A 72,089-nucleotide genomic window follows, 5' to 3' on the forward strand; every position below is an offset into this window, starting at 1 on the left:
TCTTGATAACATTTACTCTGTTTACACTTAGAACTACATTTATTATTACATGTATCACCATACCATGTATCTTTACAACCAGAGTTACATTTACCACTAGTTTTATAACAAGTAATAGAGGAATGATATTTACAGTTAACTGAACATAGCTCTTCACATTTATCTCCCCAGTTATAATTCTTACATTCACTACAATAACCATTGTTCTTATCACATTTAGACAGTCTACAGTTTGTAGGACATTGTGACTGACATTTTATACCCCAATAACCATCATTACAAGCTTCACAATTACCATTATTCTGGATACAACCACCATTACAATTAGTATTACATGGTGTATCACATTTATTACCATTATAACCAGACTTACAATTGTTACAATTACCACTAGAATCACAGCCATCTTTACAATTACTCCCACATTCTAGAGAGTAATAATATACATAATTGAATCACATATTGAGGAGTTAAGAATCCTCTCCGTTTCGTTTAAGAGGCTTTTAAATTTTGATAGTTTTGCCTTTCTTGTTTGTCTCTTTTTTCTGATGCCTTAGAGGTATATAAGTATAAACAGTTAAATTATGGCAAAGACTAATGTTTACTGTATTTACTGTGGAACATATGCACATATCCATGCAGATTAAATACGTATAACAAAAACACTCACTTTCAAATATTTCTACTTCACAGGGTGAGAGATATGTGTTTCCTAGGTCGGGATTTTCTACACTGATATATACATATCTACCATTAAACTGTATATTTTGTTGTTGATTACAACTGTTTATATTGTAGATATCTCGTTTTGTTGTACTAGTATCTTTATAACAAACTGTAGATTGTTGATATTCATTATAATTACATCTACCATTAGAACTTAATCTTAGCTCAAAACCTTGTAATCTTTCTTGACCTGTAAAGATAACATAAGATTATTTCTATAAAATAAGAGGGAATTACTAGAACTGTGAACAGAATAGATCTAGTCATTTTCAATACAAGTATTTTAGCTACCGGTAAAAATCTAAAACTATTATCAATCGAAGATCGAAGTGAAAACATTCCATATGGTATTCAAATCTTCACTTTTGCACCAGTACCATTAATAATAGTTTTAGATTTTTACCTCAAAAAACCAACAAACCCAAATAGCAAATCAAATTTGCAATATGATTGGACAAACACATGTGCCAGTAAGTAGTCGTTATCTATTATCCCCATCAGAAAATACGACTTCAATATCATACTAGAACTGTGAACAGAATAGATCTAGTCATTTTCAATACAAGTATCTTAGCTACCGCATTTATTTATTTAATACAATTTTATCTTAGACATTGAAAAGTTTATTACTCTCAATTGATATTGGATTTTCATAATTTTTCATCTTAATGGTGTAAATATTCCTTTTATATTTAAAAATGTTTTTAATACTCTCCATCATAATTCATCAGTATGGAGTAGTCTCTATAGCCTTAGTCTAAAACAGCATTCCCCTTAAATTCTGTGTCAACACTAGAAAATGTCCTCGCTTTCTTTCACTTTTCCTCGCCTTTTTCCTCGCTTTTTTTACTCTCGCTTTCTCGCCTTTTCCTCGCTTTGTCGTCTCTCAGGGGGTAATATGGCCACAGCCGGCTTCCATACATCGGCCTAAACTTTATTCAATATTTTTCCACTGCAGTCCCCTCTTTTATCTTTTAATGTCATTTTTGAATCAATCAATAGTTTTGGTATGCTATAAAATTTTGTTAGATTCATTTCTATGACATTGAGTATAATTTGAAAAGTTCGCATGGGTATGAAGAAGTCGGGTGAAAGTTTTGTTTTTAAATGAAATTGTCTACTATCAAAAGACTCCAGTCCAGTTCACGCATGGAACAGGTCGTGATACCTTTAAACCTTCAGTATAAATTGACAAAATAATAGATTCTAATTATTTGAAATATTGTTTAGAATAAAGAGTACAATCTGACTATGAAGGCCAAAATTAAAGGGATTTGTTGGAAAGTGAACAAATCGTACACAAGCAACCTGAAAAAAACCATTTTATTTATGAGAGAAGGTGGTAGGCCTTCAGCCGTTCAAAGTTGCAAAAAAGTCAATTTTCGGATGTTAATGAATTTAAAACTGTATCAACATATAGATAAATAGCTAAGGTCAGGGGCATTCTAAAACTAATTTTTTAAGGTCATTGAAGGTCAAGGTCACGAGATAAAGACCTTCACATTAAACATAACATATTTAAGATGTAACAATGTTTTGATTGAAACCAAAATCATACAAATCGAATACAAAATGGCAAAATTTTTCCAAAAGGCGTCAATCTGTGGTTTTTATTTGTTCTACATGGTTTATACAAATTAGTTATATCGATGATATGTTTTTTTTTTGCCGAAATCTCTGATTTACAACAGAGGCGGGGTCGCACGGAGTGATTCTGAGAAGCAGGAAGATCTAAAACCAAAAACGGAAAGTGATTCAAAAAAATCGTATGTCGCAATTTTATCTGTCTATATCCAGTAAATTTCAGATCGATCCTATAAGTAGCGCCTGAGACAAAAAATTCAAATATTTTCATGGACATTTTTTATTTCTTAAAAAAGAATTGAATTTTTCCAATGCATCCGATACTTTTTGTTAAAGAGAACATAAAGAATGAATATTCGGCGTAAATCGATCCCCAAATAAGCTCTACAGCCTCCAAACCAATCTGCACATTGTGCAATATGTCCGAAGTTTAGATATACGATCAAACCAGAAATGCTAAACCAGTTCCAGTATTTGCTACATGCGTGCACGAATAATAAAACTATTAATCATAATGAACTAAAGCAATTATTCCATGGACCGACATCCTGAGTTCAACTAATTCCCATAGAGCTTATTCCAATTTGGACTACTTTTCCTCTGACACATTTCTATCTGAGAGAAAGGAATGTAATTTCCTTGTAAGATATTTTTGTCAGGTAACTGTTCTATCATTGGATGATGGCATTAAAGAGATTGTAAAGAGGTTTTCTTTTCAATAATTGAAAAATATGCTTTATCACATCTTCGTAACTGCTACACTGCAGTTGATTAGCGAAATTGTTTTATCTCAACTACATTATATTTTCATGACGTGTGGGCGGGGACTAAAAGGTATGAAATCATGCACAATAACGAAGATGTAATGTAGATAGTGAAATGTAGAAGATGCAAAGACAATTATGATTGTTCAATGTTCAATGTTGTTTGAAGCAAAAGCAGTATTAGACATAATAATTCTGAATACGACTGACCTCCATATTAAACTACTGAGATATAAATATTAAACATTATATTTTCTCTGTGTCCAAAAAACTTTGAAGATATACCTTAATAAATATCTCTCCAATCTATTTATTTTAATAATATATGTTTACGTTTTATCTTTGTACATTTTATTCTCATGTAAATTTGATGTACTCTCGCGCCATGATGTTTATCAATGCTTTGAATCGGACCCAGGTGAAAAATATTTTCGTTCTACATTTTAATGTTTTTTGTTGCTTGATTTCTATTTTCACATAAATTTCAATGTCTGTCTGCAAATATAAGAATCAGAGGTGTTTCGACGAGTAAGTCGTTCAAAATTATCAACGAGATGACAGAAATTCTTGGGATCTAACTATTTACTAGACTAATCATTGTTACAGTAAAAATACTACACTATCATTAAGTGTTCTGGGATCCCATGAAAGTTATAAAAAGTATAGCTCAAAATGAAATTAGCTGGAATAAGCCAGGTAAACAAAGTTCTATTTTGGAAGAAAATACTACAAGATGACACGTTCTTGGTCCCTCTTCTGAGATCACACGGAATGCATGAGGAATTCAGTATTCACCATGTATCATGTATTTTGTTAACTTTTCAACAGTTTAGAACATAAAAGAACTCACTTGAATTTCTGTTGTATATTTTCATGTTTTGAAAATTAACATCTCTCTGTAAATCAACACACCACCAATTGATACCAGGATTGAAGGTATGAGTACAAGATCTCTGACCATAATCACTGTTAGTATTACCATCTACAGCTAACGATGAGTAACTAGTAGAATAATTAGAACTCTGGGCGGTGTTTCTTCCCAATGCAACATTTTCTTCACCTTAAATAAACATTTTCTATTTAAACATTATTCCGATGCATTATATGTTGATAAAAAAAGTAATTTCGTCTACTTAATTGGGATTTTAAGATAAACCGTAAAAATGCAATAACACATATTCCCCGTATTACAAATCAATTTTTTTGAGTAGACAATAAATCATTAATTTTTGTCCCGTTTAGGTGTGATAAAGGCATATTTTTTTTTAATTAAAGATGGGTTCCCTTATTTTCATTTATGGAAATGAAAATGCTAACACTTCTATGAATAGAAAGTAGAGGTGTTCTAATGACTTGGAAAAATACCAGTTTGTCGCATAATTCCAATGACTGACCCATCAAGAACGGTCAAAAAGTCTTTTTTTGGTTTATCCAGACGTACATACATGGACATGATATGATAGGCTAAAACTCTTAATTCTATGCAATAAGAACATAATATTATGATTAAGAATACATGATAATTCATTAGAAACACAAATCAATCAAATAGTTTGCCTAATTTGACACTGAATAAAGAAGGAAACCCATCTTTAATTGTTCCTTTCACAGACCAACTGTACAGGAACAAGACAGTAAAAGTTACATATCATATCGTTGTAATAAGAAACTACACTTATACCACGATACAAATGTGGGAAAGGTTAAAATAATATGAAAATAATCTTATTGGCTTTTATGAAGTTGTCATGACAGTAATGTTTATAGACTGAAACATCTGTCTCTATTCCAGCCTCAGTGAGTTAGAGGCTTGTTTCAATTCCGGTATGGGTCGAGATGATACCTTTGGATTTTTCAACTCGTTTCCCTCTGTCAGTGATGCAGATCGGAGGGGATGCCATGGAAAATCGTCCAGTCGTTCGGATGGGACAATAAACCGCATCCCTGGACAGTTGGCAAAAGAAAAAGAGTAGGCTAATGCCGCTGTCCTTGCAAAATGTCCATCAAAGCACGCTGCATGGCGTTGTTCGTCTTCATGGGCCTAAATAAGGTGCAAAAGAGCAGGACGTAAAACTGTTATTTCATTTTTATACACCCACGTGAAATGGGGGCGTATATTGCCGTCACCCATGTCCGTCCGTTCGTCGGTAGGTCCGTCCACAATTACTCGTAAACACTCAACAAGACACAATTCTTGACGGATTTTGAAAAAACTTGGTATGAGTGTTCGCAATCACCCAAAGGATGAACCTTATTGAAAATCAGAAGAATCGAAAAATATTTTGTGTAAGTTATTGCCCCTGTTCTTGAAAACGCGTTCAATTTTTAGCTCGTAAACACTCTAGAAGGGGCAATTCTTGACGAAACTTGGTGTGAGTGTTCGTAATTACCCAAGGATGAACCCTATTGAAATTCAGAAAAATCGAAAAATATTTAGTATGAGTTATTGCACTTGTTCTTGAAAACACGTTAAATTTTTAGCTCGTAAACACTCTAGAAGGCACAATTCTTGTCGGATTTTGATGAAACTTATAATGAATGTTCGTAATCACCCAAGGATAAACCCTTTGAAAATCAGAAAAATCGAAAATATTTAGTTTGAGTTATTGCCTTTGTTTTTAAAACGCGTTCAATTTTTAGCTTGTTAACACTCTAGAAGGGACAATTCTTGACGGATTTTGATGAAACTTAGTGTGAGGGCTCGTAATCACCCAAGGATGAAACCTATTGAAAATCAGAAGAATCGAGAAAATATTTAGTTTGAGTTATTGCCCTTGTTCTTGAAAACGCATTCAATTTTCAGCTCGTAAAAACTCTAGAAGGCACAATTCTTGACGAATTTTGACGTAACTTGGTCTGAGCGTTTGTTATTACCCAAGGATGAACCCTATCGAAAATCAGAAAAATTGAAAAAATATTTAGTATCAGTTATTATTCTTGAGAACGTGTTATATTTTTAGCTCGTAAACATTCTAAAAGGCTCAATTCTTGACAGATTTTGACGAAACTTGGTGCAATCATTAATTATCACCCATGGATGAACCCTATTGAAAATCATGAAAATCAAAATATGTTTCATAGGAGTTATTGACCTCGTTCTTGAAAACGCTTTCAAATTTTAGCTCTTGAACACTAAAACGCATTCTTGCCGGATTTCGACGAAACTTGATTTTATTATTCTGTACGCGCTAAAGATTGAATATTTGCCTTCTAGAGTTTTCACGAACTAAAAATTGAACACGTTTTCAAGAACAAGGGCAATAACGATAGCTATTTGGACAGACTGGAGTAGAAAAATAGGCCCTGTTATATGGGTATTTTCTGCACCTCCTCAAGTGTTGGGGTTTTAAACCTATTTATATATGTACCTCGGATATATTTGGAAAGATGAATATTTTTATAGTTCAGTCATAACGTCCTTTTTCTCCCTATACCATTTATGTTACGTCTCCGATTCCATCAAAGTTATTTAAAAATGCATGCACAGCCAAGCGTCACGTGATATTTACAAAAACAAAAGTTACGGCGATGTCCAACACTAATTTACAGTAAAGGTAATTTAATATAATATGAGAAAAAACGCATCTTCGGAGGTGTGAAAAAATCCCATTTCACTTGACCTATTTTTCCTGACTCTACCCCAGCCGAAAACTGTTATTATATGGAATATTGAATAGAGGCAGATGTTTCAGACTATAATGCTTATAGCCATCAGCCTACTATTGCTACACAATCAAAATAATAAAGAACCATTTTCTTACCTTTGGCGATGATGAGAAGTAAACAAATTATAAACAATAGTTTGCTAAAGACGGTCACAAGTCTATCCATGTTTAACATTCTATTAACGAAGTGATATGCAGGTATATTTAATAATGTATTATATGTGATATGTATGACAAGGAAGTTACATTAACTAAAGAGTTTCTATTCATAGCATATAAATAGTTTACAGAATAATAAGGAACGAAATGAATCGGTGAAATTACAATAATATGCATTACCAACTATTATAGCATGGTGTCTCATGTATTCACTTATTTTACAAACATACAAGTCCTTGAAAGTTTGGTATTGAGTGTGTAAGAAATAGTTTTTATTTTTATCATGTTATTTTGTTATTGCTGTTTTATTATATAATGGATTGTCATTCGTACAAGTAATTTAAAGGCATTACAACTTTTAGTTGCAATTGACCTTATATCGAGTTAGTAAGAATGTATTTAGGGGTCCCTTTTCTGGATTTAATGGGGCACTATAGATGTTTGGGATCCCTTGTAAAATTTATCTAATCTAGGAAGGCGCAGAATCCATCCAAAGCAAATTTGGAACTAGAATAAATACACCGTTATCAGGACATTTACGGCATCATTTCGTGATTTACATACACTTTGCATTATTAAATTTTATTAGCAATTAGTGATCATGATGACCGAGCTGTTGGAATTCTTATTCCCTTGACTGTATCATCGCATCTGACTAGTGTTCACATATTATTTGATGCCGAGTCAATCGTGAATACATTTATACAACAGTTGGCAAAGGATCAAGAGCCCAATATTTGGAGTCCGTTATTAATGTCAATATTGGACTCGTGGCCATTTGCCAGAAACATTATGTTGGATATTGGCACACCACAGCTGTATTTTAAAATGCCATAAAATTTGGCCCGCTTGAAGTGGACCGTGCTCGGTCCGGACTCGGACTTTGTGGTTGTCTAAACACGGATATTTAAATCGTTTTAGATTTTAATAGAGGCGAAAAATATCAGAAAAAAATAAATGAAATTGTAATCTAAGTTTGATTATATTAAGGGTGTATAGGTCTGTTTAGACTCGTTAAAGAGTCTAAAGATCATTTTTTCAAAGCATGCAAATTATATTGCTATTTATATATAGTATATATTGAAGGATCAGCTAATTATCAATTTAATTTGGCGATAAACTTACTTTATTTTAATGTTGTGGAAATATGATAAAAAATGATGTATCTTTGGGTATAGATTCAACATGAATTTACATAATTAGAAAAATTATGCAGGTATTCTCCAATTACTTCAAAACAAAACTGAAACTGTTCCTGCAAGAAATATAAAACAATGACAATATCACAATATTCATTTAAAATATTAATAAAAAAATTATATATACTATATCTACTAAAACTATTTAGATTTAACTATATATACTTCTAGGTGCAAATAAAGATAGTATAGATACAAATACAACTACAACTATACTTACAGATACAAATAAAAAGATAGATCTTTACTTACAACATACAAGCACACATGTGACTATACTGTAATACAAATACAGATATTACAAGCAATGGATCACTAAAGGATCGAGGTTATTCTGTATTTGACCATTGATAAATCACATCTAACAATGTAAAAATTGGTATAGAAAAATCAGGATTTGAACTAAATAAATGAAATTTTTTTTTTGGATCTAGAATGCATCATAGACACAGTACATCAGAAAAAAACTCGTTTAAAACAAATTTGAAATTTTTATTTTAGACATCAGGTATAGGATAATTTATCAATATCCTACAAAATACAAGGACATTTTATTAATTGATAGAATGAAGTGTGTTTTATTTTTAGTCATCTGATTATATGTTCTTCAAAAAACTGAAAATGACTTAACTCATTTTAAAATGTTGCTTTCGAGACGCCAAATAACTATACAGATTGGTATTTATTATTTTTCTGGGAGGTGTACATTTGATTCTCCCAACTGTACAGTCTTAGCTGGGAATAAATATTTCATTAAAAATTGGAATAAACGGTCTAGTCCTGCATGCTATTTTCTTTCTGTTCTGATTTGAGAATTTTAAGATGATGTACCTTTGATTTTTCTCGGGGTTCCATATCAATGATAACAGTTGATTCGCGGTTCATAATCATTTACCAAAATTCATTTACAGTTGTAGATAAAGGCGAATGCGTCAAAACATAACACTGTTTTTCTTATAGCTCTGAAATAGAGACAGTCATTGATAAGAGTTATTATAAGTATAAGATTGCCACATATTGAAAAGGAAAAGAATGTGCACTGAGCCGCTATATAAATTGTTTCGATATATCGCAATGATTATCATAGTCTTACCCTATATAGTATACCTTCTGTATTGTGGTATACTAAGGCAATACAAATTAAAATAAAAAATGATCATTTGATTCAATATCAAGTTTTGTTGTGTATATAAATAATTTCACTATTAACTTTTTATTTTTTTATATTTTGATATTTATTGGCTTGGTTGATAGATAAAACAATTTATGTTTTGTAGATATCTATAGATTATATGTGCACTTTAGTTCTATAGATAAAATGAATATCTCGTAGCTGAAGGGTTATTTATTACATGTATAAAATATATTACAGACATATTAACAACATTGATATAATAATAATAATAGTATTATAGTGTTATATAGTAGTATAATAATAGACTCTTTGAATTGGCTAGAAAATAAAAAGAACGTTGAAATATTAAGATATATTTTGGAAAGTGGACATATTAGAATGAGTATTTACTCCATTATTATATCAATACTTTTTACAATTTGAAATTGAATTAGGAATGAAAGAGGTAACAATGAGCGATTTCAATTTACCAGCTTCTCTAACCACAAAACTGGTACAGGTCCTGTTAGATACGGAGCCTCTTAGTTAATCTTAGAAATTAATTATTTCGTTTATCGAATAACTTATTTCGTTTAAACGAAATATTTTATAAAAGTACGGAAAATTGCGCCTAACGGGCTCCGTAGTCAGACCTCAATTTCACCAAAACTTTAAAGGTACATAAACACTATAAAAGGAAGTGCAGAATCTAGGACTTATCTGCCAAGACATGTTGATCTCTTTTTAATTTTTTAGTTGTAGAGCATCTGAATAACCATCTTTATCTATCTTACAACTTATTTTATTCATCAACTATAAATTATAAATATCATTAAAAAGGTCTTAGTAAATCTTTATACTACAAAATAATATCTTGATCATCGAAACACATGTAAATACAATAAATATACAATAATTATGATGTTCTAGTGACGTCATCCCATTGTTCTGGTGGGATTTAATATTTCACAATATCCCTTTTAAATACATGTACGTATAATGTACGTATAATGTACGTGGGATATTTTCATGTACAATTCCTGGGAATTTGTATATAAAATCACGGGGTACTTATCTTTTGACTCCAGAATGCCTTATCAAATATAAATTCTAGCTAACTGGTCGCCGGCTGATTTCGTGGATATCCAAGCTGCTTGATAGCAAAGTTTCAAATACTAACTGAAACTCACTGTTTGATGAACTGACCAAGTCTTGAAACCTTAAAGTCATTCATTATATTTATTGTTTTTTCGAAAGAGAAAAAAACAGCAAACAGTCCTTGTCGGTTTCTAAATTATTTTCTGTTGGGTTTTTAAACCTTTTTTCTCTGAAAGTTCCTCGGGCAAGAACCACTGATTAAATAATGCAGAGCACATTTTATTTACTGAAAGATCGAATGCTGTTGATAAATAAGACCCCCTTTACTTTTTACTTTGCGTAAAATTGGAAATGGTCATTTCACCTGTCTGGCAAATGTGTTTAAAAACTAATATAAAAATGGTTTAACATAATAATAATCCAAATAAGGCTATGCTAATTATTTATAGGCGTGAAAATGGTCTCGTGCCAAATATGATTTGACAATGAGGAAATTCCTAGATTCGCACATCAATGTACTTTAGAACAAGGAAGATAATTATATAACAGTATGATTATTTTTAATCTAAAATTTAGTTACCATTGTATCATATACAGAAGATATAAACCCCTATACAGGACATGTTATACAAGAAATTCAGAAATAATATCTACTGGATGAGATGGGAAGTAGCCAGTTATTAGCATAGACGAGAATCCTAGTCAAATAGGTAAATACCCTTGCAGTAGTAGCTTCGATGTTAAATGCTTCGATCTAGCTAAACAATCACCGAAGAAAGAACATGCTCTAGAGTATCAACCAATTGAGAAACAAATACTCCATAAGCTGACGAATGGGAATGTTTCTGCACATTAAACGAAAATTGACGATTGCAAAGTCAAAATCATCATGCTTATCATATAATTTAACACTAATTCCTACTTTTAAATTCGAAGTTTTTCATGTTAGATGTTCCTGGATCGGGTACCATTTCTTTGTAAAGTTACTAATGAAATACAGTCTCTTGCTCTTTGAGTACATACAATGTACAATAAAGCTTTTTCTACTTCAGATAGCCTTTCCGAACATATTTCTGGCACCCTTGGGGACATTTGTTATGAACCAAATTCAAAATGGTAGCCATTCCCAATACTATTTCTGTCATAACTTGCTTCTGGGACATCAATAGACATAATTTTGGTGTCAAAATTGTTGAATGTATTCAACGTGAATTTACATAATTTGAGAAATTATCCAGATATTCTGCAATTGCTTCAAAACAAAACTGAAACTGTTCCTGCAAGAAATATAAAACAATGACAATATCACAATATTCATTTAAAATATTAATAAAAAAATTAACCTCCCTCAACTATTTACATTTTTATTTTTACTACTTTGATAATTCAATACTTCCCCGAATTTTCGATTTATCATTTTGCAGAGTGAAAAGTGTTTTCATGAGTTAACTGCTTTAAACACTGAACCTGAAGGGCAAGTAAATCGTACTATAACTTCAATTTAAACCTTGTTGTATCACAACTAAGCGCTTCACAATCATTTTTACAGAGAAATGATCAAAGGAAATTCTCGATATCATTTTAGGATTTCCTATACTGGATGGTAGGTATATAGATAAAATAATAACTTACAAAAGAATTGATAATTTCTGGTCTAGAAATACGTAGTTGTAAAATAGTTTGAATAATGTTAACATCTTGTTCTATTGTTAATCTTTCTAAGATAGCAGCTAAAACACACAACAGACCACTTTTATTAGCACCATTCCTGCCAAAATTAAAAAAGTCTTCATGGTTATTTTACCGATACAAATATAAACACCGATAGGCCTCTTATGTACAAATACAAACACAGAAAGAATTATATTTACAGATACAACAATAAAGATGGAACTATCTATACTTTTAGGTACAAATAAAGATAGTATAAATACAAATACAGACATAACTACAACTATACTTACAGATATAAATGCGAACATACGACTATACTTACAAACACAGATACCATACTTACACATACAAATACATGTACCATAATTATACATACAAAGATAAATATATACTTACAAATACAAATACAGATACTTACAAGCAATGGACCACTAAAGGACCAAGATTATCTATATTTGACCATTGATAAATCTCATCTAACAATGTAAAAATTGGTATAGAAGAATCAGGATGCTTGGTATCGGTATCCCAGTAACGACACTGGTAGATTTTAACAATTCTCTTTACATCCTCCTAAAGGTAATTCAAACAATTAGTTTATCAATAGGTAGAGGCAACACCTACACATCTTAACTTAACGTCATTTGCATACTCAGCAAGTAAGTCTCATAGCATCCGTTGTGAGTAACAAAAGAATTTGGTTACAAACTTTGTAAACTTCTCAAATTATCCTGCAGTCGGGAGTCACAAACACAAGATGAAATCTATTGTGAGAAAAGCTCAATAGAAAATGGTGACATGAATCCAGTACTATTTACTTCTATGTCCTGTAGTCTTACCCATTACGAACTAACGATTGTATGTGTTGAAATGCTCGGATTCAATAGAAAGTTTACAGAACTCATTGGGTGAGTCAAAATATTAGTAAAACAGAAACAAAATTGCGTCGAATAACTATAATAAAATTAAAACATTCACAGCATATTCGGTATTCGGTTACTTAATTACATAATTACATACCGAACCACTTGTATCAATGACAGTACATGTTATAACATCAAAATAACCACTTTCGTGTTCCTCTATTTTATCTTTTGTGATTGACATTGATTCTATATTTAAACCGTCTTCACCCGGAACATAATTACCAATATCCTACAAAAATACAAGGAAATTTTATTAATTGAAAGAATGAAGTGTGTTTTATTCTTAGTCATCTGATTATATGTTCTTCAAAAAACTAGTGAGCGTAAATAAACAAACTCAAGGCCACATGATAAAGGCCGTTTTGTTTATCACTTCTGGGAAGGGTGCGTTTGATTCTCCCAAATGTACAGGTGAAGGGTTGAACAAATACTTCATTGAGAAATTGAAATAAACAATCTGGACCTGGATGGTATTTCCTTTTTATTCTGATTTGAGAACTTTTAGATACCTTTGATTTTGCTCGGGGTTCCATATCAATGATAACAGTTGATTCGCAACTCATGATCATTTTCCAAAGATCATTTACAGTTGTGGACATAGGAGACTGCGTCAAAACATAACCTTTTTTTTTCTTATAGCTCTGAAATAGAGACAGTCATTGATAAGAGTTATTATAAGTATAAGATTGCCACATATTGACAAGGAAAAGAATGGACACTGAGCCGCTATATAAATTGTCGATGTATCAATGATTATCATAATCTTACCCTATATAGTATACCTTCTGTATTGTGGTATAATCAGGCGAAAAAATGAACATTTGAGTGAATATCAAGATTTGTACATAAATACATCTGTAGTCAATATCACTGTTATCCGTTTACGATTTTAGATTTTGACATATTATTTGGTTTGCAGATAGATAAACCAATTTATGTTTTGTAGATTATTATGTACACTTTAGTTCCAAAGATAAATATAACTTGCAAGGAAAAATTAATATACAACCACTGGCAGCATTGTTTTAAATAAGAAAATATTTGGCAGAAGAGTAAAAATAATTCATAAAACACGATTCAGGAAATTACGATTTTATTAATTTTCAACAGAGATCTTCATCCTCGGATGAAAATGAACAATTTCGCCAAGTTTTGTTAATTGACGAGCTAAATATTGAACGCCTTTTGAAGAAAAATAATTCACATCAAATACTTTTCGATATCTTTGATTTCAATAGGGTTTATCTATCAAGGAGTTTCATCAGAATCCGTCAAGAAGTATTCCTTATAAATATTAACGAGCTAAAACTTGGACGCGTTTTCAAGAACATGGGCAATTTTTGATTTTCAAAAGGCTCATCAATAGGTAATAATATGGGTGATAATAACCAATTTCGGTATATTCCGTAAAAATCCAAAGAGAATTGTACCATCTATAATAGTGTTACAATCAATTATGGGATGACGTTCGGACCTGGGTAACGCCAATATACGCTCCACATTTCATGTTGGCGTATCAAAAAGATGTCTCGTCATTGAAGGTTGACTTAATGTAAAATTTATTACCGGCATATAAACAGCATTGATATAATCTGTAGAGTCACCACTGCTAGATAAATATAGTCTCTTGGAATTGGCTAGTTGAAATATTAAGAAAAAAAATAGAATTAGCATTTACTCCATTATATATCAACGGTACTTTGATACAAAAAGTTTAATACATATTAAATAGTCCAGTCAATAGACCGTATTCGGTAAGATCACATCACATTACGAGGCATCGCAAAATTCCAGACCTACTTTGCAGCAAAACAAGAGGTACATTAACACTGATAAAGTGAAGAATCTAGGACTTACCTGCCAAGACACGTTGATCTCTATTTTTATTTACATTTTCTGGTTTAAGAGCTTCTGAATAACCATCTTTATCTATCTTACAACTTATTTCATTCATCAACTTAAACAGAAATTTTAATTATCATTTATAAGGCCGTAGTAATTTTTTTTTAACCAGAGAATCGATGGCATCGTATCGAAGAATATTTAGTACATTTTCAATAACAGTTCAAGCAGAAAATAACAATAAACAACACACCAGTTTCACGCAATTATACACTCTATTCAAATATTGTACCTACCTAAAACAAATATAAACGTATGCGACGCGTTCAGATAGTGTCTACCTATTATACATACCTGATATTTATGTTGTAATTGTGATGTATTATTATGTTTATCTTGTTGTAGAAGTTGATTATATATTTGAGGATAATTTGTTATTGATGTTGTTGTATCATCAGCTATATACCAAACTGTTAGAGCATCATGAAGCAAGATGTACTGGATCTGAGTAGAATCAAAAATACTTCTTAATAGGATAGGTTCGTCATTAGTTTGACAAATCGTACCTTAGTCTCAGATATGGGAATTCTTTAGCTAAACTAATCATTAATAGTGTTCACAGCTCACCATCAAATCTATGTGTGTCCAGAATTATCCGCGTATGGAAATAAAAATGTCGACTTGCCCTTTTTTTCCATCCATATATAGAAAAGACGTGTAGAAATAGAAAGTGAAATTCCTAGTTTGAGGTATATTTAAAGGAGTAAGGCGATTTTTGTAACATTTCTAGTACTTCTGAAGACTCCAACCCAAAATGGCGAATCTGTCCCTTTAAATATAATTGTTCCTCAATTTTGACATTTGTACATACAAACCTATGAAATTTTTATGAATAAATAAAAACATGAGAATTGAAAACAGGTCAATTTGAGCCAGGTTGCTTTTTGGCTTACCACAGTCTGAACCATGTTAACTCTTTCTTGTCTCATCTGTGATACACAAGAAAAAATATCTACAGAATTTTCAGCTTGAGCTTGTTGTATGAGATAATCTAAAGCTAAATATGTTCCTGTTCTACCAATACCAGCACTGAAAAATGTATTGTAAATTTCTTTTACTGTATTGAGCAAATTAATAAATTGACATCTGAAGTTAATGCCCATCATTTATCTATTACTCTGGAATATATCTCCAAACCTAAACTCTATAAATATGATGCAAACGTCTTCAAAATTTATCTCACCTACATACTTACCTGCAATGAACAATCATAGGTCCTGAACGTTTGGATGATGACTTGTTGACTTTATTACGGAATTCAACCAATGAAGCAATATCAGATGGTACACCTTTATCAGGCCATGATGTATAGTGGTATTGTTTTACAGTTCTGGAGACACAATTTTCCTTTAAAGAAAACAATATGTTATCAAGAGTATTCTTTGGTGAAGTTATGTTGCATTTTAAGATTTTAGATCTTGTAGATTGTAGATCTCTGTCAGTCACTTTTATGAAATCGTGAAAAATAGTTCGTGAACTTTATGCGAACCTAATAAAAAGCCATGCAAAGCAAATTTAATTAAATTGGCAATATTGAGGGAACCATAATAAAAACTGTCACGACAAATATACAGTGATTGGAGACAAAAATTATAAATTCGTCTGCTTGGATAGCCAGGAAAACTAAGAACAGTCTTTGGATCGTACAAACCTTACAAATCCTGAATTCTCGAACTGTAAAATGAGCAAAAACATCTTCTTTGTGAAGTTTGACTGTTATGTTGCCGAATATCTTCTTTTTACCAAGATTCGGCCAATATTTCAAACATTTAACCTGTATAAAATACGATGTAAATGTTAGAGGATCTGTGTAGGTCATTAAGTATAGGTTAATGATCGAATGTCCGTAGCTAGGATCGCTAGGTCCGTTGCGACATGGGTGAAGTTGTTTAACGCCTTGAGACCTTAACCTACTTAAAATACAGTCCAGCACATGCAGTGAGTACACTCAGTCACGTTTTATTCCAAACCAATTAAAACGTTTTAGCCTCAGTTATTATGCGTAAGAATAACTCAAGATATATATTAGCCAATAAAACTGGCTTGGAATTAGAACACGTGACGGATTTTTTGCACATGCGCGAAGGTATTTGGCTTTTTATTGTGGAAGGGAAAAATTTGTGCAATGGATTAATTCGGATTAATGCGAACTTCTGGACAAATAGTACAAATCTGTTTCTTGCATCTTTTTTCTGATTTTGTTTGTTCATTCATATAAATCTGATTGTATCTCATGATGTTGACTTAGATATTAGTGGCGGGTGTCGCGCGCGAAGCAGATCATGCTTACTCTTTACGAAACACCTGATGGTACTTCTCATTGGACGAGTCCACTACTATAACATTTTTTACTCTTGATTTTGCCATGCTATATGGACGAAATTTTGATAAACGGAATTGTCTTGCTTGTACGGTTTTCTTTTTATTATAAATTGATTAAAAGATATCAAGTTCAATTCAGTGAGTAGTTTGTAGTAGTTAGTTTCGTTGTCCCCCAAATAATTGTCCAAAATCTCCGCCATTTTGGATAACTCATTGATACTTTAGGCACTTTGTCAGTACCATTAAGTTCAGTAATAGAACTCGAACAACAAAGGATTACGTCACAACTATATTTTAAGGTTTTGTAAAAATAATTAGCTTCCGGAGGTTTTAATCTCGTAGGGTGTAGGCAACAACTGCAAGATATGAAGACCTTAGCAGTCATCCTTATGAAATATGACTTCACATTTGTCATTGCTATTTTGCATCTTTGAACTGTAAACATTTAAACATTTGTTATTCAGATTACCAATCCATCCGTAGATATACGTTGACAGTTAAATTAAAAAAAAATTTTTAAGTCACGGCTTCTACTTACAACAGCTAATTCTACCAGATTTGTTAGCATAACTATTTTACTAGCATCAACATCCCATATCATTCTTATAAACTCTTCCAAATTAACTTCATTTGGCCCTGCGAAAACAATCCATTCACAACAGAAAACAATGAATTTTAAATAAATAAAACGCAGCTCTTTCATAAATCTGAAAATATGGATTTTTCAATATCTTTAAAGCTCTCAACCACGAACGATATGAGTCAAAGTAAACTGAAGGATTACCTTGAGATGCAATGTTCTTTTCTGTACTTGTATCGTATTTCTATAAGAAAATAATTTATTTCCTACAATTTTCTTGACAATTATTAATTTTGATTTCCACAAAAAGGAAATATTTTGATTAAGATAAAAACTATAGCTTAAGTAATATATAATGAAATAATCTGAACTGGCATCATCAGTTAAAACTATAACTTACAGTAATATAACAGACATTGATATAATCTGAATTAAGATCATTATCAGTTAAAACTATAACTTACAGTAATATAACAGATATTGATATAATCTGAATTAGTATCATTATCAGTTAAAACTATAACTTACAGTAATATATCAAATATTGATATAATCCGAATTAAGATCATTATCAGTTAAAACTATAACTTACAGTAATATATCAAATATTGATATAATCCGAATTAAGATCATTATCAGTTAAAACTATAACTTACAGTAATATAACAGACATTGCTATAATCTGAATTAATATCATTATCAGTTAAAACTATAACTTACAGTAATATAACAGACAATGATATAATCTGAATTAAGATCATTATAAGTTAAAACTATAACTTACAGTAATATAACAGACATTGACAAAATCTGAATTAAGATTATTATCAGTTAAAACTATAACTTACAGTAATATAACAGACATTGATATAATCTGAATTAAGATTATTATCAGTTAAAACTATAACTTACAATAAAATAACAGACATTGACATAATCTGAATTAGGATCATTATCAGTTAAAACTATAACTTACAGTAATATAACAGACATTGATATAATCTGGATTAAGATCATTATCAGTTAAAACTATAACTTACAGTAATATAACAGACAATGATATAATCTGAATTAAGATCATTATCAGTTAAAACTATAACTTACAGTGATAAAACACACAATGACATATTCTAAATCACTGTAAGTTAAAACTATAACTTACAGTAATATAACAGACATTGACAAAATCTGAATTAAGATTATTATCAGTTAAAACTATAACTTACAGTAAAATAACAGACATTGGCATAATCTGAATTAGGATCATTATCAGTTAAAACTGTAACTTACAGTTATATAACAGACATTGATATAATCTGAATTAAGATAATTATCAGTTAAAACTATAACTTACAGTAATATAACAGATATTGATATAATCTGAATTAAGATCATTATCAGTTAAAACTATAACTTACAGTAATATAACAGACATTGATATAATCAGAATTAAGATCATTATCAGTTAAAACTATAACTTATTGTAAAATAACAGGCATTGATATAATCTGAATTAATACCATTATCAGTTAAAACTATAACTTACAGTAATATAACAGATATTGATATAATCTGAATTAAGATCATTATCAGTTAAAACTATAACTTACAGTAATATAACAGATATTGATATAATCTGAATTAAGATTATTATCAGTTAAAACTATAACTTACAGTAATATAACAGGCATTGATATAATCTGAATTAGGATCATTATCTATCTGCTGTATTTTCACTCTGGTGTCATCAACTAAAATATAAAACAATTTTTCAAAACCACACTTGTTAATAGGTCAAGAGGGGGAATTTGCACATTTACACAAAATACTCAAATGAACTAGCATTTTGAATAGAAAATATTCTATTCTAAAGTAAGCAAACTGGCTTGAAGATAGAATCACACTAAAAGCAAAGCTTTTGTGATCTTATAAATGAAGCATTACATACATGCACATATGTTTTTATATCGATTCTTTCCTCTGTTCACTTCACTTAAACAGATATCGTGTGGCCTACACAGATCTTTGGGTAATTTCTGAAAACGATTTAAAAGGTCGATAAATAACATGAACAACTTCACAGAAAATAAATTCCTATTTAGATCAACCCTTCATACTCATGATCGGTTTAATTCTAGGGGCCACTGGAACCTTTACTTATCATGCTCAAGTTAATCAGTTTCATTTTAAATTGCCCCTGAGAAGAACCCTCGACATCCACTAATGAGAAGTTACAAAACAATAAATAGTACCTCAAATTCGTCTGAAAATTTAGCAGCAGCCTTTTTGTCTTGGGTATATCCCCAAAGATCGGGAATATTTACCATAATAGATGATCTCATAGTAGCATTTTGATAGATTGGTATACTCTCATTATCTGTGTTATTTCCGGCATATGGTACATTGGCATACACAGTTGGTGGGGAATCATGAAGGGCTTGATCTTCTGGAAGAGAAACGGTCGGTTGTGGGTTTGAAATTTAAGGATTCCCTTAGTAATTTCGGCATAAAACTTTGGACAAAACATTGTGTGTAGATATTGCTCGCAGAGTTCTGAATTGAATGATTAATTTTGAATGATGATACATATTATGAAACTGTTTTTAATTAGACAGCTTCCAATGTAATACGATAAATCGGGCCATTAGTTTGTAATATGGATAAAATAAGAATCTTTCAATAAAAACAATTCTCAAAGATATAAAATCAAAAGACCATACACACAGATTCAAACCTTCGATATAAACAGGATTGATTTTATCAATTTCATCCGAAAAAGGTGTTGACAAACTAGTTTCACTCGTGCGCTTTGCTCTTCGTCTGAAGTGAAAAAAACCCCATAGTATTGGTAGAACAGATATCATATAATTAAAAAGCGTTTGATAACTAGACAATTTAGAATTGATTGTAAATTATTGAGATAATGACTATGATAAACAACAAGTTATATTAATGATATGTGATACAATGTCATACAAAAGTTTATAGAACAAAAGCACTGCATTCGAGTAAAAAAGCGATACCTGAAACACTTTTTCACAAAGATGTATACCGTTATCAAAGATGGGGACTACTTGTTACCTTCTATATAATATTACAATAATAGCTATCACTACAGCTATAATAAGTACTATCACCACTGTTACAACAGCTGCTATAATAGTTGTGTCTTCTGATGATCCAAGTAGCTCTGCTATAACGACAAAAACAAATACTGTCAATCGAATTAACTAGAATAAAGGTCTATACAATCAAATACAACTCACTCCTTGACCAGAGGTCATGTCACACTTTTAAGGATATTTCTAAATATATTCAAATATCAGTATCAATTATAAACAATCGTTCAAGATGTGTGTTTTTGTGTTTATAGGCCTAAAAACATAGGTCTGAAGTTTGAATCAAGAAATTATGAGAAATCTTTCGATGGATAATGGCTTTATGTTAAGACATAATTATAAACAATAATATGCATCTGTACAGCTGATCTTAGAGACCAAAATTACCTAAGAGAAGCAGCAAGGTGCACTGGCGATATTAAACATGACGTTTCTGCTATTAGATAATAACATTGAAGGGTACAATTATGAATAATCCTCACCAGTAGTACACCGTATCCCTTTAAAACCACTCTGACATCCCATGCCACAAATTCCAGATTTCAGATTACAAACAGTTTTATTAAAACATTGTCCACATTTATTCAGACAATTAGCTCCATAAAAACCAGCTTTACAATCTACAATGTAATATTTTACATCAATGATGGAAACAATAGGACCAGTTAGAAGCAAGAAACTGTGTACTATGAATACACAGAGGCACAGTGGAGATAATTCATTAGAAAGGCCAATTAATCTGATAGTTGGCTTACTTTGACCTTAAATATAAGGAAAGCCATCTTTAATAATCAACCCTATGTCCAATCCTACTTAATAATTTCATTGGCCTTGTAAATCGTGATAAAAAAAAACAAAAAACTCGAAAGACATACCTAATGAGCAATTGTTACCATGTTTACCATCTACACAGCCATCTTTACAGAAACCTGTAGTCTGATTACATAGTTGGTTGTAACAGTTACGGCTACAATTCTGACTACAGTATTTACCGTGAAATCCTTTAGCACATCCAGTTGTACATTCTCCGGTAGTAATATTACAGGTTGGTTTAGAGTTAACTTTCTTACAAGTGTTATTACAAAGTTTATCACAAGATATACCATAAAGACCTGGTTTACATTCCTTACAGATATTACCATCGGTTTGTAAACAAATAGTACAATTACTACTACAATTACCATCACATTGAGAACCAGTTTTACCATTCATACATCCAAATCTACACTGACCATTTCGTAAACATTCATTATTTATACATTTATCATTACATTGCTGTTTACAATAGTCACCATAGTAACCAGCATTACATTCGAAACAACTTCCTGATGATTTCTTACATCCGCCATTACAGTTTATGCTACAATTCTGGTTACAATTATCACCAAAATACCCCTCATTACATTTACCACAATTACCTGTACTTCTATCACAATCACCATTACAATGTATACTACATTTTTGGTTACAATTATCACTAAAATAACCAGATAGACAACTGTTACAATATCCATTACTTCTATTACAACTACCATTACAATTTTTACTACAATTTAAATTACACTTTTCACCATATATTCTGTTTATACATCCATTGATACAAGACCCATTTCTATCACAAGTTGTAGAACTTGTATCACCAATACATCCATTGCTACAAGACCTCTCACAATTATCACCAAAAGTACCGGGAATACAGTCAATACATCTTCCACCGACACCATTACATTCACCATTTAAACATTTATCTGAACATCTTTTAGAACATCCAGTACCATGGTATTTCGGATTACAACTTTCACATGTTCCTTCTTTTATCTTACATTTATCACATTGTTCTGGACATTTTAGCTGACATTCAGTTCCATATAATCCTTTACTACATTCTGTACATGAACCATCAAACCTATTACAAATAGGACAACTTGACGGACATTGTTTATCACAGTATAGTCCTTTATATCCTGCTACACACCCCCTTATACAGCTGTTATAACCGACGGATATTTCATTACATAAACTATCTACACAGTTAGAACTACATTGTTTACTACAATTTGTACCATAATAAGTTGATTTACATTTACACGAACCATCTATATTACATCCATCTAAACATCCCTTATTACAATTCTTATCACATACATTACCATAAACACCTTTATTACATTTATTACAGTAACCAGTGTCTTGTTTACATCCATCATTACATCTTTCATTACATTTATCATTACAACTATCACCATACCAACCAATGCGACAACCAGGATTATTACAATTACCATTATCTATATCACAACCACCTGATTGACAATTCGGACAGGTCTTAGTACAAGATGTTCCCCACAATCCTTCTTCACAACCATTGTTACAAACACCATTATTTTTATTACACGTGTCTTTACAGTTAGAACAATCTAATTGACAGTCGGTACCATATTTACCAGGTATACATTGATTACAATTACCATTACTTTGATTACAATTACCATCACAATTACTGTTACATTTGTTATTACAGGTAGTACCATACCAACCAGTTCGACAGCCAATAGCAATGCATAGACCAGAGTTCATTACACATCCTCCTGGATTACAGTTAGAACATGTTTGATCACATAATCCTGCTGGTCCCCAATATCCTTCATCACAGCCCGAAGTACAGTAACCGTCTGATTGTCTACACCTACCAGAACATCTCAGAGAACAGAAACTACCACAGTTAATAGCATATCGTCCCTCAATGCATTCAATACATGTAGAATTATCACATACTTTACAAACACTGGAATCGCATTCTGGGAAAAAATGTATATTTGCAATAGGAATATATTTATGTATTTATAAGTTATAAAACGAAACGTGAGCATGTCAATACATAGCACTGAAATACTTAGTACACATGGATTTTGCAGGATAACTAACGAAAAGTATGAAAGACATTATCGTACATTTCCATGTGACGATCAATGGGTGCTATTTGTGATTGTTATAGATAAAAACATTTTAAAATAAATTTACAACTACATTTACTACTTACGTGCAGATACACAGATTATCCATATATTCAAAATTATACAAAAAGCTACTGTTTGAATTCCTGTCATTTTGTTACAAATCTGTTTAAGTAAAGGACACAATCCAACATTATGGCGGAACATTTCATTCTGTTTAATAAATCATAGGTAGTTTTATGGGAACGTTCTACTTATTCACAAAAATCTGTTTTACAAGTTACTGACACATATAAACATAGAATAATGAATAGACACACAAATAAAAGAAATATCATTATACTGATTTTATTGTTATTATATATCCAAACAAAATAATTTTTAGGTAAGGTTCGATTCGATTAACGAATTTAAATGGTTTGTTCTATTATTGGAAAGGGGTTATATTTTAACAACGTTTACAACTAATGTATGGTCTATACACGAATATCAATTAGATTTTTAATATTTGCATTGTTACAACTAATGGTTAATGGTTAATGGCCTTCATGTAACGGCATTAAAAAATATGGGGCTTTTATGTCTGAAATTATTGTTCCTTGTATGTGTGTAGTTATATCTTACCAATGGTTCTAGGACATTATATGATCTCTTTCTTGTCACCATAATCTTTATGACATAAACTATTTATCTCATAAGTAACGATAAATTTGACCATGCAAGTCTGGTGCAAATTGTTTCTGCTAAGACATCAAAACTTTGACGATTCCAGAAATTACGTAAAAGAGCAAGATTTCCCAGAATCCCATAAACTGTAATCCATTAGGGCATGGGGGGTATGAATACATCATTTTATATTAAAACTGTCGAGCATTGTTTCCAAAACGTTACAAATGGAGTTCACAGTAGGCTGTCTTCAGAGGATAGACGACAACACAAGGGAGAAATGGACTAATATACTGCTTGACGAATGACGAAATTCAATAAGCAAATTGCCATAGATGCCGCAAATCGTAACGGAAAGTTTGTGCTGAAAATAGTTACCGCAGTGGATATTTGTTCAGAAGTTCGTTAAATACAGAAGTCCCTGACGGTATTGATTCAATTGTAAACAAAGTCAAATTTAAAATGCCGATAATTGAAAGTGATTCAACCTACAAAGCTGTAATTTCGTTAAAGATGTTAGATATATATGTTAATATTAGAAATATTAAAATGGGCACTCGGCCTGAAAATAGGCCAGTTGTCTGAAACCCTGAGTAACAACATGATTATCGCTCTACAATTGAGCACTATTTTAACAGTGAAAATATTTTATTAATGTATGTTAATATTAGGTAAAAATATACCCATCTTTTGGTACATTTAAGGAACAAAATTCCGGATTGCTACCGTTTTTATGGATCAAAACACATATCTAAACTCATTATAAGGATAATAGTTCCGACAAAATACAACAATGTACAACCCGAGTTTAGAAAATTGACCATCTTCAATATTTTTAATAGTTTTTTGACAAGTATTTAGTTGGGTTACGTAATTTAAGGGGATTGTAAACAGGTAACCAGGTAAAGAGTATAACTTTATATGTACATGTATCAGGGATACTCTTCGACGTCAGATGTTTGTGATTCCTGCAAATCCATTCCATTAAAACTTTTTATGACCTCACTATCACATATGATATAGGCAGATTTGGTGGTAGTGACGTCATCAAACGCTTAGTTTGACTCATTTTCGTGACATAACAGATAAGAGAACCTATTAAATTAAGCTCTAAACTTAAAGGATTGTCAAATCTTTATAAATAATTTTGACATATTTATTATTGTAATCGTTACCATTTTAGACGAATACAATTGTTTAAAAAGAGAGTATAGACTTCTTTTGTTCTCTGAAGAATAATAGACCAATACTGTAGTGTATTGATATTTAAGTGGTTTTAGCTGCATAATTCATGCATAGAAACGGAATTAATGTTATGTGAAGGTTTATGTCCAATTTATTTAATCAACGAGTCATTCACCAAAATGATGAAAATTCTGGAGATTCTACTTTGCCTTTCATTTTTTAGAGCAACAGTGCAACGTAAGTTTTTTTCATAATAATACAAAAAATACTTTGAATATAATATCAAAGGACCGGTATGAATATTTCTCATTATTATAAATCACTGTAAATTAAAAGACACCTATATCATAATAGTTTATTTTATGTATCAATTAGATCAAACTGAATTTCTTTTAAAATGGGTAATTAAAAAACAAAGGGTATCTGTCATGTTCTGCATCATATTATCAGACATTGGGTATGACTTTTATCAATCGTTACAATCAGTTATTCCATACCACTTTGCTTAAGTAAAGATTTTTCTTTCTTTCCAGAGTTTGATTGCAGTGTTTGTAAAGTATGTGATAATTCTACATGTATTGAATGCATTGAGGGACGATATGGTATTAGCTGTGGTAGTTTCTGTTCTCTAAAATGTTCTGGTAGGTGTAGACAATCAGACGGTTACTGTACTTCTGGCTGTGATGAAGGATATTGGGGACCAGGAGGATTATGTGATCAAACATGTTCTAACTGTAATCCAGGAGGATGTGTAATGAACTCTGGTCTATGCATTGCTATTGGCTGTCGAACTGGTTGGTATGGTACTACCTGTAATAACAAATGTAACAGTAATTGTGATGGTAATTGTAATCAAAGTAATGGTAATTGTAATCAATGTATACCTGGTAAATATGGTACCGACTGTCAATTAGATTGTTCTAACTGTAAAGACACGTGTAATAAAAATAATGGTGTTTGTAACAATGGTTGTAAAGAAGGATTGTGGGGAACATCTTGTACTAAGACCTGTCCGAATTGTCAATCAAGTGGTTGTGATATAGATAATGGTAATTGTAATAATCCTGGTTGTCGCATTGGTTGGTATGGTGATAGTTGTAATGATAAATGTAATGAAAGATGTAATGATGGATGTAAACAAGACACTGGTTACTGTAATAAATGTAATAAAGGTGTTTATGGTAATGTATGTGATAAGAATTGTAATAAGGGATGTTTAGATGGATGTAATATAGATGGTTCGTGTAAATGTAAATCAACTTATTATGGTACAAATTGTAGTAAACAATGTAGTTCTAACTGTGTAGATAGTTTATGTAATGAAATATCCGTCGGTTATAACAGCTGTATAAGGGGGTGTGTAGCAGGATATAAAGGACTATACTGTGATAAACAATGTCCGTCAAGTTGTCCTATTTGTAATAGGTTTGATGGTTCATGTACAGAATGTAGTAAAGGATTCTATGGAACTGAATGTCAGCTAAAATGTCCAGAACAATGTGATAAATGTAAGATAAAAGAAGGAACATGTGAAAGTTGTAATCCGAAATACCATGGTCCTGTATGTTCTAAAAGATGTTCAGATAAATGTTTAAATGGTGAATGTAATGGTGTCGGTGGAAGATGTATTGACTGTATTCCCGGTACTTTTGGTGATAATTGTGAGAGGTCTTGTAGCAATGGATGTATTGGTGATACAAGTTCTACAACTTGTGATAGAAATGGGTCTTGTATCAGTGGATGTATAAACAGAATATATGGTGAAAAGTGTAATTTAAATTGTAGTAAAAATTGTTATGGTAGTTGTAATAGAAGTAATGGATATTGTAACAGTTGTCTATCTGGTTATTTTAGTGATAATTGTAACCAAAAATGTAGTATACATTGTAATGGTGATTGTGATAGAAGTACAGGTAATTGTGGTAAATGTAATGAGGGGTATTTTGGTGATAATTGTAACCAGAATTGTAGCATAAACTGTAATGGCGGATGTCAGAAATCATCAGGAAGTTGTTTAGAATGTAATGCTGGTTACTATGGTGACTATTGTAAACAGCAATGTAATGATAAATGTATAAATAATGAATGTTTACGAAATGGTCAGTGTAGATTTGGGTGTATGAATGGTAAAACTGGTTCTCAATGTGATGGTAATTGTAATAGTAATTGTACTATTTGTTTACAAACCGATGGTAATATCTGTAAGGAATGTAAACCAGGTCTTTATGGTATATCTTGTGATAAACTTTGTAATAACACTTGTAAGAAAGTTAACTCTAAACCAGCCTGTAATATTACTACCGGAAAATGTACAACTGGTTGTATAGATGGATATAAAGGTTATTACTGTCAGGATACCTGTCTAGATAACTGTATTAGTTGTAATAATAATCAATGTACAAGTTGTAATACAGGATGGTATGGTAATCAATGTCAAACTAAGTGTAATAGTAATTGTATCAATAGATGTGATCAAGCTACAGGAGATTGTTTAGATGGTTGTATTGATGGTAAAAGTGGGAAACACTGCAAACAAGAAATAGGTTAGAACAATCCTCTATACTAAGTCTGTATATAAAGGGTCACATTTGGAAATTTGGTCACATGAAATTAGACACGGAAAACTGTTCACGGGCAAATTTTTCACAGTAAATTGGTCCCAAGTTAAATAGAGAAATGAAATGAAATGAATGGAGTTTTACGTCCTACTTTTCTACACCATGTGGGCTAATGAAGACGGTCAAGTTAAAGAGAATACAACATTTTGGAAAATTGGTAACGGTCATACGATCACTCAACTAATCGATAGTTTACCATATTACCATTTTGTGACCAAATCACTGCGGCTATTTTGCTTTTGTGGCCATTTTACTATTACCAGTATATCTGTGATCAATTTCGAACGATAAAAATGCACTCGACCACTCGAAATTTCGTATTATCGCCTTGAACACTATTAAAGATATACCTTGTATAAAAAAAACTACACATATTTACACTTTAGGATCTGTGTTTGGAATATCACCACTAGTTACTGGGATAATTGGTGCTTTGAGTGCAACAATTTTACTATTGGTTGTGATCGTCATATACTGTCTAGTCAGAAGAAGGTAACATTTTCACATTTGTTTAGAGCATAATGAGATACATTAATTTATTATCATACAAATATACTTTTTATGTCACTTGCTTATATAACAATTATGTTGAACACACTGATTATAATCAGCTTTAATGTTTTACTACGTCATTAAAATAATTATAGTGTACCGTAAAAGTGTTGCGGGTTTATTTTCAGACAAGAACGAAATAAATTAAATGAAAGAATTGTAAGATTTTCAGATAATACAGAAACTACCAGACCTTCATATGAGAATGTACAACTAGAAACTGGTCCTTATGAATCACTTGATAGAACTCTACCTTCCCCTACCTACGAAACACTACAATAACACAAAATTATGCAGGTTATGTTTATATACGCTTCTGTGTTATATATGGAACCGCTGATAACCGAATTAGGAAGTTTGAATGAAAAGGAATCGACAGAGCGTCACAGCGACTGCCGACCGCGAAAATTTGCATGCAATATTTACATAGTCGCAGCGTAATTTAACCAGGCTTCAAAACAAAGATTTTAATTGTGACTGTTGCTTATTATTTTTGCTGTGAATTTTACGAACACATTTATTTTTAATGTCGTTTTTTTCTACATCACTGAAATATTTCACTCCGCATATTGGCTAAAAGATAAAGAACAATACAATATGTGATCCAAATGATCGACAAATGACTAATGGGAATGACCAAAACATACTAACATTTTATCAATAGGAGCTGTGATTGTCTGATACCATGTGGTACTTGGCCCTGCGAACAATCTTTGCGATTGCGAGAAAAAAAAATCGACAGCGGCATTAACTTCAAATTGCATTGAAGCATGCCAAAGCGAATGATCAACATTCGTATGCAATAGGAATTGACCTCTAATTTGCAGGCAAATCTGAAGAACGCGAGAGATAAGAAGTCCCATTTTATTTTGAAAGCGTTTATGGAGATGTTACGACGCACGTCACGGGGCTATTACAGAATATATATTCGTTACTCTCGATAGACTCAAGAGCGTGTTGAGTGTGTAGGACACGCCAAACATCGTGCAATTGTCGCCACTAATCGCAGAATCACGGCGTTTATTTTGGATATGTGCGCAGCAAGCGCCAACATTTGTCGATCTAACACATGTGATAAAAACTCTATAACGCAATGTGGTCGCATAAGTCGCGGTATTAGGTCGACTGTTATTAAGTTTGCAATTTTTTAGAGACTTTTCTCTAGTTTTCCTCGCGATTGACCACGTCCAAGTACATTTCCAGTCGCCATAAGATCGCACATGGTCGAAGTCCGGAGTTACGGGGTTATTAGAGATCTTGGAGTCATATTTTCTTGGTTGTGGTAAGGAATGTACACGTACTTTCAATTAGAACTACATATTTATTTCACAGACGTGTCACTAACAAATAAATGTGCAAATGTATACAGCATATAGAATCACTTTTATTTCTGTCATTTGGTTTAGCATGAATAATGTATATAGTGATTTTAATTAAAAGTTTTAGAAAACTGTACAGTGTAGATATACCGTGGTGAAGTAATGTAACCCCTAATAAACACTGAAATTGTATAATATAGTTCGGAAACTGTTGCAAAAAGGTCTTTTAATTCTGAACAAAAACCGGATTCGAAACAGTTGGACTGTTGTCGTTTCCCATGGTGATGGTTATTGCAAAACAATATAATAGTTATAGGGAATAATAATTGATGTGACATGACGATTTGAGAAACAAATTAGCATCTTTTAAGGTGCCCTCACATCGTAGAGATCACCAGTTGCGCATTGATAGCGTGATATAAGACAGGTTTTTTCGACGAATCTTATATACAATAGTTTAACAGGGTGTAAGTACCGGCTCTGATTTGTTATGACAAAGGACTTTGTGAGATGTTGGTAAATAAAGTGAAGAGACCAACATTTACTAGGCTAATAACTGACAAGAGCATCGACTAAATAGATCAGGATTAAAGAGTATTGGACGCTGTCTTCCATCGCTCTCATTTGGATACACTAAATATAGCAATTTCAATTTATAGTACCAAGATTACGAGTATGCCTACTAAACAATATCGGAAGAATGATTCAGAATAATCTTTACCAAATCGTTGATCACAAAGGTGGCGATATTTTGATTTTATTTGCACGTTACGAAGATATTTTTAAGGGGATGCCAAAGTTGAGATTCTGATCTTTCTCTTCGCTTTTACACAATTAATCAAACAAATATTACAAAGCAGAATGTAGGACTCATAAAGGAGCACAATCACAAAAACTGGGTACCTCACATGGTGCAAAGAAATCTACAGTTCCTGAATTACTTTGAACCAAAACCCACACATAGAGATAACGTTGTACACAGACACCTGCACCATTTTGACAGCTGCCACCCTCATTATAATACAAATAATAATGACCAGATGATAAGAAAATTGATATCTGGAAAAATGTAGTAGTTTTACGTCCTACTTTTCTGCACCAAATGGGCTAATGGAAACGGGCAACGCCATGCAGAGTGCAATGAGGGAAATTTTGCCAGGATATCGGCATTAGCCTGCTCTTTTTCGGGGGGGGGGGGGGGCGGGGCTTTAACGTGCAAAGTCTGTGGCACACGAGGCCGCGGTTTATTGTCCCATCCGAACAATTATATATAAGAGCAAATGGTCAAAACAGAAATGCTGTTGTGAGTAGAAAGTAGGGAGTTCGACACCTACACACTATGAGATTGGTTAAGAAGAACTTACGTTTCACACACTCCTGTGTGAAGAAGCTGATAACAATTGGGATATTGTTTGACAGTGTATGATTCGCCAGTGTAGGAAGTGACTTCCATGGGCTGCGTAATGTCCATTTTTCTACAAAAACAAATAAAACACTTTCTGAAAATAGTGTAAATTTGGTCGGATATGTAAGTACAGTGTTACAGTTAAATTGACCATGGTTGGGAACCCTCTCACCTCCCGTGTATTTCTCGTACTTCTTGGCTTAAAAGCAGATGATATGATAGCCATAACAAATTTTATCATAGTAACAATAAACTGTCTGATGGGAAGTAAAAACATTACGGTCAACATTAATCGATTAATCTCTGTTTAATTTCCTGAAAAGATTTCACCACAATATCTATATACCCAGATTTTGCATAACTTTAGTAAGGCTTATCGAAGGATGACAATTACAAAGGGTTTGTGCCCATAAAATTTTTAGACGTATATATCATTTGGAAGAGGTACACCTCATATAGAAACGGCATAATGAGAGCATTCTACTTACGTTTTACAACATGGGAGGGCACTAGTCGAGATTTCTTTTGGTCCATGAAAAGGTAGTTAAATCTAGAGACAACAGTAGAAGTTGTTTTTAGTCGAAACGTAGATGATAACGTTTCATTTCCAATTAGAACATCTATCTTGTTTGGAGGTAAAATATTTCTGGATAACGTATTTGTGATTGTAAAGCAGTATTTCCAACAGTAAACGTGGATGCGGCTTTTAAAAGCGTTTACATCTTCCGCACATCAGATGCGAAATGAATAATCCAATTTGAATAAACCAACTACACTTCATCATGCCTGTAAAATTCAAGATGGTTCTTAATACCCACTGGTATGCGCAATTGTTTATATTGAAAAATTGTATGTCCGTGGGCATTATGATAATTCAAGGAAATACTTATTGAAGAAACACGAAAATAAATTTATTAAGAGTACAGTAATATTAATAGGCAATTACTAGTCGTGATGTTAAAATTGGAAAAATGACCTACTAAAATTTTAGTATTCTTAAAATATTTTATTGTAAATAAAAGTCAAAACCTACTGACTGGATCAGTGGTCAATAATTATCTTCCATTTTCAACATTCAACATACATTCTTTTCTATTATTAACCTTCTTTAATCAATTTAACTAATATTGACAATGCGTATACTGTAAGAAGATTGTGCAAATATCAATAATAATATCGGAAAATAGCAAAATATTTTAGCTCAGGAATTTCGACTAAGTACACTTAAGTCTTAAGTACAGATATTAGAATTTCATTTATGAACCAGATGCGCATGTTTGCGGAGACAAAGTTTATGTAACATAATAAATATACCAAATAATAGTTAGCTTTATGGTCTCTTCGAAAGGGATGCCGAGTTGACATACACTAAAATGTAAAATTAAATATCATAAAAAAGACTTTCATACAAATACATGATGTATGAGTTTCTTTTGAATGTTCTGGATGTTGTACAATCATCGAGATGTCAGATGTCCATAAATCATTTTCAAAGTTTATGAAATTATGTCTAATTTGGCGTTCTCGTAACATATTTCCGTGCATAGCGTTTAGAAGGATACAATCGCTCTACAACATTGTCAATAATTTGTTGATTATATTGGCGTCTTCTGTTTTCTGAGTATAACGATTGAACATCTTCATAATAATAGTCATCATCATTATCATTATCAATATCACAATATCTATCGAGAGAACCATTGCTACCACTCTTACCACCATCACCATTTTCGCTGCTAGTATCATGACTACTACTGCTGCTACTATCACTACTAGAATCACTGCTGCTGCTGCTGCTGCTGCTGCTGCTGCTGCTACTGCTACTGCTTCTGCTACTGCTACTGCTACTGCTACTATGTCTAGATGAGTCCACATCATCACACGGTTGAACTTTAATCAAATAGAATTCTTTATCTGGTTTAGGTAACCCTGTTAATCTGCCTCTAACACGTTGTCTGTATACAATATTTTCAGCTACCCTGGGTGTTAAATTTGACGGTTGTTTCGGTTGTCCCTTTGGTAGAAACCTTGGATTCAAATTTCTATGTAAGTTGACATGCATTCCGGTATGTTGGGAAGGTTTGACTCTCCTTAGATGATGTAAGTTGCTGGACGTCCTCCATCCTAGTGGCGAACTGTTACTTGTTGACGTCATGATGTCTGGATGTTCTGAAATGGTAATGATTTTCCATAATCTAACGCATATCCATTATGGACGTAAATGAGTTCTTACTTTAAGTTGTATACTTCAATCGGATTGAAACAAACGTTTGCTGTGTAGATAAATAAATGAAAACCATCGACCTGATATTTGTCTTGCAAAGTTAGTCCTAAAACTTTACAGCCATCCTTCACATACTTCTACAATACGGCGTGTTTTACTACAAAAAGTTAAACCGAATACATAGATAAAAAACCTCTGCCTTCTTACATTAAATGAGATCTACTGATTTGACTCTAGCCTTGTCCACTATTTATTAGTATTTATATTAATCTGGTTAACGTTAAGCTGTAGATGATATCATACCAGATTTACACTAAGACTTGTGTAATATTGAACGAACCCTTTTAAAGAGACTCTGTCACCTTTCATACTTTCAAAATTATACAATTATAAATTGTATGTTTCACTCACTATATTATGGGTACAGATAATTATATGTATAGCATAATAGCCTTAAGTGATTATTATAGGCGTATAAGTTTATTTATAACATTTCCTACTTCAACATTGAAGATTTGTAAAATAGATAAAAATGATTGGATAATTCATCAACCAATAGTGGAAGAACATAATTTTTTTCCGTATTTGAATTTGATAATGAATGATTTCTGCTAAATAAATAGGTCTTTATTTTTGTTTGTGTTTCAAGTATTGTTATGGTACATTTTCAAACTCGAAATGTTAAATGCAATCAAAATGATGCAGACAAATTCAAAAATGTTGGCAGAAACAATTTTTTGATAAATAAAATAATATCCCCAAAAACGACATCAAGGAAAAGCAATTTCCAATAATCAATAAAGTTAACTGTTTAAATGATGCATTTGTTACAGAACAAAGTGCGAAGTTTATACAATTGCGGTCTAAATCGGCAACATTTAACATTTTACCTCCCTTTCACTGTCGAACTACTTTTGTTCGAAACTTGAAAACAGCTGTTGAAAATTTCCTATCGAAAAAGTAATAGAGAATATTTTCGGACAACCGACTTCACACAATAATAATAATGTCATACTAATATAAAACAAATGGTAAAGTTCTATAAATTAGACGTTCAGTCTTTGGGTCAACCATCTATTAGTGCCATTTGTCCATTAATTTCTTCCATTCTTCAGACAAGTATTAGACTATTAACCACAATAAATCACAAGGAAACTTTGTCTTTTAATATGTTCAGGGTCAACAAAGATTAATGTATCCCATTTATAACCAAGGTGACATATTACTACTGGACAGTTTGTAATCAATCAGTAAATATCGCTTGAATTTATAGATATATATTTAAAAAAGGGTAAATCACAAAAAGGGGCTTATCGCAACCACAAATTTTATCCATGACAGCTATGAAATTCCTTGTCAAAAAGAAAATCCATATATTCGGGGGATGAGAGTGTTTGATTTACCCCAAATATACAGGCCTATAGTGGAACAAATACTTCATTGAGACATTGGAATAAGTGGTCTGAAACTGGTATATTGTGATCTGACACCAGATAAAGTAATAACTCACCCAATGATAATCCCATTATGCATCATTATCATCCAAAGCAATACTGACTGTTAACCCACACATCTTCCATAGCATTACTGACTGTTATCCCACACACTATTTAATGTTTCTTAACTGTATATTATCAGAACGACCTGCTTCCGCTTTTAAAGCATTGCTTTATGATTTATCTTAATATTTATTTCAATAATGTCCTCTTGTAGATATTTAGCCTTGGATTACGAGAACAGAGAGTCAAAAGACTCATAGCTTTTTTTATGTGACATATTATAAGAATAATTATGTCTGCCATACCTATTAGGACTTTACGATAAAAATAATTACTAGGTTATTTGTATTAAGCGAACAGATAGTCTTCTAGCCAAGTGAGTCATCAAATATTTATAAACATCTCAATATTTCTTGTTAAAGAATCCGTTTTCCTCTTTATCCAAATATCATGTCATGCTCTTGTTTGGAGGTGATCAACGTTTTCATATTTTCATCGATTATTTAATTGTGATTGGGATATTTGCTCAAAATTACAATGCTTATTTTTCATATGAATTGCATTTAATAAAAATATACACATGGGAGCGATGTTTAACATTTAGTTTCTAGACATTTTTTCAGGCATGCGTTGTGACAATTCACAGGACAAACACAGGAAGAGTGTATCAGGTTCACTGATTATTATTTTTATGAAACGATTTCAAAGTTAAGTTTAAAAAAAAATTCTATTATGTATTTCATATAAAGGAGTAGTGAAAAGACGATATATTCTTTTGAGCAGGATTAAATTGTACGCTGGAACAGCACTGCCTATATACTATATAGTGCATTGTTATATTGAAACTATTATCGCACTTAAAAAAATAACATAACAGGAACAAATGATTGCTGTTTAAAATTGCAAGTGGACAAGAATTAGTTTAATTAAATTATAATTAAGCTAACATCAATAACAGCATTGTCAAGTGTATAGTTAAATTCCAATTTAAAGTCTAGACATGGTCAGAACACATAGAACAATACTTCGTCTTCGCAATATTATAACTGTACAAATGGCAAAGGCTAGTTCTCCTCAAACAGAAATCAATTATCTTAATTCACCTTTTAGATAAACTGGCCTAGGGCAAAAGTTCCATGTTGAACAGTGAATGCTATTCTGGTTTAGACGTTTTATTTCCTAGCTGTCACTGGATTTCTTTCAACTACTTCCATACAGCTGTTCTTGATTGACATTTCTTCATGCCTCGGTCACTTTTAATAAACAAAAATCGTATTGGTGTAAGACGATAACAGTATTTCATGCTCTTTTACTGAAAACAAACTTCATGTAAAAATATGTGAATAAACTGCTTATTTATTTAATGCTACAAAATAAAATTTAATTACGTAATAACTCAAATAATTAGTATTGCCTCAAAAGTTGTAAGAAATTTCAAAAGCAACCTTTATGACTATTGGCACTAGTGTTGAAATTGATCATAGGCGGAAGCGCCACGGGTCACAAGTGGGGGCGCTCAGGCAATGAGGTGGCGTTCAAATGAAAATACAAAGGCAAAATTAGCTAGCGTGGTTACCAATACCAGCCTTATTGTGTGGTACCTAGTTGTAAAGATAGTAAGTTGAATCAACGGGACACTGGGTGTGACAGAATATGTGCGGTTACTCTTAAGGACCTATTTACTATCTAATACATCATCTATCCTTACGTTCCCGGCATCTCGGCATCAACTGTAAGTCGATTAAAGACAGTTTTGTGGCATATGCGACGATTAGGCAACCACTCTTTTTTCATAACAGTGCTTGGTGCAAAAAGAAAATGCCGATCCTAGACAATATTAGTCTGAGGTGCTCTCGTAACAGAGTAAAAAAACAATGACTTGTTACCTTTGCTCAATTCCCAAACATGTTTTACAATTGGTTATACATGATTTCCTTGTGCCGTAGATCGTAGACATGCATCTCACCAGAATGGTATATAGGACATTCTTATTTCATATATTTCAGGATTGCCTCTGTATCATATTTGTTAACATGGTCACATAATATCTGGGTGTTGCAATACATTTTTTTTGTATATTTGAATCATACGCTTCAATAAACTATTAACAGTCTTTTAGAGTGGCTCAAGCTTTCATCTGAGAAACAATCCAAAAAGGTCTAACCTTAACGACGTTTTTGTAAATGTTACAATAACATATTTATGCCAATACCATGATCAAGAAAGCTGTCGAAGAGATACTTAGATATCCCAGAAAATTTCTGGAGGGTGTTTCATAGATATTAGTACTGGGTGGTATCACAACGTATTTTATAGATATAGGTAGTGGGTGATATCACAACGTATTAAATTTCAACAATATGCAATGGTAATTGATAACGGTAACGTTTTCCACTGTTTTCCAAAATAGTGCAATAGAGAATTTTGTTAGTTTTGAATATTTATCATGTACAACGTTTGACTTCGGCGGTTTATTGTACCAAGGAAAACGGCATGTTTTAGATTCACATGGTTATTTTATTGCATTTCGATAGAATAAAGTCGATCAGATAATGAATCATTAATCATAATGTTAAAAATTGCTCCCTGTGTTATGATTTTACTGATAGTGATTACAAGAATGTGTTTTACTGATATAATGATAATAATTATTCTCATTCATGCATTCACTATTAAAAATGTCATGGTTGTTTCTATAAGGTTGGTTTAGATAACAAAGAATGTCATTCAATGACAATGATATCGATTTGTTTCATAGACATTATTCAAAATGCATGAAATTAAAGATTAACACGCAATCTAAATCAACAGGAATTCAGGTTATTAATCCACGGGGTGTACTTGTTTATTGGTGCTGTAATGGATAATATCTACAATGAATATAATATGGGATACGTTCAATATATATCGACATTATAGCCACGCATGAATTATTATTGCATCATTCTAATCCAAATTGTTTAATAAAAGGCATTGTCTAAAGTAGAGATTTGTTACATTAGTAATAGCATTGTGAAAGTTGAGATTTGTTGGTAATAAAGGCATTGTGATTGCAAAAAGTTGTTGTAGTGAAAAGTAGAGATTTGTAAAGTTGTTAAAGGCATTGTGAAAATCGAGATTTGTAAAGTTGTTAAAGGCATTGTGAAAGTAGAGATTTGTAAAGTTGATAAAGGCATTGTGAAAATCGAGATTTGTAAAGTTGTTAAAGGCATTGTGAAAGTAGATATTTGTTAAGTTGTTAAAGGCATTGGGAAAGTAGAGATTTGCCAAGTTGTTAAAGCCATTGTTGTAGTGAAAAGTAGAGATTTGTAAAGTTGATAAAGGCATTGTGAAAATCGAGATTTGTTAAGATGTTAAAGGCAATTTGAAAGTAGAGATTTGTTAAGTTGTTAAAGGCATTGTGAAAGTAGAGATTTGTTAAGTTGTTAAAGGCATTGTGAAAGTAGAGATTTGTTAAGTTGTTAAAAGCACTGTGAAAGTAGAGATTTGTTAAGTTTTTAAAGGCATTGTGAAAGTAGAGATTTGTTAAGTTGTTAAAGGCACTGTGAAAGTAGAGATTTGTTAAGTAGTTAAAGGCATTGTGAAAGTAGAGATTTGTTAAGTTGCTAAAGGCACTGTGAAAGTAGAGATTTATTAAGTTGTTAAAGGCATTGTGAAAGTAGAGATTTGTTAAGTTGTTAAAGGCACTGTGAAAGTAGAGATTTGTTAAGTTGTTAAAGGCATTGTGAAAGTAGAGATTTGTTTATTTGTTAAAGGCATTGTGAAAGTAGAGATTTGTTTATTTGTTAAAGGCATTGTGAAAGTAGAGATTTGTTTATTTGTTAAAGGCATTGTGAAAGTAGAAATTTGTTTATTTGCTAAAGGCATTGTGAAAGTAGAGATTTGTTTATTTGTTAAAGGCACTGTGAAAGTAGAGATTTGTTTATTTGCTAAAGGAATTGTGAAAGTAGAGATTTGTTTATTTGTTAAAGGCACTGTGAAAGTAGAGATTTGTCTATTTGTTAAAGGCATTGTGAAAGTAGAGATTTGTTTATTTGTTAAAGGCATTGTGAAAGTAGAGACTTTTGAAAGTTGTTAATGGCAATGTGATTTTGTCTTATTTTAACTCAAAATAACTTTATCTTCACAAGTTTCGTCTTGCAATAGTCTTTTCACTTTCGTAGCTGTTGTCGAGCACAATTCAAATCTTGCAGTCTTGCTATCTTGCAGTCTTACAGTCTTGCTGAATTGTTTACCGAATTCAACAATTCGTTGGAATTAAATCATATCTGAAGGAAAAAAAAACTGTTGAATTTTGAACTTCCATTAGAAATTTAATAGTAAACCACATTTTAACTAATTAACTGCTAATTTCGTAGTATGGTTTAATGTGTATAAGACATGTACAGAAGTAATCTAATGTAGATTTAATTGAAATCACAGAAATAAGTACACCACAATACCTCCTATAAATCAACAGCAGACTGTATCTCACTTGTTGTTTCTGGTCAATTTCATTCTTTCTTTTATACTTACTTCCTTTTTTTACTTTCTATTTCAGTATAAAACCATGCCAATATGTAGGCGAGAAGTTACTGAAACTAAAAATAACGCGGCGCATATTTAGTGTTCGAAAGTACAATCGATTCACCTCGAAATCAAATGAAGTCGACTGGCCTATATAACGGTAACATATAGACCAATCTTGATGGATAGTAAAATTTCTTTTTTCTAAATTCAAAAATTAATGATTATTAAATTCTTCACTTCTGAAATTTCCCATAGTACATATTATAAATATACATTATATGGCATATTGCTAAACTGAGAACTTATACAAGACTCCTTCGATGTTTACTAATTGCTATCATAATATATATCTAATGCGTAGAGTCTAAAATTGCTGCCTAAAGTTGATCCTTTTTATCCTTGAGCTCTTTTGAATTCCAGATCTACTTGGAATATAGCCATTAATAACAGCACAATAATGTATGATATTGAGCCAACCATTACACTTAACCTCCCAAAACATCAATCATTTGGTATTGAAGAAAGGTATATCATATATCTCATATATTTCTTAATAGGCTTAGAACAAAGACCAATGGCCATTATAACTGGATAAGCGTTCTTATCACAAGGATAACTGTTACACTTTCATGCCGCACTGCGTACTTTTGAATCTCCGGGAAAGTTCCTTCATGAAGACCGACCTTAAACTCATCGCCAGGCACAAATAATGGTTGACGCAAAGAAGATAGCAACAACGATGTGAAAATGTTCACTCAATGTTACCTTATCAGCATCATAGTGTGTAGATGAATAAAAGCTGCAAAAAAGCAATTTTCTCTGACTCCTTACTTCTTGATCTCGACACTCCTATCCTTAAATCTCATGTTTCTACACTAAACATGTTTATTTTACTTATCAGAGGAATGCTTTGTAAGGTGTAATGTGAGATATTCCACTGACAGCCAGTTTCACACATCTTCTAACATACAAGGCTTGTTGATTGATAGACAAACCAAGGAATATGTGAGAAATTTAACGACATTCTACCAAGGGAATTTTATGTACTTTGCTGACTTCAGTCTTTCAAACCAAAACTGAATTTGTTTCAGATGAGCTTGATAGCATAATATACAGGTTGTGATAATGTCGAGAAGATATCTATTTTTATCTTTATCTTACATATGATTATCTCTTCAATCGCTGGAGCAAAAAATACTGACAGTTTAAAAGATGCATACAAGAGAGTTAAAAGAATGAATAATGAGCATTGCTGTGTCATTTTTCATATTGTTGACTTTAATTCATCAGCTGAAGAAGATAAAACGAAATTTATGTTGGAATTTTCAAATGGCCCAGAAAGTTAAATTACACAAATCATAAGTTAAGTGAAATTCGAAACGAAACGTTTTCATTTTCTTCTTCATGCTCAATGGTAAGAAAGAGTTCGAAACAGTAAGAAGTATAATTTATGATGTTGTATATATTTCATAAAGTGAGGTTCTTTATAACCTATTCTGTCTGGTATATACAATTATCACTCTATTTTGATCATCATAAACAATCTATAACATTCTTTCTACTATATCCTTATAATATACTTTATAAATTATATATCATCATACAGCAAGATAAAAGATAACATACATCACAATATAAACCGACTTCTCTTCCTAGAATGACATTTAACATTTTGAGAACAGATAAGTGGACACGATTATATGGATAAAAATTAATTTAATAAAATAAAAACTTTGACCAGGATACTTTCATCATTATTACTCAACGATCCAATCGTCGCAAGTTATTTAATAAAGTTATTTTTATATATATACATGTAGTTGTGTCTAGTCATAACTTGATAAAGACGAAAAAACCATCGCCGAAATGTCGCAAGTTATTTATTAAAGCTACAGTTATAAATGGCCTGGTGTAAGGAAAAGGGTAAGCATGTTTATCCATTGTAAATTAACACTTACCCTCTAGATTAGATGAATAAATTTCTCATATTCCGGCTTCGGATAGAAAAGATAACAAAATGACCGGATGTTATTATAAATTTATAACAATGTAATAATCCGTGAACCTAGACTGTATAATGTCCTCAGTATAAGAACATAATATAATAACATGATACTTATTTCAGAGAATTGCCTTGTAAATATGACTTCGGATTGGGAAAGAGACACTGTTTACATGATATGTATTACTCATAGGAACATTATAGCAATACTTATCTTTAACATGTGTGCTAATGTGTAACTAATTCATTTGTTCAATTCAACAACAAAAATATTTAACAAGGTTTTAATTTGACACTGTGTTTATTTAACAAACATGTATTCCATTAATTATAGAAAACATTCAAAGGCGTGAAAACTTGTATATTGAATATAAATGTTTATATTTATAATTATCAATAAGATGTGCGTCTTCATTTTACCAGCTGGTCTAAATGCATGTTATGATGAATACACTGCAAAACATAAACTAAATAAGAAACATAAACCACACACAGTTGCTGGTTATAGCTTTTATTGTTTTTTTTTGTTTTTTTTTTTGTCGTTGTTGTTAAATCAATAACTACATAAGTAATTTGTTTAATTACATAAAACGTTTTAAATGTGACAATAGAAGTAAGATTATTGTCTGAGAACAGCAAAAGTTTTTTGAATATTTTTCTAGATTTTCTTAAGAGAATTGGAATTTCAGCATCAAAATAGTACTATTAGTCTAAGAATGTCTTTGCGTTGATAAAAAAGAAATGTCATCTCTAAGAACAAAATTTTGGAGATATATTTACATTTTTATCAACGCAAAGACATTCTAAGACTAACAGTACTATTTTTTGGCTGCTATTCCAATGTTCATAAAAGAAATGGTAAAAATTCAAAATTTCAAAATTTGCTCAGACATTAATAGCCAAACTTATAGTCATTAGCAGCAAACACTTTTGAATGTTTGCCGGTAGTGTCTTTGGAATTGAAAAACGAAAGCTAGTATGTGAGAGCAAAAAATATATGGTGATACTATAAAGCTAATTATGTCATAACAAGCTGATATACGCCATAAGACCATCGTGCTGATTTGAATTTCCTGTACCGCATTTAACCAACTTGTTCTTGATGACCACAGTTCTGTTTAAACCCCTTGTACAAATAACCTGCAGATGAAATTAGAGAGCTGCATCTGTCATTTTATCGTTTCCGACATCAACAAAACAAAGGGCGTTAGTGAAATAAATGAGAAGATTGGCAAACCATGCAGCAATTTTAATCAAATTAGCATGAATAAGGTCAAGTCTTCAAATATTTCTTTCCTGTTAAAGTAATTCACAAAATTAAACATAATTTTTAAACAATGGTCTTCGACAGATGATTTATGCAACTGTTCTGCCAAGAACTTAGCTGTAAACAAGAGAAGTGAATTTTCTGGTATTCTCTGGCAGATCCAGCAATTGCTATTATTGTTGTCCAAATAACATTCCAGACCGGACCAGTACAACTATGTATGTGTCACACGACATAGCAACTTCCTTGTTACAAATTGACAAATTCCAGACAACCAATAACACATTGTCGCCTACATTGTAGATATAATTAAATTTCCACTGAAATACTAACAATCACTTAACCTGTATAATTCTACCATTTTTCATATTATGTCTATTCTCTCCTCGTCTCGTTATTAAGAATGTCAAAATAATTGTATATAGGAGACTCACATGCTTAATGGAGAGAATGATTTGTTTAAAGTTGATGAAAATTATTGTAAATGGAAAAAACAGAAATTGTGACTTCGCCAGTCTTGCAGCCAGCAGTTGGTGAAACGTTCAATCTACAAACAACTTCTTTTATTTTATTATGTTTGCACGATTAGGTTTCAAGAAGCTTGTAGCAGCTTTTTATTGATGAGAGTAGAATGTGGAAATTGAGCGAAAAACAGGCCAGATCTCCTTAACATATCGTTTTCTTCAGTGAAAAACTTCTTATTGACAGAAATAGTTATTTACAACATCAATTCGTGTGATTAATTTCTGAAAAATCCTCTTCAATACAGGAGAATATATTGATCATTTCACTGTGTTTATGACTTATTACACTAACAGTAAATATGAGACATGTTCTTTGGTGCCGCGGCGGCTCAGTGAGATAGACGCTTGCTCGCTAACCTGAAGGTCCAGGGTTCAATCCCGGCATAGGTCGAGATAATACCTTCGGATTTTTCAACCCGGTTTCCCCCTGTCTGTGATGCAGGTGAGAGGCACTGGCATGGAAAAAGCGTCTAGTCGTACGGATGGGACAATAAACTGAGGCTACAGGTTGTGCACGTTAAAGTTCCATCGGCAGTTGGAAATCGAAAAAGAGCAGGCTAAGGCCGCTGTCCTGGCAAAATTTCCCTCATTTCAACCTTACTTGTCGTTGCCCGTCTTCATTAGCCCACAAGGTGTAGAAAAGTAGGACGTAAAACTCCATTCATTACATTTCATTTCGACTTGTTCTTTAGTATCACGACAGTTTTCTTTTTTACTTCGAGTATTAATTCTCAAGAGTTTAATTAACAGCAAGCTTATAATAAACTAAGATAAGCTTCAAGAGACACTTTTTAAATTTGACCGTCTTTTCTTGACAAGTAAATTAGTTCAAGGACATCATTAACTGTATTTGATAAAAAATCTTACTGTATTGAAACAAAAGGGACCAGGCTATGTCTCTATGACGTGTGATGTTCTCGGAATTTACTTACCATAATGATTAGGAATATATTAATTCGGAGACATCTTGCCTTTTGTATACATTCATGTGAAATATACATGCTTTCCATGACGTGATTCCGTGATTAGATTGGGGAATAAATAATTAAAGATTCCTTATCTAAGATGTATATATCCCACGGGGAATTTCAATACTATTCAAGGCTGTGTGTTCCAAGATTTTGATTAAACTTATTCAACACAACTATCGAAATAAATATATTTTTATACTGGTATTTATGACCATCACAATTGAGAATTGAAATTTAAGATATTTTATTGCTACTAATAATCATGTACAAGCTGTATATGATTGTGATTTAAGGTTAATTACATTTTGAAATACCTACATCCATCATACAGAATTGTTTTCGTCTAAATACCATTAACATCAGTTCATTTTGCCTGTGTCATTCAAAAAGTTATTCAGTGTATGCATATAATCTACACATACATTCAATAAACGTTAAAATATTAAACCCAAGAGAAAATATGAGAAGGAAATGAAATTAGTTCAGAGAGTTCTAAGAGTTGAGAATTTTATAATTTGATTGGCATTTATAGTGGTTTTCTGTCTGATGGTATATCTTGATAAATTTAGACTTAAGAATCTATATCAACTTTTTTTTAGCGTATTTTAATATAGATCTACTTAACGTTCAACCAATTCTGAAGATGAATGTTAAATGAAACCTGTTTAACAGTATGAAAATAGTCGCTTTTTATTGTCTTAGGTTGAACTAAATGAAAATGGTACCTTGTCCAGGTTCCAAATCATAAAGACATTGTACATAACTGATACAATATTTCAATCAAACTGACTTGGTTTGTTTATGTGATACCTCACATTTCAAATCACTAGAAAATTACAGTAGACAAGATTGGTTCGATTGAAATTTGTGCCAATAAACTTGTGAGTTATGAGTTTATCGATTTGACTGGTATTATTTGAAATGTGTAAGATGTAATAGACTATCCTGTTTACCCACTGCCAATTAAAATCCCAACTAAGCAAACTGATCAAACCAATTAAGCAAGTGATTGAGACATGGTTTACTGTAAACAATGTCTTGTTGATATACGGACAGTCTAATACAAATAGTCTGATGTCTGATAGCGTGGTAAGGCTGTTCTCATGTTCGTTATCAGACTGTCATGTTTGTTCTATTGTCAAGTCCGATGGTTATCAAATGTGGTTCTTGATCAGTACATCAGTAAAAGCATCTATTACGTATTCACTTTTGTGTGTTATTAGCACGTATTTGTTATCCAACTTGATCTTGTTCTTGTTGAAACTTTACATCAAAATTAACAACCTACCATTCCCAACCTGTAAACTTTCAAAATTTATATTTATACCTTCCCCGACCTGTACATGATCAAACTTTACATATTTACCTTGTCCAACTTGATAATGTTCTTGCCAAAACTTTACACCAAAGAATCTTACTTTTGTTCTTGTTCAACCTGTACACCATCAAACATTATACCTTTTAAGGGCCTCACCTGTACACTATCAAACATATATCTCTACTCCATTGATTGTCTTAGCTCAACCTGTAAACCATCAAACTTTATATATAGCCTTGCTAAATTTGTACACCATATACTTTATAAAATAGTTCTTGCCTAACCATAGTAAACCATCAAACTTTATATATTGCCCTTGCTCAATCTGTACACCATATACTTTATAGGATAGTTCTTGAAAAACCATAGTAAACCATCAAACTTTATATATTGCCTTGCTCAATTTGTACACCATATACTTTATAGGATAGTTCTTGCCCAACCATAGTAAACCATCGAACTTTATATATTGCCCTTGCTAAATCTGTACACCATATACTTTATAGGATAGTTCTTGAAAAACCATAGTAAACCATCAAACTTTATATATTGCCCTTGCTCAATCTGTACACCATATACTTTATAGGATAGTTCTTGAAAAACCATAGTAAACCATCAAACTTTATATATTGCCCTTGCTCAATCTGTACACCATATACTTTATAGGATAGTTCTTGCTCAACCATAGTAAACCATCAAACTTTATATATTGCCCTTGCTTAATCTGAACACCATATACTTTATAGGATAGTTCTTGAAAAACCATAGTAAACCATCAAACTTTATATATTGCCCTTGCTCAATCTGTACACCATATACTTTATAGGATAGTTCTTGAAAAACCATAGTAAACCATCAAACTTTATATATTGCCTTGCTAAATTTGTACACCATATACTTTATAGGATAGTTCTTGAAAAACCATAGTAAACCATCAAACTTTATATATTGCCTTGCTAAATTTGTACGTCATATACTTTATAGGATAGTTCTTGAAAAAATCTACCTGTACATGATCAAACTTTATATATTTACCTTGTCCAACTTGATAATGTTCTTGCCAAAACTTTACACCAAAGAATCTTACTTTTGTTCTTGTTCAACCTGTACACCATCAAACATTATACCTTTTAAGGGCCTCACCTGTACACTATCAAACATATATCTCTACTCCATTGATTGTCTTAGCTCAACCTGTAAACCATCAAACTTTATATATAGCCTTGCTAAATTTGTACACCATATACTTTATAAAATAGTTCTTGCCTAACCATAGTAAACCATCAAACTTTATATATTGCCCTTGCTCAATCTGTACACCATATACTTTATAGGATAGTTCTTGAAAAACCATAGTAAACCATCAAACTTTATATATTGCCCTTGCTCAATCTGAACACCATATACTTTATAGGATAGTTCTTGCCCAACCATAGTAAACCATCAAACTTTATATATTGCCCTTGCTCAATCTGTACACCATATACTTTATAGGATAGTTCTTGAAAAACCATAGTAAACCATCAAACTTTATATATTGCCCTTGCTCAATCTGTACACCATATACTTTATAGGATAGTTCTTGAAAAACCATAGTAAACCATCAAACTTTATATATTGCCCTTGCTCAATCTGTACACCATATACTTTATAGGATAGTTCTTGCTCAACCATAGTAAACCATCAAACTTTATATATTGCCCTTGCTCAATCTGTACACCATATACTTTATAGGATAGTTCTTGAAAAACCATAGTAAACCATCAAACTTTATATATAACCTTGTTAAATTTGTAGACCATTATAACATAGTTCTTCAACCATAGTACATGCACTATCAAACTTTATATATTTCCCTTGCCTAACCTGTACATCATGTTTTTATAACAAACAATTGTACACCATCACACTTGATCATCTACTTGTTAAAAATTGTTAAATACTAAAATTTGATCGTGTCTAAATGACATAATGGCATAATGCTGTTCTTTTTAAACATGCGATTTTATGCGTTTTGTTCAACGTACTCAAAAGAGATCACTTGCAGGATCATTTCCACACTATTTTAACATTTGTATCGAATACCTGTAGAAATTGATGCTTTGGAAATTTGCGATTACATTATGTTCAACAAGCAATTGTCAGCAAGCTGTGTACATTGTTATCGATATTGCTATTACATTATTACCAACTCTCGAGACTTCAGATTTGTAAGTGTATCATCAATAATCGTGACATGTCTAAGAGGTTATTATTGTTTAAAGGAAATAAATACATGAATACATACTCGAAGATTATTGAATAGTCTTGCTGATTCAAGACAGCGAGTTCTAATTGGTGCATGTCGTAAGTGGAATACTTTAATACTTCATTAATTTCATTGATTACAATCGGTGTTAGAGACAAGCTCAGTATATTATCAACTGATATAATTATACAGTAAATATTTATAAATCAATCCTCTTTTCAATACTGATAATTATAACGTGAAAGAGACCTAATTATGTGAAAATCAAACTTATCATTATGGTTATTTTATTCTGTAAGAATTCTTCTTAACACAGACTTAGATTTGTAACTCTTAATAAATGTCATGACACAGTGGACAATATACGAGCAAGCAATACTCATTGGTCGACAAGAGATAGTGCCATCTTTAAGTTAGGATTTTTTTCATCAAACTATAATAGTATCGGTTATTCGTCTGTATCTCCGAGTTCAAATGCCCGAAAGAAACATCTATGGAATGTCACGATTTGCGGATGTTATGGTCATCAGATTGGCGTCTAAAAAACTAAAATATAATCCATTCTGTTCAAGGCAAATGAGACAAGGACATTTTTGGATCAAATGTTAAATAATTGTTTAGACATAGTTCATTATTAAAGAAAGTTGGAAGGAATAAATTCAACAATTAAAGTTAAATTATTTTATGGATAAGCGTTGGATAACCATAACAATTAAAATGTGATTGAGATTTCTAGATAAAGTTAAGCAGTTAGTTTGATTTGTAATACATGTTTAATATTTCTTATTGTCATTCTGACAATACTCTATTCAAATATGACACTATTGTTAACATGAATTGTGTGGAAGGTAATTAGTATTGACTTATGCCAAATCGATTTTAATGTATGAAGATCTCAAAGCACATTAGATGAAAAGTGAGTGCAAATGGTGGATGGTAACTTTTAGCTCTAACGTTTGCTATATACCAGACCGAAACATCCAGCCTCTGATAGGTTTTTTGACAATTGTCGGCTGGACAAAAACAACTAGGCCCTGTTTGGTGGAAATTTTCCGCACTTCCGACGATGCGAGGTTTTAAATCCAGATATATTCAGAAAGATGGATATTTTTGTAGTTCAGAAATTTCATCATTATCTCTCTACATCATTTATGTCATGTCTGTGGTTCCATCAAAGTTTTTTTTAACGAAACTAATCTCTCGCCGGTCATTGTGCATCTGAAAGTTCACAGGGTCACATGATACTAACAAAACGAAAGTAAAAGGGATGCCCAACACTAATTTACAGTCATCGTAGAGGCAATTTAATATATGTTTTTATAAAACGCACCTTCGGAGGTGTGTAAAATCCCCATAAAACAGGATCTATTTTTTCCGACTGTACTAAAGCCGACATTCCATGCTGAAATAGAGGCAGTTAGTTGTTTTATTTTGTTGATGTGACATATCGTCGGAAATAGAAGGCAAGCTTGATGTTTAATGACTCATACGCAAGTGACAAATATAATTGTACTTTTGTTGCTGGGATGACGGCAAATTACTAAATTAGTGGATCACTGAACATTAATGTTATTGTAAAAAATTTACTCTATTCTGTATAATAAGAATTTTGTATGATAAATTTAAATTATAAAATCGGCATAAAAAGATGAAATCATGCTGAAGTTCAATGAATAAATTCCCTATTTAATTTGCCGACTCTAGCGCTGACCTTGTGTGTTGGGGAACCAGAAAAAACTATATTTATGGGAAATCAATTAATATCTCTTTTTATCTTGTACAAGTAGATCGAGTGATTGAAAAGACTTCGATTGATATTCAATAAAAAATTCTATTGATCTTCCAGCACCGTCATTGATCTCAAATTATTTTTACTGTTTTCTAATTGATTTCAATATTGATAATAACATTGAGAAACTTTTACCATTATCAGCAGATTTATATACAATCATTCTAATATCCGCAACTCTTTGATAATTTGTTTCCATATAAAGTACCATTGATTCCAACTATTGAAAATATCCAATTGTAGTTTCCCAGGATATGATCTACCCAATTAGAATAACGTTATCTTGTTTGAGGAGATATGCTTGACTTGTATTGTTAAAACATGCTGTGTTTATAATGTTAGTATACATGGATTTGATTATGACCAAACATTATTTGTGGATTATCGCAAGTCAACCTTAATATTGTTCCTGTTGACCTGATAGGTGTCTGCTTACATTATGGCAATATTTCTCTAAGTAATTGAAGTAAGTTCTAGGTTTCGCACTGATAAACAACGATTTGCCGAGAAACTGGAATTGTATTGTAAATTTGTACAGTTTGAAATGGCGCATCATTCAACAAATGGCCCATTTACAATTTGTTAATAACCGATGATTATCGATTTATATGCATCCAATGTCCAATGCATAATGTAACCTGAAAATCTATTTAATGACCCAATAGTATTATTATGTGAGTGCTTCAGACAAAGGTAAATTTATCACAAGGCATCACGTCTGACATGTAGGTAGATAGATTGCAGGATAGGCCGATGTACACCCAGTGATGCCTTTGACAAACCAGCTATCATTGAAAACAATTCCTTACTTCAATGATTTGTGCGTTTGCAACCCTGCACATTTCTTGGAGAGAATACTTAGAATCGTACAGTGAATTTATTGCTTATTTCATTTTTCCTTTCGCCATAGAATAAACCTCAAGTGAGAGGTATCCCTACTACTTCTCATCACGCTTCGTGTTAGTGGCAGTGGTATTCGGAAATAGACAATCTCAGAAATAGTGTTAATTATATATTTCCATATACGGCTGATGATATATTTCATGACAAGTTTCTGGTCAAGCATGTTATTTCTTTATCCCTGATACTTCAGATATGACCATCATCACGCGAATCAAACCCAGAGGCCATTATAAAGAGTAAGACGAGTTCAAGTAAGTTTAATTAACGAAAACTCGTGAATGATTTAAATGACTTGATAACAATTTGTAGAAAGCTTTTTAAATCGCAATGATGACCGTATAATTCTTAAACCTAGGCACTACACTTGCACAATTCTCACCGTCGTCCCTCTTTTAAAACAATGGTGTCCGGTGAGAGATAATTGGTAGAAAATTGAAAAGGCTAATCGTGGCTGTCCGGACCCACAACTCTTGTTTTCGCTTATTCTATTTTCGTGCATCGTGCACATCATTCATGCCTTAAATCCGTTTTCCAGCTTAATGGTTTTTATGTTGATTGTCTGACGGTTGTGGCTTAGGTGAGTGAAGACCTTTTTCTGACAGTTAGCTGTAGCTGTGAGTACCTATGTTATATTTTAAAGGCGGACTTCTTAAGCGGACTACTTTTCTTTAAGAATACATGTGATAAAGCATGGAAGCTTGTCATCTTGAATTCAGTGTGCGTTGCTAGTCAAGCATATTTTCCAATATTTTGTTTTATTCATTCAATACAATTGAAAGTAAAGTGATTTCAATACTTAAAAATGTTATCTTCGCACACTATTGTGCACAAAATCGGTGTCATATTCCAACATTTGAGATCAATGGTTGCTCATTGCATACAATATTTCGTATGTATGTGTGGACCTAGCTCAATGTCATGCAGAGACATGTGGGCTTAAGAATTTCTTTGATTAATCAAGGTAGCTTTGTTTTCTTGAGGAATCCACCCAGGTTAGAACAAAAACAAGATAGTTAGCTATCAAAAGAGATGAGGTAAATGTATATTATTGGCATACTTTATCATAAGGCGTGAACGTTTTCATTTCAGTCTCGTCAACATGTATAACATTATAATATACATGTATATTACCACCTAAATCGCGTGACATCAATTTTTAACTTAAAGTTACATTTTGAGTGAATACATTTCGTAATATAATGTGGTGTTGAATGCGATCGCAAATATGAGGATTTTCTGTAGGCAAACATGATCTGGAATAAACCAAGTTTCTTGAAGAGAGTTGAAATTGCTATATAGTCATTGGTGAGGTGTATGTTGTGCTTAGTAATGTGTTGCATTGTGTCTAATATTTGACAAGACGTGAAAGCGATTGATTGAAACTGAACAGAGAAGAATTTGTTGTGTAAGAGTAAATACATCATAATTTACTCCTAGTAAATGGGTTAAAATCAGCCATTGTTACCGATTGATAACATTGATCAAACTTGGTGAGATATTTCAGGATATTAACTCAGACTTCAGGATTAATCTAAGCAGAGCTTTGTGTCGGGTGAACGTGTCTAAATAGCCGTGAAGATAGTCGGTGATCTCTGAAATGTATTATGGAAGTTTATCGGGTATCGGAACTGCGTGTCTACAAAGGATGTCTGGTTGGCGAATAATCAGTCCTATTACTTACAAATAACAACAACTATGAATACTGTAAAATGTCGAGTATAATGTAAAAAAAATTATCCTTTAACTCGTGTTTATAACCAATGCAACATGTTATAAGTTTTCATGCGAAGATTTGTAGCAATAATATCTTCGGTTGTTTCTGTGTTATGAAATAAAACTTTGCCCACAACTTTAGAATTGCCAATGCAAGCCGTGTCTCCTATTCAAGAAAACGGTCAATTTAGTTAAGAGCGTATCCAGATCTAGGTTTACTCTCGCACCTTTAAACAGTTGAGTCCTACTCAGAAAGTTTACATTTGTTTAGTGTGTGCAGTCCACAATATACGACTAAATCATTTATTTCGTGGCAGCATAGTCGGATTGTATCAACGGAGCAGAAGTAGACGTGTTATTTGGGAGTTTGAACAAACCAAATAGCTTGAGCATTCTACCAGTAAAGTTGTGTGTGTCGTGTCCTGGGAATATACTTAAACCAACATACACCAGTATACATACATAGATGGTACGATTGAAAATATTGGATTGTCAAGACAGCTATATCATTATACGGGAGACTTTAGTACCATTACTAGTATTAGTTAGTGAACACTACTAGTTGTTGGTACCATGGTGCCGAAACTACGTGTTTTCTAGTAGTTTTTTTTATATTGTAACAGTTGGATATATACTAGTACATTATCGCACGTTAGATAGAGGAAAATTAGCTCAATTATCAGTTTAGTGGTAAGTAATTGAAGTTGAACTATCTACTGTATGTTTAACTATGATAATTATTTTCACTATAATATTTTAAAGCTTAGAAATTGTTTGTTTTTCTATAAAGTTTTAATGGTTAGATATGCTGCTGTTTATCCCACAATTAATGTAATTTCCAATCGTTTCTTTTAAAGAATGAATGAAATTCTATTATCTCAAAAATGCCCTGTCATATATATTTGGATATGTGATAACTTTTGTCCTTTCTTTATATGTTTTTATGGGAACAGAAAATTCATTATGTAAGAACGATTGGAAAAAATGTACTTTATGTATTATGTGGTTGGATATGTGGACACTTTTTCTTTCTTTGTGAACAGAAATATACATTGAAATTCATTGGTAAAGATAAAAGACAAAAGTGGATACGTTTTGTGGACATTATTGTGTATTGTGTCGTGTTGTGTATCATTCAGTTCGAACACATTTAGTTCCAAAGTGTAAATCATGGACAGTTTCCAATAAGCAATATTTTTATACACATATACACATCTGAGCTACGATGTATGTAAAGACATCAACTAATATTGATATAGATTTTTACTCTTTAGTCGTAAAACTTTGTTTGTTATTAACATCGGTTCTGTATCTCTCCTAGTTTATTTTCCTTTTCATATAATATTGAATGAAAACAATATTCATAGTATCTTAAAAAAGTTAATTGCTCTCTAGAGATCCATAAGATTGTTGTATTATGTTGTTGTTGGTCAATCATGTAGAAACATGCCTTTACTTCCTGAATGCAATACTACAAAATATCAAAAGTTGAATATTAGCTAACTGTCTAGTGTCTATGGTACAAGGTACTAATGTTGCCTTTAGTTGAATATTAGCTAACTGTCTACGGTACAATGTATCAGTATTGCCTTAAGATGAATATTAGCTGTCTACGGTACAAGGTATCAATGTTGCCTTAAGTTGAATATTAGCTAACTGTCTACGGTACAAGGTATCAATGTTGCCTTAAGTTGAATATTAGCTAACTGTCCACGGTACAAGGTACTAATGTTGCCTTTAGTTGAATATTAGCTAACTGTCTACGGTACAATGTATCAGTATTGCCTTAAGTTGAATATTAGCTGTCTACGGTACAAGGTATCAATATTGCCATAAGTTGAATATTAGCTAACTGTCTACGGTACAAGGTATCAATGTTGCCTTAAGTTGAATATTAGCTAACTGTCCACGGTACAATGTATCAGTATTGCCATAAGTTGAATATTAGCTAACTGTCCACGGTACAAGGTATCAATGTTGCCTTAAGATGAATATTAGCTAACTGTCCACGGTACAAGGTACTAATGTTGCCTTAAGTTGAATATTAGCTACCTGTCCACGGTACAAGGTACTAATGTTGCCGTAAATTGCATATTAGCTTACTGTCTACGGCATAAGGTATCAATGTTGCCTTAAGTTGAATTTTAGCTAACTGTCTACGGTACAAGGTATCAATGTTGCCTTAAGTTGAATATTAGTTACCTGTCCACGGCATAAGGTATCAATGTTGCCTTAAGTTGAATATTAGCTAACTGTCTACGGTACAAGGTATCAATGTTGCCTTAAGTGGAATATTAGTTAACTGTCTACGGTACAATGTATCAATGTTGCCTTAAGTTGAATATTAGCTAACTGTCTACGGTACAATGTATCAATGTTGCCTTAAGTTGAATATTAGCTAACTGTCTACGGTACAAGGTATCAATGTTGCCTTAAGTTGAATATTAGCTAACTGTCTACCGTACAATGTATCAATGTTGCCTTAAGTTGAATATTAGCTAACTGTCCACGGTACAAGGTACTAATGTTGCCGTAAGTTGAATATTAGCTACCTGTCCACGGTACAACGTGTCAAAGTTACTAAAAGTGGAATATTGACTATCTGTCTAGGATACAAAATATCAATGTTACCAGAAGTTGAAAATTAGCGATCTGTCTACGGCACAAAGCCTCAAAGTTATCAAATATTGAATATTAGCTATCTGTCTACAATAAAATGTATCAAAATTAACAAAAGTTTAATATTGGCTATATGTCTACCTATACCCTTCTACGAAACAAATAATCAAAATTTGAATATTATTTATCTGTATTGTGCTGTGGTATTTCGTTTATATCTAATTTATCCAAGCTTTATTATGTTCCTAAGTTTCCTCATGGTTTATCACGGTATCCGTGAACGAAAGCCGTTTCGTTACGTTTCAATAAGGGTGCGTCCCAATGTGTGACGCTTTGCAGGTCGTAGCATTGCGGTACGTTTGGTTCTGCTAAGGTCTGATACGCTGCACGTGGTCTTGACAGAATTTGCATAGTTTTACTACGGTCATATGCGTTTCTCATCCGCATCGTGTGTGCCTTGGCTGCGTAAGTAAATTTTTTGACAGTTTAAAATTTGGGCAAGCATCCCCGGCAATTACGGTCCATCTGCGTTATCTCGAGTTCCTCCAGTAAACCTAGCATTAGCTGTAGTTACTACGATGGATTAAACAAAGTTACAATATGTGATTTATTTTGACTGCGCTCAAACCTAGCACCGATTCATATTTTTTTACCTGGAAATAATTATATCAGCAAAATCTTTCCAAAGCAGATTGACAGATTTTCTGTAAATGTATAATCCTTATTTATAAATATGAAATACTTTTGAAGTAAACGCTAAAGAAGCTGATTCTACAATTTTCCAAATACAATTTTCATCAAAGTATTTTTCCTACAGGAGTAAAGGGTTTGTCACAAATAATTGTAAAAAAAACGAGAAAAAATAATTGTTGGAATGAAATGTCAAAGAAATCAAAGTATCTTTTTTAGCATATTAAATATGAAATAGGTTAATATTTATCAGATAGTTGTAATTGTTGTGCAATTTTGTAATCATGTTATTATCTACTATCAAATCAAACATTTAAAAGCTTTTAATTCATTCGCTTAAAGCTTTCCATTCTTTTTTTAATGACGTGTTCTGTCACAAAGCACTATATCGAATTGAAAATGGTCATATTTCTACCAATTATACTGACTATGATAATTGATAATAAATAATTGGAGCGTTAGTTTGACTTTGAAATAATAATGAACCTATGTTATTATGGCAAAAATGAAAATATTGGATTCTACGTCCACATTTAGATTGGGTTCAAGAATACAGATAACGCTGGATCAGGAGTCACTCATTAGGAGAGAGCGGTGTTATTCTATGCAGACACAATATTTGCGATACATTATATTACACATTGACACTACCAAACTAATTATAATATTTAAAACTAAAATATATATCGATATCGATATTTTTTGTATGATTATTGTCACAACAACTTCAGTGTAATATTTCATTCAGAGAATTATAGTGCGGCGTCTTACATTAATACCAAAAGTAAATTTAAGACAAATTTATTGTACAATTTGTTCGTATTAAATACCAGACGAAAAATTAGGCAAATCCTGGAGGACCATGTTTGTGGATATGATATGATAAGTTAAGTTTAGTTGGCGGGATCTGGCATTGAAACGATACCCAAGAGAACTTGATTCACAAACAGTATTCGTTATAAAAGCTGGATGAAATTAGATATACTTTAACTATTTGGTTCAGACTTAAAATGACATGAAGTAGCTATGATGAACGTGCGGACTATTCAAAGCATCTCATCAGATATGTCACAGTCGACTTGAGCGAAACTGTCCAGTTTTTGTAAGAAAGCAGGACATAACCAACTGCAACTACGAGTTTTCGGTACACTCGACTAATTTCAGTGATTAAATAGGATCTTCTAGAAGCCAAAATTTGTTTGCAATCGTTAAAAATCCACATTTTATGCTCCAAATGAATTCTCAGACCCCCTTGAATTATCAAGGCTCTCGGAAATGATGTCTTTCATATATTTTCATGTTAAAACAACAATTCTTATCCTATAACCAAGTGTTGATATAATGAATAGATATTCACCAAAGTCATTACTAAGCCTTCTGGCAACACAGCTTGATCAAATCCTGCTTGATTAGCCTTATTAGTGCTTCTTTTAGTCTAGCACATCGGGAAATCTAGTGATCTAATCGTCAATAGATGAAATTTTCATCACAACAGTCTAAATTTTTGAACAATATATATTACGACATTCTCGCGTACTCCAAACAAAAGTTTAAAAATACTTACTTAATTATCATTACTGTACACCCGCAACGTGAGGAAGAACGTAGTGTGTACTTGCAAACCTATTTTATGACTGATCATGTAAAGGTTCGGTTTATCCACCCAGTCAAAGATCGATGCTACATCCACGTCAGTTCAACAGACCTACCACTGACTGGTTCATTTGAAAAGTCTGATCCCATCATGTACTTTCTAGTTAACTAGCAGGCATGTAAGCAATTGTGATTGTGGCAACAGTTTTTACAGGACTCAACTGTGATAACGCGCATAAGAAATAAATACTTCATCAAAAGCTGTCGTAATATTTTATTCTGTAGTTTCTTTATAATCTTAGACAGTAATAACAGTTTCGAAGCTAATGATCAGTTTATACAACTGTATTGTGAACTCAATGAACCAAACCAATATTAATATTGAACACATTGCGTCATTTCATTGTGAAATGTAACGTAAAAGTGTAATGTATATCGTGTCATGTGTATTCTTGAGAGAGTCCAATCATTCACTCACACAGCCACTGCGCCTTAATATTGACTCTTTCTTGTTATAATCTTATTCTTTATTCCTATTGACGTTTTATACTGACATATTCATTGGACAAGGCAAGCGTGAAATGCCACACTTTTTAACATTGACGATTTCTTTTTTTTTTTCAGAGAGAAAGAATTGAATGGAAACTGCTGTCACGAGAGACTAGGATAGAAAACTTGCATTAGATGACAATAAAATTGAATTGAATTCAACGTTACCAGCCTCTTTAGGATAGAATTAATCAGATAATGGTTCAGTAATCAGTGTGTTAAAACAGTTACTCAGAAATTCAAGGATCTAGTCTTCTATTTATCGTAGCTGACAGTGAATGTGAAATTTACAAAAATGTATTAATGATATTATATGAATAATCGATTTTCATGGTAAATAATATGCTTACTTAGTACATTGATGACACTGTGTTGTAACTCGTTTTGATTATTGTGTAGTTTATACAGATGGAAATGATTATAATGACGAATTAGTGCTGGATTAATGGAATTCTTGAGAATGGGCTAAGTTATGATTGTTATATTATATATTGGATGTAACTGTGAGATCCTCCAGATGTAATCAGTAATATGATCCTCCTTACTTTATATATCTTCATACATACGATGGCACACACAGGTAAGAATTGTACTTTAGTTAATCATAATGATTGGAACAGTATATTACATTAATTCCATTCAGTAAAGTCAGCAAGCCAGATTTTTGTGTTAAAATATATGATTCACTTGAAATTGCTACACTATATGTATAGGTGATAACCATAATTCCTTAAATGATAAAATTGACTATTTAAATTAAATTCAAAGATTATTATGAATACAGAAAAATACATGGAATTCACAACGATAATGACAGAATAGCTTATATATTTCAAAAATTTCATTTTTACTTACACATTATATAAAAATTATTTCTTTATAAACGGTTGAGTGTGCCAATTAAAAGGGTATATTGTGAATATATATAAATATATCATAGTTGTAAATCGGAAATATAACTAACGGTGAACAAATTTTACATTTTTGAACAATTTATAACCAAAAAGAAGTTTACAAAGCGAGGGTTACTCCTTTCAGTGTTATTAAAGGAAAAGCAAAAATTGATATACAAGAAGCGTATATTATTTAACACCTTAACAATTTATCTTTTGCACGACATATTTCTTGAAATGTACTTGAAGAATTAAATGTGGCCATAGCTCTCATGTCGGTGCATTAAGGCGCTTGATCGGTCCACTGTTATAGAACCAACTAATGGTTCATAGTATTATACATTCTCTTCTATCTTGAGGTGCCTCTGGCAATAATTATTATGTTAATCGAAAAGGTCGGTTGTATTCGAGACCTTTTGTTCCTATACCATGCGGTGGTAATTAAGATGAAAAACGCAAAAAAATGCAGTGGACAAAATCAATTGAATGATATTAGCCCTGTACATCCATGACGAGTCGGGATCGAGCTGAATAAAGGTAATAATCATATTCCGAAGACAGCAAACGCCAACCTTGCCATTATAACATATATTGAATATTGTGCTCTAGAGTCTACAATTATCATAAATATGATTTATATATGAAAAAATGTAACATTCGCTGTATATCAAGTACAAGCTTATCACAATAGCAACACCTTGCACAAAATGAAATGAAATGGAGTTTTACGTCCTACTTTTCTGCACCATGTGGGCTAATGAAGACGACACCTTGCATAGTTGTATGAAATAGAAAAAGTGAGCACATTAATTTAGGCTACAGCAATGAACATAAAAAAAATGAGAGAAAATATGGAAACTAAATGTAAAGTTTGGATTGGCGTAAGTGAATACAAAGGAGGTATGTATGAGTAATGCAATGGATTCTGAAAACTGATGTTCTTTTTGGTAACAGCAGGTCCGAAGGAACAGGTCGAGAAAAAGGTGATCTGTTTGTGTGATTAACCCTTATTAACCATATATTTAAACAATAAACAAGTGTTATTTAGACGATTGCCTGTTCACCTATTTTACAAAAAAATACAATAATAGTGTCTTACGTTAATTTCCCACAGGACTCATCGGTATAGGGTGAATGCACAATTTGTCTGTTCTCAGAAATAACAAAAAGGAACGTGTTACAAAGCAATCAATTACCCTTACTATAGACATTAAAATGTGTTGATATCCATAAGTAGCAGTGCAAATCTTCACCATTTAGAAAATTGGATTTCTACAGTGGCAATTCGAAGAAAACAATTTTGATCTTAATAAGCTTAAGAACTAACTGTTCTGAACTAAACAACCCTGTAAATAGAGTCCAACAATGTATTTCGATGAATGTATAGTTAGATGACCACATCGTTAAACGATGTACATACAAGCAAACACATACCTATTAACCGCTTGCGACAATTTTTTATTCAATACGTAAATGGAATCGTTTAACGGAGAGGTTTTTAACTTCGAGAACATTATTGATATAACTTAAAAACCTTTATGAGTATGAACTGCATGACATCGGGTTGTGCTTAAATAATTGAAAGCTGTCTTATGGGCCTTCAAGCTGTTACATCGATCGATTGTGGTATTTTGGACTTATGATACTGTCGATTGTCACGCTATCACTATCACATATGATTAAAAAGTCTATCTTAATTGTGGGCCAATATAAACATTATTGTTTACAATATAGTAACCTTCGATGTCATTGTATAATTGTTAGAAAAAAATATGGTCGAGGTATTCACCCTTTTGTTTGCTTATGGTTAGAGAGGGGATACCAGACGAGTCTGATCGAAATCAGCAATTTCAATATAATAACCATGACCTTAACCTTCAATATCATTGTATCCTTGATAGAAAAAAATATGGTCGAAGTATTCAGTCTTTTCTTTGCGCTTTGATACCAGGTGCGTCTCAATGTAGGAACTAAAGAAAATGTTAGGAACCAGATCTTTTCGTGTATCAAAAGAATCAAGATGAGCATAGATGTGGTCTTAGCATATCATTTCAAAACAACGATTCTTCCAAAGTAAGCACCTACGATCACCGATATTTCGCTACCAACCCTCAAGATGTGATCTATCGATCACTGACTTTTATAATCCATCTCTGAACAGATAAATGCTTTAAATGAGAAAATCAAGTCTTTTCATCATTTAATTCTGTATAACATTTAAAATGCAAGACTGAAAACTTGGCATGGCCTTAGTACTGAAGATACTTTGATATAGTTCTTAACCTTGCTAGATTCTAATTGTTTTTAGATTGTCACATTGTCACGACATTGAGTCTTCTCATTATTAGCTCTTATAATATCATGATGGGTTTCTAGAATTATATCTCGCAAGGTCAACAATTGGTCAACTCATTTATAAAAGAGGATTATGTACAATGTATATGTATGATTTGGCGGTTTAGTTATTATTCTAAGAGAAATAGAGGAGAATATAAGAATATAAATAAATGTATGTAATGGTGATTGACTTTATTATTGTTTCTAAGCTTGATTAACAAAGAAAAGCTTAGAGAAGATGCCGGAGTTAAATATTATATATTAATAGCTCTTATTAATGGTTCAGCTAATTAGACTTTAGTGTCAGATGATGTTTATTGATGTCAGATATTATTTAAGACCCAATCATCTTTAATGTTCTTCTGATTGCGTATGGTTGTGAGCCAATTTTAACGAAGGCAAATGCATTTCGTCTTTCGCAGACTTTTGAAGTACCACATAGTAACTTGCTTTGCTGTAATAGTTATTCTGGTTATATAACCATCTACAATAACTATACCGATCACAAAAAAGTCTTGGTACTTCATAGTCGCCAAGTTTTTAACAACTAAATACGGAATTTCAAATATTGGATTTTTGATCATGTTCAGAACATAACAAGCACCTTACAAAATGTGAACCTTTGATATCCTGTTATGTTACATCAAATCACTATTTCCCAATAACTGTCAAGTAATGAATAAGATATTAAAATAGGTCAGAAATATCTCGTATTATATGAAGTCTGATTCTGATAGTCGAATATTTTATTTCAAGCAATCAATAGTACAAGGAATGAATATAATTAAAAGTGTGTAAAGTCAATAAGTAAGGAATTTTATTTTCTCATCGTTGGTACTTCTACCTTAGTATAACTAACTAATATTTGATATGAGAACGTGAACTGTACAAAGAAAGATTTGACTGCTACATCCTCGCTTATCTATAATTTCTCAAGTACTGTGATACTGATGAAAGATATTATCTTAAATATACTTGCTATATTACGAAATTGAAAATTATACTTAGACATATATTGTGTACTGAAACTGCTGGCAAATATCAGGAGTGCCTACTCTATTGGTTGAGTTATTCAGGAACCCGCATCACGAACTGCTTTTATAGTTTTTTTCTCTAATTAATTAGACCTAATTACAAACTAGGATAAACGTTTTAGTGTGATCGCATCGTTTTGTGCTATGCTAATATTCTTGAAATTGACTGTCGACAGTAAAGAAAAATTAATATATTAAAAGGCGCGGCACGTGCAATATCTAATTAATGAACATGATAAACTGTAATTAAAAATGGTGCTATTATAGTACTACATTAGCTGATGTGGAAACGTGTTCAAAAGAATACAACTGGCCACGACTAAACTGACACCCTTGCTTTCCTATCATTTCTCAAGTACATTTCAATACATGAACTCAATGATTTTCTATCGGGTATACAGTAATGTGATTTATTCTATGATTGGAAACATGTGCAAATAATTATTCTGATATTGGAGCTAAATGTTTCGTAATGTAGTTGTAATATTGTTATTATAGATACTATAATATATATCTCAGAAAAAAGTAACAAAATAGAGAAAATTCAAGAAGCGACAAAGCAAAAAAATAACTGAATTAAAGAGCGTAATAAGAGGACAAAGCCGGATTTTCGCGGAAAGAAGAGGCGTTTTCTGATCACTGCACCGTTCATGATATCAGATCATCTTTGCGTCTTTTAGGTATAGATAAATTGGTCTAAAAAGGAAACGGAACTTGACGAACACTATTCCTGCCTATTTTGAGACAAATTGAACATCATTGCTTTCAACGAACAGGAGACAATACCACACATGCGATGTATGAACGTTTTTCATAATAACGTCTATCATGTGTCAGATGTCATAAGTCATTATTGACCTATTCAAATCATAACAAAGTTCATTTGATAGACACTTTAAACAATAAATAAGCCATGATCGTCAATAATAAAATGTCAAAATCATTCCGATTTCATACGGTACGAATATATTTAGTTGGAAAAAATACTTTCATTTATACATATAGTATAATCAAAAAAGGCTTACAACAGCGTTGCAAATTCAAATGATGTTTGTTATTGTTATAAAAGTCGACAATAGAAAGTGTAGTGCATATTTCAAATGAAAAGTCCTTATGCCTCTAACGACCCCATTTATCGACATCGGACTGCGACAACATCGTTCGGTTAATACTCCCAGATGGTAAAGAACATATAAATACATGTGGAACCATTTGTCATCATTCTACAACAATGACAGTGTCTATAGGACTTATAGTTGTCCTGTTGGCGATGGTTTTGGTAAAATGCACAATAATTTATTACGTCAATTGCGATTATTGTACCAATCTGGGACGGCATTCGCCTTCACCCTGTCTCTTTAGAGCGCCTTACGGCTATCTAGCAAATTCCAGTGTGTAACAAAAAGCCACACCATGCTGTGTAAGACCCTTATACACTAGGCTTCTTTTAGTGGCTTCTTTCAATGATTCGTTATTTAACATAAAAAAAATAAGTTTTTCTGTAGCATTCATCCCCGATTATCTAAAATCCCCATATGAACCACATGAATCTGCACCCTGTATTACTTGATATACTGTGATATTTTGTTTCAAGATTGTTGTTAACTAGTTAGTAGCTTTTAGCAAATGCCCATGCGTATTATCTGATTGCAATGAACAACAAATGCCAATGTGTATAGCTTGGTTCATAGCAAAGCAATAAAATATACCGATAATAATCGTAATTAAGATATTTTCAGATCTGGTAGACCCTCTGTAGACTTATTCGACCTTCTTTATTCTTCCAACAGGAAACACGGTACGATCATGGTAGTTCTTGTTTGCAAATGACTGAATGTTTTAGTTCTTGATGTTAGTATTAAATAGCCACATAACAATTAAACGGAAGTTGTGAAGGAGTGAGTTGTAAATTGATCAAACTGTAACAGACTGGTTTATATACTTCATTGATTGACTCAATGCTGATAAAAGTATTACAATTTGAACATTGATTGTTGGACTAGTTTAGCCTCTTAATTCCCTATGTAATTAAACAGGCACGACCAATCGATCATATATCAATGCCCTCACAAACCGGAAATAACACAGACCTCACTAATTGTGTAGGATTTCAGCAACTGCGATTGTCACTTCAATTGATGTCAAGGAACTTGGTATTGGCTTGAGGCGAAAAGATTTGGAATAGATACTAGTATTGTGAAGATCAATACAAGATTGTGCAACTGAAAATCTTATTCAAATTATCTTAATTACATTGCTTGGGCCTTGTTTTAGATTGTGATTATATATTGATGGTATACTTAAGCACCGTTACTTGAATATTCATAAGGGTATTGAATGCTAATGGATGGTTTTCTTTCTGAAAATTTTAATTTAAAATTATATTTATATTAGTATCCCAATTTCGTCGACAATGCTTCAAGTGGCTGGTGTATAATATTTATTGTAAGTTTCTTTACTGTAAGTTACTATGATTCGTAGTTGAATAAATCAAAGCGCTTGAATCTATTAGCGTCTGAGCTTGTTTCTGTGCTGAAATTCAATGCAGAATTCTATTCCTAATAACATTAAATAGATCAGTAAAGATTACCCAACAAAACACATAATTGCCAAATTATTTTTACAGCGGGCTAGTTTAAAATCATGATATATTGTTTTTACACAAATGTTAGACAATTTGGAATTGATACAACGGGGAATTTGTGTTTATGTTGGTAATCTTTTGTTTTTCAAGATGTTCTATGTTAAAAATGTCTTCATTGAGTTATAAAATATTGTTAACAACTGGTATTGGAACACCTTAATAGATGGTTGTCAAAGATGGGACTACAGCATAAATACATTTATATTCATTGTGAGGTATTTAAACAAAACGATTTATAGCGTTATCTTTCTTACTTTTTTGTTCCAGCATTATGGTCTAATGATGACGGTCAACAATATGTGCATGCAGCTTAATAAATAGGATAAGTTGGCCCCGACAGCATTAGACAACTTTATTTGGATATCCAACTGCCGTTATATCTATATCGTGTGAAATACATAGAAATATCCATTACAAACATCAAAGTGTATTGAGAACAGATCACGCCGTTATCACCCTTGGGATATCTGACTGAATTGGATGATGAATTTGCATATTAGCGTGTATTCCTTCCTGCAGTTTTCTCATTGTGAGTGTTTTTATAATTTACACGCAGTAAGACGATCTTCAATTTATTTTTCTCTGTAACTGACTATGACATGAAGCAGGTGTCTTCATTACAGTATAATCTAATTTATTAAATTATAATCAAATTCAACCTAATTTATATTTTTCACATAGACAGAGATAAACTCTTTACAAGACAAGAGGGTGATTACACAACAGTTCAGAAAAATGGGTTAAAGAACAGAATTCATCACAATAATGAAGACAACTCAAGATGTTTAAAAATCGTCATAATGGACTCACTCCATTAATTCATTTGCCATCTCTTCCCATGTTTAAACACGGAATTCAACCTTCTACAACTTTTTCCAGAAATGTCGTTGAAAGCTTTCCAATATGTTGAATGAAAGCCTGACCAATCCTTAATGTCCCCTAAAAAATTCAATATATGATGACCATGAAAATTTTGAGCTACTAAAATTGAAAGAAGCTACTATGAGTTATACTCATGGCAGTTCCCAAAACGACTATTTTTAGAATTAGCCTTCCGCATTTAGGTCTCTCATCATCTCACAAAATCTTAAAGATAATGCAATTTCAGACATCAAATTCCAAATCTAGACCAAAAATTAACCAAAAATAGGCATGCAAAAAACCCAAAAGGGAGAGAGAAAGAAGATTTCTAAAAACAGCCTTGACTATAATCGTTTTGCATAAAATGTTTCAGTGGAGTGAGTCCTATAATGACAACAACAGCTAAATACTCTATAATTACTGAGACATGTAATAGGCTCACATACGTATATTCATGACTCATACGTATATTCATGACTCGTGCAATAATCGCTTAGTCAAGTTAGAACAAGATTAAGGCAAAGATGAGAATCGCGAACTCTGACGTCTTGTGCTACCGTTCTTTGTACTTTGTACTAATTTTTTTTTTGTACTATTATAGCTTGAGGAGTATTGTCTGCAAAAAATGCAAAAAAATCACAAATATCAATACGTTACTGAGAAGTTCTATATACATTCATCTCTTTGTACAAATACAATAACAAGAACATCGAAATGTATTGTCTAGAGCAACTTATAATATTATAGTTCTGTAAGGTAATAAATGGATTTAAATCTCATTAATCTTGAAGGAAATGTAATTTTGCAGATAACCTGGCAAGGGTCTCTTTCTCATCTTTCAAATTTCTGATAGACTTAAAAAATAATGAGGATATTTGAAATAAAATAAAATGATAAAGAATAGGAGATGTTATTAAAATCTCCCCAATGTTTGTCAATTAGATTTGAAAAAGTAAAATGGATGGTGAAATCGGAGCCAGGCAAGTTGAGTTTAAGTGACAAGTTAGGAAGAAGGAATATGATTGATTAGAAGCATTGATCACCTCCAGGTCGAAGATTAACAGAATAAGAACAGCTATTACAGGCGATATTTAATAGAATATTCTCAAGTCACTCAATCTGTCGAAATAGATTGTCATGGGACCGTGTATTAAATTAATTTACTAGCTCTATGTCGTATATTAGTTTCCAGGCGGAATTGCAATTCTGATTCGCTTGATCTGTATAACATAGCCTTTCTCTTCATTCCTACGATCGTGTGTATATGGCATACTAGCAATATCGGTGATATCTTCAGATTCGTCAAGTGTATAATAAATACGTCAAGTACTAACGATCCGGACCGCAAAATGAAACCCGAAATCCAAAACAACATTTTAGTGAAACATAGATAGTAGCTACATGAGTGAGTGAGTAAGTATTTCAAAATGAAAAGTTGTATAGAAGAGCAAGCATACCCTTCTTAGCGCCACACCCGTCATAGCTGTTACATACATAACACAGACTAAAACTTGGAACGTGCATACTAAAAAAATATCGACTTGACTGACGGATTTTAGTCTCAGTCAACTTAGCTAGACTGTTTGTATGTTTCTCATTCTAACCAGTCTTACTAAGCAGATAATAAATAAATATTTATGAGAGAGGTTAAGGAATCTTTAACCAGTAAAACAAAAATGACATTTATTTATTATATGATGATTTGCCCACCCATATATTATGTTAGTAGTGTCAACCTTCTTAGATGACTTATCAGGAATATTTAATCATTCTCATCAGTATGTAAACAAACAATACGATTCTTATCTAGATGTATGGTAAAAATATGAAGTTATGAGAAAGAAAATATTTGACAAATGAACGAATGGTATAATAATATATAAGCAGGAAGATTGATTCGAAAATAATTGAACATCGAAATTTTGTATATTTTCTTATTACAATGTCATAGAATAGAACCGAATTCCAACATAAAGTCAAAATAAATAGTCGGACAATCTACAAAAAAATTAGCTCTCCTCCGCTACCTCGAAATCCAATGGAATACGTCTTATTTTGTGTTTCCTCCACCTTTCAAACATTGTCGCGGTTTCATCCACCTTTTAAACAGTTGTTGTTTTTTTTTTCTATGTAGTTTTACGTCCTAATTTTCTGTTTTAATCAGTTGAAGCAGACATTCATTTCCGTCAATTGCTCATCAGATGACCGTTTGTTATTTAAGATGATGTTTAATAATATGACAACGTTCTGGGTCAGAGGAATTGGAATAAGGTAGTACTGGTAATTTCCCTTATCCTTTTGTAGTCTTACTATTTCATGATTTTCTCTTAGATTTTTACCTTTTATCTTTTCTACAGCTGAGAATATAACCTGACTAAATGAAACGAGTTAATTTGAATTGTAAGAATTTTAATACTAGCGTACAAAGCTCCCCTTGTTCATAAAAAAAATAATCCAAAATTGCCTTCGGGTTAAATATCACCGAGCTAATACTAAAAAAATTTCAAAGTGGGAAAATCTTTGTGCATTTCTGCATCTTTGAGTTTCATACATGCACATATCTTCAAAAATCAGACATACAATAATAAACACATAGTAAACACATGTTGCGGGTACAACACCTTTTTTGGTATCAGACATTCGTGTGTTGCTCATCACCGTTTGTCCGATCCCTCTATCATTCGTGTCTGATGCACTTTTCGATTTTTGAAAATATCTTGTCTTCAAGCATGTTGATGGGTAAAAAGCTGTTAACGATGCTAGAAAGTTACGGAATCAAGAGAGACCTACTAGAATGGATACGACAGTATCTAAGAGGCCGGAGTCAACATGTACGAACAAAGACATGTTTTATTCATTATATTCATAAATGACCTACCTGAAGTTCCGAACTCCCTGTGAAAAACATAATTCTGATAATACAAAGATTTCCCTGCCCCTATCATCAGAAAACAACATTCCAACCGTACTGGGTAAATCTAAGTTACGTTTCAACGCTCAACGCACCCCGGCTTAAAACGAATAAGAAACTGATTGAAGGCGAATATAGAAGAGAAATAAAACCCATCCAGGAAACTGAATATATGGACCTTCCCAACATTGCTTACAGGGACAAGAGGGGAAATGATGCAGGTTTTTAAATACGACCACGGACTTTACAATACAGAACAAATCTTAGAACTAGACGAACATACAACAAAAAGTCACCACTTCAAGCTTGGGACAGTGGACAGCTGGAGTGACATACCATAAGAAGTTATCAATGCATCAATCCAACCACTTTAAATCCAGACTTGTATTGAGCACTTTTTAACAGTAAAAATTTTATGTATAAATCCAGACTAGATAAATTATGGGCAGAAATAAATTCTTTACAACACTGCCATTCTTATTTCCTCGAGCTAAGTTTGCGTACAGTAATAACACCCCCAGAGACTCTCGTAAGCTTATGCCTAAGAAAAGAACTGTATGTATATATTATACTATAAAAATGAGGTTTACATCCTACTTTCTTGCTTGACATCGAGTTAAAAAGGCAACCATTATTTTGTTGAGGGAAAGTATGCCAAGGCAGCAACTCTATTTCATTTTCCAACCATGTTGGAATGTACACGGTACTCAGTCAACTGTTTGTGATTCATAGGGACTTTGTTTAATGTCAAATAATGTGTCCAGATCCAACTTAAGTGTATACAGTTATATTTATAAACTGCCAGTCAGTCAGGGTTCAACATAGATTGACAAATTTGTTAGCAATTTATAACACCAAATTGTAGTTTTGGCTTTACAATTTTAATTTTGATTAGCATTTCATAAGAATTCGGTACCTTTTTAAAATGTTAGACAGGTCAGTTAATGACGTCAGTTCCGGTTAAAGAGATACCACCGAGGGATGCTATATTTCTATATTTGGCCCCAAATTCTCACGAAAAATGTACAATTTGATTTGATTCGCAGATCGTGTGATATATTTTAATTTTGGCTTATGAAAAGAAATGTTGGATCTTTGACTCGCAAACTGCGACTCTTTACCGTTCAAATCGAACACTGGTGTCAGTAGCCCCTTATATCTTAAATCACTCGCGCTCAAGTGATTATGCTTATGTGCATTGAAATATACTTCGACTGGTAGGTTTTAAGGTTGATCCACTGTCTGAATTGCTGTTTTAATATCAGACATAAAAATTCTCTTGGTTGGTTGGTTGGTAGTGGAAAAGTTAACGTTTGCTTCCAGCAGACCAATTAGGTAGTTGTTAGTATTCGTAGTAGTTGGATTAGTTGAAATTGGATAATTGTGTGCTGTCAGTTTGGTTGTTGATAACTAGTATGAAAACTAACATCGATGTAGAGCTAAAACCTTCGTAACACAGTGTTTTTTTTCTGGTTTGTTCTTTGTCTAGATCCTAATGAACTAGTAATGACGAGTGTAAAAAGTTCAAAGAGGAATTTCATTTATCACAGCATGTCTCTAAAACTACCTATTGTCTTCAAACCGACGAAAAATGTTTCTATACGTATATCATTAAAAATTCACTTTCAAAATCCATAAATGAACGATCTCAGAAAGTTTTTAAACTTTTTGAATCCTTAGCTCTTTTGATGATGCTGACCTTTTTGATGTTAACGTTATGTAATTAAGTCTAATGAATTTTTTTTTCACTCACAAAGATATTAATGCGATCATGCTGACCTTATGTTAGATTGACATTCATGCTCATACTTTCAGAAGGATGTAATGTCAATTCGTGTGTGACCATGTCGGTTGTCAACGGATTTTACTAACATTATATTTACTTTGACATTTTATGAAAGTGAAAAAAGTTCTATACTAGACTCCTTCGAACATTTAAATGAATATTCTGAATACTGTCTTCATCTAATTTTTGTCTGTTTGTAATCATTGTAAATCGTTTATTTTCCTGGTGGACCCATGTCAATCCTGTTATATAAAACATATCAATTCCCACAATTAATAAAATATACTATTTTACAGAATGACTTAATAAAATTTTAGACACATTCGGAAGACTCAGGTCTGTAAGGTCGCAAAGAGTTGACCAAACTTGTTAACACGCCAATACTGTTTGGTATTCACAGTCATTATTGATATATCTAAAAGGTGGTTTAAGATAAAAAAAAAATCGAAATAATATACATAATGTATATCAAAGTTTTTAGTATACGATATAAGATTTACCAATACTCGGACGTAGTCGACCTTAGAGTCGAAAGAATTTGACTTATGTCTCTGTTGAAACAAAACTGGTCTCAATTCTCCATTTGTATAGCTTTGTTCGTCTTTATGCTCCCATTACGGCACAGATAGTAGTGTAAATGTAAATCAGAAGTTACAGTCGTAGGAAGTTGGCTTATGCCGCTGTTGATGCAAAACCTCCTCGATTCTCCATTTGCAAAGCTTTATCCTATTACAGCACAGACAGTGGTGTTAGTTATATTAATGTAAAGTATATACATGATTAGATGACTATTAAGAGAGTAGTAGCTGTAGTAGTTAAACGATATTTTAAAGAGCCTTGACCGAGAATAGCAGGTAAATTGATAATCTGTTATATTTAGTATAAACAGCACTTAAATCTATTGGACATTAGCATTATTACTTCTGAAAACTTCTACTTTTATTCACTAAAAACAGTTTTATGCATATTCCGCAATGAGAGGATATTGGGAATCGATTTCCACCTACTCAAATTCATGGGAAACCTTCATTAAGTCTACTTTAATTATTGCTATTTCTTCCCTCCTGTTTTTTGTCTTAAAATAAAATATATAAGGTCAATAGAACACATGGGTGTGATTCGCTAGACTTGCATAGCGTTAATGTAACCCGACAACCATGCTATCAGAATTATTACGATTTCCAGACTAATGCTAATTAAAAATCCTGTGGGATGTGTATTTGTTAAATAAATTTGAATTATTAAAAGATCTTTAAATCATGTCATGTTCCAGTTTCCTTCCTTTGTTCTTGTTTAATACAGACATTGAATATAAAAAAACTCATTTTATAAAGCGAATCACTGACTCGATAAATTGAATATTTCATGTCTTTCTTCTCTAATTCATTCTGGAGGTTCAAGACATGGTTTCAGAAATGCCGGAGATATTATATTGATGTTAATATTGTCTAACTATAAATATTGTATATCTTAAACTTAAATATTCAGATATAACATTCCTGAAGATGAAATGATACTTTTTTGTATTTTGGCAGAAATTTTAAAACAGTTCCATAACTATCTGAGGCAAAGTTTGTCTCAACCAAAAAAATCATACAAAAATACTAATAAGCGAATAAAAAGATTTTTAATAATTTGCCATTTAGATTTCATTTTTTTCAGAACTGTATTGAT

The 72,089-nt window shown here is 32.2% G+C and overlaps 6 protein-coding genes across 6 annotated transcripts in view; 1 reads left to right on the forward strand and 5 right to left on the reverse strand.

Annotated features, from left to right (window-relative positions):
- Window positions 1–338, reverse strand: part of LOTGIDRAFT_127661 (hypothetical protein) — a gene marked incomplete at both ends in the record, with an annotated part of 1,007 nt that extends 669 nt beyond the window's left edge. The window contains one exon of the mRNA XM_009063498.1: window positions 1–338. This exon is cut by the window's left edge and continues 72 nt beyond it. Coding sequence (XP_009061746.1) covers window positions 1–338 — 338 coding nt within the window.
- Window positions 339–11,511: 11,173 nt separating this feature from the next.
- On the reverse strand, window positions 11,512–16,630 carry LOTGIDRAFT_127558 (hypothetical protein; the record flags this gene model as incomplete). The annotated part of the gene is made up of 11 exons (XM_009063499.1): window positions 11,512–11,586; window positions 11,942–12,077; window positions 12,402–12,556; window positions 12,738–12,793; window positions 13,364–13,550; window positions 14,476–14,546; window positions 14,767–14,866; window positions 15,106–15,255; window positions 15,705–15,840; window positions 16,007–16,158; window positions 16,463–16,630. The coding sequence occupies 11 exons, from the start codon at window positions 16,628–16,630 to the stop codon at window positions 11,512–11,514; spliced, it is 1,386 nt and encodes a 461-aa protein (XP_009061747.1).
- A 5,024-nt stretch (window positions 16,631–21,654) lies between these two features.
- On the reverse strand, window positions 21,655–23,526 carry LOTGIDRAFT_127728 (hypothetical protein; the record flags this gene model as incomplete). The annotated part of the gene is made up of 2 exons (XM_009063500.1): window positions 21,655–22,250; window positions 23,352–23,526. Coding segments are annotated over 2 exons (771 nt in total), but the record flags the coding sequence as incomplete, so codon positions are not given.
- A 2,290-nt stretch (window positions 23,527–25,816) lies between these two features.
- Window positions 25,817–28,185, forward strand: LOTGIDRAFT_166436 (hypothetical protein; the record flags this gene model as incomplete). The annotated part of the gene is made up of 2 exons (XM_009063501.1): window positions 25,817–25,874; window positions 26,171–28,185. The coding sequence occupies 2 exons, from the start codon at window positions 25,817–25,819 to the stop codon at window positions 28,183–28,185; spliced, it is 2,073 nt and encodes a 690-aa protein (XP_009061749.1).
- Window positions 28,186–32,422: 4,237 nt separating this feature from the next.
- On the reverse strand, window positions 32,423–33,969 carry LOTGIDRAFT_235031 (hypothetical protein). The gene is made up of 2 exons (XM_009063502.1): window positions 33,836–33,969; window positions 32,423–33,691 (listed from the first exon to the last, which is right to left on the reverse strand). Exon 2 carries the CDS (start codon window positions 33,684–33,686, stop codon window positions 33,042–33,044), a length of 645 nt encoding a protein of 214 aa, XP_009061750.1. The 5' UTR covers window positions 33,687–33,691; window positions 33,836–33,969; the 3' UTR covers window positions 32,423–33,041.
- A 4,990-nt stretch (window positions 33,970–38,959) lies between these two features.
- LOTGIDRAFT_127675 (hypothetical protein) lies at window positions 38,960–39,313 on the reverse strand (the record flags this gene model as incomplete). Its single annotated transcript, XM_009063503.1, has 1 exon — window positions 38,960–39,313. A coding segment is annotated over one exon (354 nt), but the record flags the coding sequence as incomplete, so codon positions are not given.
- Window positions 39,314–72,089: the final 32,776 nt, after the last annotated feature.

Source organism: Lottia gigantea (assembly GCF_000327385.1).
Source record: "Lottia gigantea unplaced genomic scaffold LOTGIsca_58, whole genome shotgun sequence".
NCBI lineage: Eukaryota > Metazoa > Mollusca > Gastropoda > Lottiidae > Lottia > Lottia gigantea.

Bases quoted from the DNA above. Each gene is read 5' to 3' on its own strand.
- LOTGIDRAFT_235031 (XM_009063502.1), bottom strand. From the start codon at position 33,686: ATGACGTCAACAAGTAACAGTTCGCCACTAGGATGGAGGACGTCCAGC.